The sequence below is a fragment of the Solenopsis invicta genome, chromosome 12 (genome assembly GCF_016802725.1).
Source record: "Solenopsis invicta isolate M01_SB chromosome 12, UNIL_Sinv_3.0, whole genome shotgun sequence".
Classification (NCBI taxonomy): Eukaryota; Metazoa; Arthropoda; class Insecta; order Hymenoptera; family Formicidae; genus Solenopsis; species Solenopsis invicta.
In genome coordinates this window covers 3,246,083-3,318,171 of record NC_052675.1, presented here as the reverse complement: position 1 = coordinate 3,318,171, position 72,089 = coordinate 3,246,083, and the positions used below count along the sequence as shown (strand labels likewise).

General features: G+C 37.1%; 3 protein-coding genes across 4 annotated transcripts; 1 reads left to right on the top strand and 2 right to left on the bottom strand.

Annotated features, from left to right (window-relative positions):
- Nucleotides 1–30,276: 30,276 nt before the first annotated feature.
- LOC113004498 lies at nt 30,277–40,997 on the bottom strand. Its single transcript, XM_039455362.1, has 6 exons — nt 40,895–40,997; nt 39,466–39,711; nt 38,742–38,980; nt 32,792–32,951; nt 30,408–30,532; nt 30,277–30,309 (listed from the first exon to the last, which is right to left on the bottom strand). The coding sequence occupies exons 1-6, from the start codon at nt 40,995–40,997 to the stop codon at nt 30,277–30,279; spliced, it is 906 nt and encodes a 301-aa protein (XP_039311296.1).
- LOC105206094 (protein ANTAGONIST OF LIKE HETEROCHROMATIN PROTEIN 1-like) lies at nt 40,981–44,206 on the top strand. 2 transcript variants are annotated; one of them, XM_039455507.1, is made up of 5 exons: nt 40,981–41,007; nt 41,107–41,233; nt 41,392–41,631; nt 41,778–42,502; nt 43,148–43,391. In XM_039455507.1, exons 1-4 carry the CDS (start codon nt 40,996–40,998, stop codon nt 41,861–41,863), a joined length of 465 nt encoding a protein of 154 aa, XP_039311441.1. In that variant the 5' UTR covers nt 40,981–40,995; the 3' UTR covers nt 41,864–42,502; nt 43,148–43,391. The 2 variants fall into 2 exon arrangements, with proteins under 2 accessions (XP_039311441.1, XP_039311440.1); XM_039455506.1 differs by lacking the exons at nt 40,981–41,007; nt 41,107–41,233; nt 41,392–41,631 and having other exon boundaries at nt 41,861–42,502; nt 43,148–44,206.
- LOC120359063 lies at nt 43,993–45,109 on the bottom strand. Its single transcript, XM_039455361.1, has 3 exons — nt 44,745–45,109; nt 44,347–44,586; nt 43,993–44,198 (listed from the first exon to the last, which is right to left on the bottom strand). Exons 1-3 carry the CDS (start codon nt 44,773–44,775, stop codon nt 43,993–43,995), a joined length of 477 nt encoding a protein of 158 aa, XP_039311295.1. The 5' UTR covers nt 44,776–45,109.
- Between the last annotated feature and the right edge of the window lie 26,980 nt (nt 45,110–72,089).

Genomic DNA, 72,089 nt, shown 5'->3' with positions numbered 1-72,089 from the left:
TGTTATAATTTGTTGACAATGAATGTCTCAGATATTCTGTTATAACTAGCCATCGTACCATCACTGTGGCATTTTATTATAACTACTAGCCTACAATATACGCTTTTAGCATTTACAAACTAAACAGATTCGTATACTCTTATTACTACGATTGAAAAAATTGTTCATTGTTAATTTTTAATCAATAAAAGAAGCAAAGGTCTGCAGATGTTATAATTCAATAACATATTTAAAAACATATGTAAAAAAATTTTTTTTTAGTATTTTGAAAAAACAAAAATTTTATTGTTTTATTAATATTTTTGCTAACATACTGATAATGAGTGAGGGATTTCCAAGATAAGGATATGAATTTTATACTCGCATTATTTTAAAAATTTTCTTCAAAATAATGTAAAGCAATTGTTTTGTATTTTTTAAACGTTTTTTTAAATATTTAATTTAGCGTTTAAAATGATATAAAAGTATACATTTCCAAATTTGTATCTAAAAAAATTATTGCTAATTTCTGCGTGAATACTCCCTTAAACTGGAATTCCCCATTGCAAACCAAATTTTAACTAGAAGAAAAAAGGATAACTAGATATCCATATAAAATACTTGTCATACGTTGATCGTTCTATAAGAGAAAAATTTTTAACATGGACCCTCTACCCATAGCAGCAAGCTCTAATATCATTTTTATTATTATATTTTTTTATTTTTCTACTTCACAAATAATTATGAGAAAACGATTAGTATTTGAAGCTACAAAAACATGCATGGATATTTCTTATACATATTTAAAATACAATTTTATTTAAACAAAAGAGTCAATTTTTACATGAAATTATCGAGTGACAAACTTTTTTTAGCAATATCTGTACTACATTATTTTAATTCTAATTTTATCATATGTATTTTTGGAAATAACTCAAAGTAAACATATTGAAAATATTGTAAAAATGAATACTTTAATTTTTTACGCTAAAGAATAACCTTTCTATTTAATTCACATACATTCTACTCTGTTTACATGCATTATAATATAAATAATTATAGAATAATGTAAATTTTGACGTACACAGCGTGTTTGCTAATTACTACTTATGCTCTCCTGAGTTGATAGAGCAGGTAAAAGTGAGAAAAAAAGTCCTTTACTGTTTATCATTATTCACAATAGTTTAACGAAATAAAAGTTAGTAAAGTTTGGTGAATGAGCGCGTACTTTCTCTGCTTATCGAACGCGGGGACCGCTCGTCGGTCACCAAGCTACAAAGAGTCGCAGCTGGCGACCAAGATCCGTGGATTGGCGTTGGAAGAGAAGGAAAGTCGTTGCATAGCCGCCATTTTCGAGACAGCGAGTCAGTGTTAGTGTACGTAGGTACTACAGCTATTAGTTGTGTGAGTGAACGAGTGTGCAGTAAAAGTATGTATGTGCCAGGTGTACAATGCCAGGTTGCTGTTCTATGGCCGCCGCCATTTTCGTTCCACATCGTTGAAGTGGATGCAACGACCTTCTTTCCCCTCCAACGCCAATCCACGGATCTTGCTGGCGACGACGCGCGATGTAAAAAGAGAGAAGCAACATTCGCTGGCGCTCTGCTACTACACACACACGCAAAGCCGCGCACGTACGTGTCTCGTGCCTGCGCTGCGGAGATCGGAGTGCGGGGAGAAAGTGGTCACGCATTCTTCTCGCTTGACACTCGGTCAAGAGAAAAAGCATGAAACGACGTGGTGTTATGGAGAAACTTGGTATCCTCTGCTATGGAGCCTATACGAGCGGTATACGGGATACCACGATTGGTCGCGCGCTATTTTTTCCATAAAGAAATTTACTCGGATACGAAGATTTGTTTGAAAAATAATGTAAATGTGTAACGCTGGTACTTTCTCGGTGAGGTTACGGGATTGGGTTCAGGATCGGTTGCTCGGATGTGCTCGCCGGATGTCCGGGTTCGTGTTAAATGATAACGCCGTGGTTTGGTGGTGAAAACAAAACAACTTAACTATATTTTGAAACGTGAGTTTCGTACAAAACAATAATGTCCCGATATCTTTATCGGATAAGATTGACATACACAAGTAGTGTTATGGCACCGGAGTGCGTGGATTACGCAATAATCGGTTTCGTGGACCAAATATACTTCGCGGAGTAACTTAATACAAAAGAAAAAGAACAGACAAAATCTAATTCGCGGCGTAACTTAATATAAAAAAAACGGACTAAATATAATTCGCGGCGTAACTTGATACAAAAGAACAGACTCGGATAATTAAAGAAACAGACGGACTGGCATTATGCGCTAGGCGCTCGGAGTTAATGATCAGAGTCTTCGTGAAGCGGCTAACTTAACGTGCGGTTAAACCGGCCGTGATTGGCCCGCGCGACGGATGGTCGCAATCGCGGAATCGGCGGCGCGCAGTGCAGTGGACGGTTCCGCGATACGCGAGAGTGGTCGACGTTAGAGACCTAAGTGGTCTCACCCCGCGGAGTGTTGTCACCCCGTGGGGAACAGGTTTGCGGATTGAGCCGGAGGACGGCGTCGAGTATTCCCGACGACGGTGTTGGTCTCGAGAATCCCCGAGAACGAAATTGCGGGACGGACGGTTCCTATTGGCCGAGAATACCGAGCCGCGGAAACGACGAGTATTCCCGTCGCGGACGGAGGATGGGATCGGCCGAGTATTCCCAGCCGTTAGGACCGACGAGTATGCCCGTCGCGAGGAAGTTAGAACGAGAATGCCCGTTCCCGACGAAGTGCTTGAGAATACCCAAGCTAAGAGGCGTCGAGGATACCTGGCGCAGGAGCGGAGTAGGTACGAGATCGGTGGCTCGGAGCGATCTGATTTCGGTTGCCCGCTGCCGGTTTATATAGCGGTCCGCGCGGTCGCACGTACCAATCGGCGCGCGCGGTTGGGCAAGCCGGAATAGGAGCGCTTGCCGAACGCGGCGCGCGGCACGCACGGCAGCGCGTAATCGCGGCGAGCTTAGCCGAGCGCGTACACGTGCTCGGTCTTACGCGTTGTGTTCGGCATTTGGACCGGAGTGGCAGTGCGGTGGAGGGACGTAACGTTACAAATGGAATTTTAATTCTCTGCAATATATTAAAATTATGTCATCACGACAATATAATATAGTTTCAATTCGTGAAACTATTACTTTATGTCAAGACATAATCAAGAGGCGCGGTCGCGTCTCGCGGTATTTTTTTCTTTATCAGCGAGAGAGACCAGCCTCTTTTACGCGAGTCAGCGAGTTCAACCTAATGAGATTATTCAGATCTCAGTAACGGCTGAACCGATCAAGTTCTGAGTAGTCTCAATCGATAGCTTGGGGAAAATTGCATAATAAAAGTGTTTTTATTTTTTCTCTCCGTGCCGTACGTGCGGATATATTGCGACGCAAAGTCCAAATCTTGACGTTTTAGATGTAAGAAACGTCGTCGTCGTCAACGACCATCAAATCTTGTCCAGTACATCTTTTCGACACGAGTACCGAGTGGCGCTCGTTATTAGCCGTTCTATCATCACGTGGGGCAACATGTGACCGTTCGCATGAGCATCATGGCCGTATACAATGTGTATACATGTAGTTGATAGCTTAAGGTGACAGGTTTCCTAACCTATCGCGTGGACAACCGTGCACGCTCGTGTCTCTCTCTCGTTTCGTTTCGCTACTTTCGCGAAAAGCGCGGTGCGTGAGCTACAGTCGTTAGTGCCGGTTGATGGCACGTCCTCGTGATCTCTCGACGAGGACAGCACACTTCGAGGACGCTTTCGAGAACAGTACGTGGTGTGTTAGTGGTGGATGGAAGTGGTGGTCGACGACGGCGATTCAAATGTTGACGACGAGGTGATACCCGAGATCTCGTGAAGGGGTCTTCGTCATTGTCCTGCGTCCTCGAAGAGGACGTTCATCAATATCGAAGATGAGTTACACATCAACAATTGATTATTATTAACATTGTTGCTTGCTTTAGTTCTCGTATATGTTGTAAAAAATTTTGTAAGAGAGAGAGAGAGAGAAAGAGAGTTTTATTATTTATTATTTTATTACCTCTCAAAGGATTACGCTAAAATTGCCTCGATTCATTAAACATTACATTTTATAAAGTTTGCAATCTGATATTTAAATATTATTATTTATTACACACTTCAATGCGCTTTGAACACTTATGACATGTAAGTAAAATCTTTAATTAAGAGATTTAGCAATAAAAGGAAGGTAGTCGACTCAGCATTTCATGATTAAAAACATAATAATCGACTACCTTCCTTTTATTGCTAATGCTGTTAATTGAAATTTTAACCTATATGTGCTAAAATTGAAATCACTGAGATGAGATTGAAAACTCAGTGAAATGTAATGTTTAATGAAAAATCATTGCTTCAACGATGAGTATCTGTTCTTTTCTGTTTTTGCAGTGATGTTGCGTTTTAATGTTTATATCTATTGCACCGCCATTCAGTCCCAACACCCCAGGAGTATTCTTCACGCAGAGTTTATTGATTATTGCTGAAAATCATTTTGGATTGATTTATGATGAGCATTCATTGAATATTACAACTCAACGGGCCAAAAGTGTGATTCACGATTTCAATATTAAGATTAGGAATTGCAACGACACTGGAACTTGAAGCCTACACTACCTTCTCATTCCCATGAGATATAGAGTATCTTTTCGTAATAACTAGCGAGCCAACAATTTACAGCTTTATTTAGAAAACTTTTATTTTGTGAGTATTTGTAAAGCTTTTGTAATCACTAAATCTAAAGAAATATAATATTAATTAAATTTATACGTGAATAAGAACTTTTAAAAAATAATACTACATTTAAATTAGTATTATAAACAACTTCTCAATTTTTTAAATTCAATATTTATCAATATTATAAAGATACTTTTATATAACAATTAATTTTTTATGGTAAATTTTTTCATTAATAAAAGAAATATATATAATATATAAAGTTATATACAGAGGTAAAGGAAAAAAGTTACATATTTATACTTTAAATAAAATTAAGCGACTTAGAGCTAATTGAACACTGTTCGTTCAAATTCTCGAAAAGTAAAAGTAAACCTAAAAACACAAGTGGTACTATTTCTGTATTTTAACAGAGAAATTTTTCTATGCTAACCCATGTGGTACTCTCTTTAATTCTATACAAAACCTAAGTGATTCTATTTCTGCATTTTCATTGAAAAATCTTCCTATTCCTAACTCAAGTAGTATTTACCCAAGTGGTACTATTTTTGTATTTTAACAGAAAAATTTTTCTATGCTAACCTATGTGGTAATTACGTTTAACTTTAAGTCTACAAAAGTATATTATTGCTTAACACTACAAAACGCGTGATATCAGTACAAAATTACCTTTTCAAAAAAAGGTAAAAAAAAGGCGGTATTTTTGTGTGTGCGCGCACCTTATCTCTAATTTTCCCTAAAAACACAAGTGGTACTATTTCTGTATTTTAACAGAGAAATTTTTATATGCTAACCCATGTGGTACTCTCTTTAATTACTATACAAAACCTAAGTGATTCTATTTCTGCATTTTCATTGAAAAATCTTCCTATTTCTAACCCAAGTAGTATTTACTTAAAAATAAATATTTTAAATTTAATCCAACCTAAATGTATTCTTCCCAAAAAATGTATGAAATCTTTAAATTGCGCTATTTATAAAGAGAATATGTTGCTCTTTGAAATAACTGCTGTATTTACTTAAAAATAAATATCTTACATTTAATCGAACCTAAATGTATTCTTTCCAAAAAATGTATGAAATCTTTAAATTGCGCCATTTATAAAGAGATTATGTTGCTCTTTGAAATAACTGCTGTATTTACTTAAAAATAAAAATCTTCAATTTAATCCAACCTAAATGTATTCTTTCCAAAAAATGTATGAAATCTTTAAATTGCGCCATTTATAAAGAGAATATGTTGCTCTTTGAAATAATTGCTGTACTACTTTTAACAAATAAAATGCAAGTGATAGTATCTTTATTTTTTAAATAAAATCCAAGTGGTATCTTTAATTCCTTTCTAAATAAAATTCAAGTGATACTATCTGTGTATTTCTATTAAAAAAATTTTCTGTTTTAACCTAAGTAGATGTACTTAATTTTAAAAAGTTTTAAAGAAATATATAACATTTAATCTTAAAGAATTAAGGAAAAAACAGAAATGAGAAAGTTTTATTAAAATATAAAATTTTTAAACTACAAAAAATTGCCGCTGCTAGATGTCTAAATATCTAAATAAAATGTTGTAAAATATTTATTAAAATAGTTACTTGATAACTTAGATAATTATAATGATTTACAATGTTACTTGTAAAAATTATAATGATTTACAATGTTACTTGTAAAAGAAACAAGTGTTAAAGAAATTTAATCTTTAACTTACTTCGCGTAATTACTTTATTTTGTAACGCATATCTTACAAGTGTTACATTTATCGCATTCTTTCTTATGTCAATTCTTTTTATTGCTTTTCTTATCTAGCAGCGGCAATTTTTTGTAGTTTAAAAATTTTATATTTTAATAAAACTTTCTCATTTCTGTTTTTTCCTTAATTCTTTAAGATTAAATGTTATATATTTCTTTAAAACTTTTTAAAATTAAGTACATCTACTTAGGTTAAAACAGAAAAATTTTTTAATAGAAATACACAGATAGTATCACTTGAATTTTATTTAGAAAGGAATTAAAGATACCACTTGGATTTTATTTAAAAAATAAAGATACTATCACTTGCATTTTATTTGTTAAAAGTAGTACAGCAATTATTTCAAAGAGCAACATATTCTCTTTATAAATGGCGCAATTTAAAGATTTCATACATTTTTTGGAAAAAATACATTTAGGTTGGATTAAATTGAAGATTTTTATTTTTAAGTAAATACAGCAGTTATTTCAAAGAGCAACATAATCTCTTTATAAATGGCGCAATTTAAAGATTTCATACATTTTTTGGAAAGAATACATTTAGGTTCGATTAAATGTAAGATATTTATTTTTAAGTAAATACAGCAGTTATTTCAAAGAGCAACATATTCTCTTTATAAATAGCGCAATTTAAAGATTTCATACATTTTTTGGGAAGAATACATTTAGGTTGGATTAAATTTAAAATATTTATTTTTAAGTAAATACTACTTGGGTTAGAAATAGGAAGATTTTTCAATGAAAATGCAGAAATAGAATCACTTAGGTTTTGTATAGTAATTAAAGAGAGTACCACATGGGTTAGCATATAAAAATTTCTCTGTTAAAATACAGAAATAGTACCACTTGTGTTTTTAGGGAAAATTAGAGATAAGGTGCGCGCACACACAAAAATACCGCCTTTTTTTTTTACCTTTTTTTGAAATTTTAATTACATAAGTAATGATACTCGTAAATCTCTTTAAACAATTACTTTTCAAAATAATCTGTATTAGAAAATAATTTTAATTCGATAAATTTATAGAAATGTACATAGAAATTAACATTATCTGGCAAGCCAGTTTACTTTGTAATTGGCGTAAAATAATACTCTGAGACTGAACTCCGATCCTTATAAAAAAGTATTAGTGCCAAAAAAATTACACATACAAAAATAACACAGAATCTGCTATTTTCTGTGATTTCTTTAGATTGGCAGTAATACGACAGTAATTGTTCACTCTCAAAGTATACTTTTACGCCAATTACAAAGCAAACTGGCTTGCCAGATAATGTTAACATTTCTGTAAATTTATCGATTTAAAATTATTTTCTAATACAGATTATTTTAAAAAGTTATTGTTTAAAGAGATTTATAAATTTCATTAATTAATTAAAAATTATATCTCGACATACAGTAATAGTCTCATGAATTGAAGCTATATTGTCGTAACATAATTGATAACATAATTTTAATACATCACTGAAAATCGTACTTCCATTCATTATTTTTTAAACGAATCTTCGAATCCGAGTAAATTTCTTTATAGAATTAAAAATTAAAACAGTGTGCGATCAAATGCCGTAGTATTCCGTATACCGCTTGCATAGCGCAGAGTAGAAGACACCGCATTTTTCTTTACTAATTTTTGTTTTGCTAACAATTACGAATAATGATAAATAGTACAGGACTTTCCTTCTCAGTTTTACCTGTTCTATCAACCTACGAGAGCATAAGTAATAATTATCAATCGCCCTATATAATAAAATAATATAAGTTTTGATTATTTTTGCTTTATTTTCTATTTACAATATTGAAAATTTATTAATATCTCAGTACTTGGGAATTGTGTTTTTATTGGACAATAGTAACAAAGATATTTAATGTATGTGGATTACATACAAATTTTATATTTTATATTTTTTTCTGTAAAAATGTCCTAATAATATTTACCTAAAATTTTTTTCAGATTTTTAAAAAATTGTAACGCTGGTGGTTTTCGTGCGGTTCTGGTAGGTGTCAGGATACGGTTGCGGATAAGCTCGCCGGATTGGTCGGATTCGGTATAATAATCGCACTCGGTATTTAGTTGACAAAAATACTAAATCTTTATTTGGATGTGATGTTTACAAGTAGCTTCATTAGCTGATTGTGTCTAACGCCTCGTGACAAGTGGACCCAGCCTTAGCGGGGACGCGATTGGCTCGCGGTGGTCGCGGCGACCAATTGCCGCTGAGCGGTCGGAATTGCGAGCGGCGGTAACGATAAGCGCGCGGTGACGCGTGGGCTAACGAGCACGCTAGGCGAGAGCCAAGACTGCTGTTTGAAACAAGAATTTTTAATAACCGCGAGAGTACGGATGAACCGGTAAAGTGACAAAAGATAATTCTAACTTAAACGGAGACATAATAAGAACTGAAGTACTAGAACTACGAAATCATAAGAATACAAATAACTCCAACTTAAATTAAATCGCGTGGTTGGTCGAGAATGCTCGGCCGGTGATGATGACGAGAATGCTCGTCGAGGGTATTTGGGACGATTGGTCGAGGATACTCGGCAGAGGATAGCGACGCACAATGGGTCGAAACATAGGAAAAAGCGGACATTGCACTCGTCGGGACAAAATACTACAACTAAAGCGAAATGATCATGCATTCATGATCAAAAATGTGTATCTTAGCAATTTAAATAAATTTTGTATGCAATATTGCAATAAACAATAATTTTTAACAATTTTTATAAACGAGCAGTTACCGCCGGCATTAGTGTTATCCAATATGCACCACGAGGAGGTTGCACGGTCGGTTTTTGCATATCGTGTTTGTGTGTGTGTGTGTGTGTTTGCATACCACAAGGATAAGGACCCCGTGGTTCGTCAACTCCACAGTATTTAAAGACTCCAAACCCTCCTTGTGGTGGTGTGTGTGTGTGTGTGTGCGCGTGTGTGCGTGCGTGTGTGTGTGTGTGTGTGTGTGTGTGTGTGTGTGCGCGCGCGCGCGTGCGTGCGTGCGTGTGTAATAGAGAAAGAGAAGATGAGCATGTATTTATAATAACATTTCTAGTGTCTCGGGAAACATATCTTGTTTTTTCTTTTCATTGTGTTTTGGTCTTAAATTGGAAATTACGGGATCAGATGAGATTAAAAGGTGATGTAAAATGTCTTCATTGGTTTTTATTCTATCCATTTTACGTGAATGTGTTCTTCTATATTCTCGAAATTCCTTGTTTCGCGCTTCACTTGCCTCTTCTGATAAATGCCCAATGGGGATCGAAAAATTGGAAATTATGGCCTCTCCATGAATTAAGAGTTTATGTACGGTGGCTGTCATGTAATACCACCCATAGGTTTCAACTAAATTTTCGCGGTTTCGAGAGTATATGAACCAAATTTCCTAGTATTTATTTTCTCTCCGCATGAGATTGCCTGTAGTATCACGGAAAATCTTTTTATTAAAGATTCGTCTAATCCTGTGATTTTAGCACTTGTGTGTATTTCAGAAAAGAATCGCCCAGCTGTATTCCCATCGTTAGTTGACCCTGATCCTTGTTTAACGATATCAATAAGCAATCCTAATTCTTTTCTAAATTCTTGCTGTATCCTTCTTTTATTCTCTTCTCGTTGCTTTTTTAAAACAGGATCACGTACACTCTATTTTTTAAATGGCAAATTGTACGAAATATGGAGTAAAAATTCCATGCAGCGAATTCTTGCGTGAAGACTTGATATCCCATAATTATACGCATCAATATCAACATTTTTATCCAGTATTTTATTGATGTTGTTCATCTCGGAAGGTTTTGCCCCACAGATGTAACATGAAGAGCAAGATAATGCTGATTTTGATAAAGCTGTACATACTTTACCTTCAATCATGGTGAACAACATTTCATAATTTATTGTAATATTTCCACACTTTGTAGGTAACAAATTCACAATTTCATTTTGCATTTTTTCATATTCTGTTTTCGTAATTTCCGCATTGTCATGAACGAATTCAAATTTTATTGGTCGGCAATAACGAGTTGAAGATGGATTTGGATTTGACCATATAATGTCACAGTCACTTATTAATTTAATGGGAACAAAACTAGTCATAACTATGGAGTTGTCTGATGCGTTTTTATTTTGAAATTTTTGCTTATAAGTACTTTGACTAGAAGCTCCATCAAAGCCCCACTTGCAAATTAATTTTAAATTTTGATCGTTGTCCAAATTTTGTTCGCAGACACTAAGTAATCTTGTACTCGTAAGATCTAAAATTGTTTGTACTTCAATTGAAGCAAGTGTATCAGTTATTGTTATTTTATTTTTTGGCGGATAACATTCCGACTTTGCTTGTTGTATATTATAATATGATACATATTGATTTGTACCACTTTCAACACAGGTTTCTCTTAAATGTATATATTGCAACTTAGACAGGTTTAAAGTAAGAAGTAAAGATAAACATTTCTCTTTCGAATATAAAGGGATTTCAATTTTATTTTCACAAAAATCTCTTACTCTCTTAGCCTCATTTGGATTTTTTATAAGATAATCCAATATCTTTGCCATGTCTGTTGACCCATTGCTTAATAATTTTTTTTGTGTGGCATAAAGGAGAACTTCCGTTGGATTGGACTCCCGCAGATTTTCAGTTCGTCTTCGTTTGTGTCTTTCAGTAATTTCAGAAAAAGATTTAGATGGTGCTACATTAGGGCATGCAGATTTATGGAAATTTCCAGAATTTATACTGTTTGGAATTTGAAATTCTTTATTGAGCCACATATTATTATATTTTGTAAAATGTTGTAACGTTCTACTTGATTTCTTCCATCGTGTAGAAACGTTAGCACAAAATGATCGTAAATATTTTTTTATTTTTTCGGAATTTCCAGATTCTAAAGAATTAATATTTAATCTTTCTACAACAAAATCAAACAATTGTTCTTTATAAGTTATAGTAGAATCTAAATTTTTTAAGAAAAAAAATAAATCTTTATTTGTTAATGTTGCCATATTAATCAGAGAAATCTAGCAGTTAATAAATCAAAGTTGCGAAAAAAATTTGCACCTAATATAATAAAATATCTGAAATACATATAAAAGAGTCACGCATTAGATCAGAAAAACGCTTTCAAGTTCTGATTTTAGTGCAGAATTTGGCAAGCGAGAGGTTCTATCTCGTGTTGTTTCTCTTGTCTTGTCGCACACGCGTTGCGTACCAGTTGCTCGAGCTCGTGGTGTAACACGCTCGAGCCTCAGAAGCAATGTTGTCAACTCTGGCAATTCCTCCCATCACAACATTCCCTCCATTAGTCAATAGTGGCTCTAGCTTGAAGATTGCTGTGGTGGGGATGGTTATTTTGACTTTGTTCACACACACAAGCACGGTCTTCATGTATCGTGCTACTGATGTTCCTTTGTTTGTATACATCTTGTATAAAAGGGCTTATAGAAGAAGAAACAACCGAAAGTTGGCAGCAGTCGGGAGTAAAAAGAAGACTTGTGATAGAGTTTCAACTCGAAAATCTTACAAGCAAAATGTTCAAAATAAAAACGTACAGAATGATTCTATTGTCAGGAGTAGTTTCATTCCCATCAAATTAGTGAATGATTTTGACGTACGGCAAATTTAAATGCTCGGTAAACTCGTTACTGTTGATCAATAAATTCAAATTTATACATGAAAATGTGGCAATTACGAGAAAAGAATACAAAAGAATGTAAAATAAAATTATGAATTTGTTACCCACAAAATGCAAAAATATAATAATAAATTATGAAATGTTATTTACTATGATTAATAGTAAAGTGTCAGTACTACGATGAAATAATTTATTTATTTATAATAATATCTCAAAATAATCTAATATTTTTAGTAACATATTAATATTTATAATTCAAAACGTATATATATATTAATAAACTTTTGACGCTCGTATTATAAACATATTAAGTGATTTAAAGCCGAAATATATGTATATGTTGAGATTTTTTCGGGACCCTTTTTACAAAAAAAGGATGTATCTCTCAAGATTGCAAATTATTGCAGCTGAACCATGTCGTTTCATGAAGTATAATGTCCCTTTAATAAAATAAAACAAGTTAGATTTCAAGATATTGTAAGATTTTTTTGTAAAAGTTAACTTATAATTTCATAATTTGAATTTTTTTAGACATTATAAAATTAATTGCCAAATTGTAAATTACGCTATTTCTTTAATCAGATATGAATTAATTTCAAGCCAAAGAATAGTACATTTACTGTAAAAAAGTTGATATGATTGTAACGAACCGCCTTTCCGCTCCCCCCTCGGACCGTCCATCGTTCCGGGCTGTCCGGCCGAACAACCGCCGGACAGCAGAAACCTGGCGCATAGCGCCGAAAATATACTCCGACACCGGCGTAGCGCGCGTTGACGCATCCGCACGTGTGGTCTGCGTGACAGATCTCCGCGCGCACGCGCTCGACCGGAGTGGCGACCGCCGGACCGATCTCGAGCAGCGGGGAGACCCCCACCGACTCCGTACCGTTCCGTACCCCCGCACCGTCCCTGCTCTCGAGATTCGGGTATATAAGCGCCGCCGCTCCGAGAGTCGAGCGGTCTTCTTCTCCGTCCACTCTCCGATCCGGAAGAAGCCCATCCTAGCGCTCACGTGGGAGTTAAGAGCCTTAGCTTCCGCCAAGCAGTCTTGGCAAGAGCCTTCCGCTAATCCCGATACCGCCGATAGAAACGGGCTCAAGTACATCTTGGGCTCCACCAGGAGATCCTGGTCGGCGATTCCCGATCCGCCGTCCTCACTACGGTATCGACTCACGACCTGGGGTGTGGAGTTCCGCGCCTCTACCAAGGGCTCTTGGCGTGAGTCGATCACCACCGCCGAACATCGCGGTATTAACCGCTCGCGACGGGAATCCCCGCTCCGCGTACACTCGCACCGAGCGCGCGTCACTTACGGCCGTGGCCACGGCCTTCAGCAAGGCCACGGTCTGCGCGCGTCAACACCGGCTTCGAGTTCTCGGAAAACTCGAGGCCGGAATTCCGCGAACTCAGCCGCGACAATAGCGCGATTCAGACACCGCGGAAAAACCGACCATTGTAAATACCGTTCGTTCCGTCCGCGCGTTCCGTTTTCTCGTCCGTCCGTCCGCGCGTAGCCTTTAAGTTTGTGTTGCGTCCGTCCGAGCGTCACCGCCATCCGTCCGTCCGCGCGTCGTGGCCAAGCCACTCCCTTTGTACAGAACCAACGCGAAATAAACGTACTTTTGTATTCAACACCTAAAGCAACTAAGTCTAGTTTCTCTTGGCGACCTCCCTCCGCGCCCTGGTCCGTCCGCAATCACGCACCGCCCCGTGCGCGGAAAAAGACGGGTCGTTACATGGCGCCCGAACAGGGACCGTTTACGCTTCCGACCGCGGAGAACTAGACCCGTACCGATCCGATGCCGCGGAGCTGGATATACCATATCGACCGCGCCGAACTGCTCCGACAATTGCATCACGCCGATCTCGCCACTGACGGAAACGTCAACGAGCTTCGCCGCCGACTCAGCGAGTTTCTAGTATTGCACCCCGAACACGCGCCGGCCGGAGTCATGGCCGATCCGCCCACGATCAACGTTACCGTACCGGAACCGACCGCCTCGACCGAAAAAGACTCCCCCGCGAAAGTGATGAACCAGATCCGTAAATGGGGATGTCACTTCGACGGGAAGGACCCGGTGTCCTTCTTGGAACGCGTCGACGAGCTACGAGCCGAATACGGCTACGACGACGCGTTGCTCCTCCGCGGACTGCCAGAGATGCTACGGGGAGACGCACTCCTCTGGTATCGCAACAACCGCACCGCGTGGGGGACATGGCAGGCGTTCCTCGGAGAATTCCGAGAGTACTACCTGCCGCGCCGTTACTTTGCTCAACTCCGGCGGGACATTCAAGCCCGAACGCAGGCTCCGGAGGAGCCCTACCGCAAATACGCAACCGACGTACTCACAATGATGCGTCGCGCCGGGGGTTTCGGAGAGGAGGATCAGCTCGACCTCCTCTACGACAATATGCACCCCCGGTATAAGCTATACGTCCGCCGCGACGACATTCACCGGGCCACCGAGTTGCTACGGCGAGCCGAAGAGTTCGAGCACATTAGCTCGCAATGCCGCGAACGGCAACCCGCGTCGAAGCCGCCCGCGAATTCGGCTGCCACCGCCTACGACAAGGACACGTGCTGCTGGCGGTGTAAGCAGCGCGGTCACACGCGGTTCGAATGCCGCCGCGCGGCCCGCAAGTTTTGTTCCCAGTGCGGGAAAGACGACGTCTATACCCGCGATTGTCATCCGCCGCCGGGAAACGCCGCCAGGGCCGGGGGCACCGAGATCGCTCCCCGGTCCTCCGAATAAGGTACAATCCGCGACCGCACGTCGACGTCCCCGTCGGGGACACCACGCTCACAGCCTTACTCGACTCGGGCTCCGAAGGCTCGTTTGTGAGCACCGACGCCGCCGAACGCCTCCACGGGAAGGGGTACACGACAATACCCGTCACCGGCCGGATCTACCTCGCGGACGGCTCCAGCACGCCGGTCGAGACTTGCCTCGTGCTGCCGGTTGTATTCCCGGCACGCTCGTTCCGCCACGAATTCCGCGTGCTACCCGGACTCGACGTCGACATGTTGATCGGCGTCGATGTCATGGCACGAGCCCGGATCACGATTCCTCCGCCGCCACTGCACCGGGAGGAAGACCGCCCGCCGCGAGACGCCGTCCGTCCGATAACCGTCGCCAGCACCGAACCCGCGGAAGACGCACGCTTGCAGGCTTTCCTCGCCGAGGAACTGCCAAAGTTCGACCGAGTACGTGGGCCGACCGACCGCGCGGAACACGTTATCCGCGTTAAAAACCATCCGCCGATCAAGCAGCGCTACCGCCCCCGAAATCCGGCAATGCAGGCGATCATCGACCACGAGGTCGACGAGATGATACGCGCCGGAGTTATAGAGCCGTCTCGCAGCGCATGGAGCTCGCCGATCGTCATCGTGCGCAAGAAAGACGGAAAACCGCGGTTCTGTATAGATTTCCGCCGCGTCAACGAGGTGACGGAACGCGACGCCTATCCGTTACCGCAGATACCCGCCACGCTCGACAAATTGAGAGGCGCGCGGTACCTCTCGACGATCGACTTAATGAGCGGCTATTGGCAGATACCCCTGGCCCCGGCAAGCCGACCCGTTACCGCTTTTACCGTGCCGGGTCGGGGGTTAATGCAATTTAAAGTGATGCCGTTTGGGCTTCACTCCGCGCCGGCTACCTTCCAGCGTCTGCTCGACGATGTCCTCGGGCCCGAACTAGAACCGCGGGTTTTCGTCTACTTGGACGATATCATTGTCGTCACCCGAACGTTCGACGAGCACCTCGCCACGCTGCGAGAGGTTTTCCGCCGGCTACGCGAAGCGCGACTCCGACCGAACACCGAGAAATGCCGTTTTTGCACGGAGCGGCTGAAGTATCTCGGCCACGTGGTCGACCGCGACGGAATCCGGACCGATCCGGAGAAGACGGAGGCTATCGCGAACTGGCCCGCGCCGCAGAGCGTGCGGCAGATACGGCAGTTCCTCGGCCTCGCGTCCTGGTACCGCCGTTTTATCCGAGACTTCGCAACCGTCGCCGCCCCGCTCACCGCGCTCACACGTAAAAATGCCCGCTGGTCATGGGGGGACCACGAGCAGGCGGCCTTCGAGGCCTTAAAAACGACCCTCACGTCCGCACCCGTGCTAGCCTGCCCGGATTTCGAGCGACAGTTCGTGCTGCAAACGGACGCGAGCACGACCGGACTGGGTGCCGTGCTCACCCAGTACTTCCCTGAGGGCGAGCGCGTCATCGCGTACGCGAGCCGAACGCTCAACAACGCAGAGCGCAACTATAGCGCGACCGAGCTCGAATGCCTCGCCGTGCTCTGGGGGATCCGCCGAATGCGAGACTACCTTGAGGGTTACCGCTTCAAAGTAGTCACCGACCATCAGTCACTCCGGTGGCTGCAAAAGCTAGACTCACCGACCGGACGTTTAGGCCGATGGGCCTTCGAACTGCGACAATTCGACTTCGAGGTGCAATACCGGAAGGGGTCGCTGAATAAGGTTGCGGACGCGCTCTCACGGCGAACGGCCGTCAACGCCGCCGTGAACACGGTTTGAGCATGGTACCGAAAGTGGTGGGACATCACCTCCACCACTCCCGACGCCGCCCCCGACTTCCGCATCGCGGACGGCCGCCTCTACCGACACGTGCTCCACACACTGGACTTCACGGACGCACCGAACGACGCGCAATGGAAGGAGTGCGTGCCGCGCGAAAACCGAACCGAACTCCTCCAGCGGTACCACGACGCACCGACCGCCGGACATCTCGGCACCGCGAAAACGATCGCTCGCATTGCCCGCCACTTCTACTGGCCGGGCATGTTCCGCGATATCTTGCGCTACGTACGGCAGTGCCGAACCTGCCTAGCGCATAAACCGGAGCAACGGCGACCGGCCGGATTGCTCCACCCGACCGACGTGTCACAGCCATGGCAACACGTGACGATCGACCTGGTAGGGCCGCTTCCGCGATCAAGCAAGGGGCATACATGGCTGTTGACAATGCAGGACCGGTTCACGAAGTGGCTGGAAATGCGAGCGCTTCGACGCGCTACCGCCGCGAACGTCGCTACCGCACTGACCGAAGCCGTCATCCTGCGGCACGGCTGCCCCGAGGAGATTTGGTCAGACAACGGGACCCAGCTCCGCTCCGCGACCCTGACCGACTTGCTGCGTGCGCTTCAAATCCGCCACCGTCTCGCGCCGGCGTACGCCCCGCACTGCAATCCGGTCGAGCGCACAAACCGAACCGTCAAAACAATGATCCGCCAGTACCTAAACCGCGACCACCGCAAGTGGGACGAACGCCTCGCCGAATTACAGTTCGCGTACAACACCGCGACTCACGACGCAACGGGGCATACGCCGGCGTTCCTGAACCATGGCCGCGAGTTACGACGACCGGAGGAACGCACACCAGCCGGCACTCCGCAACGACCGCACGCGTTGCAGCGCCGGCTACGCGAGACGTACGAGCTCGTCCGCATCAAGCTGGCCCGTGCGTTCCAACGGCAGCAACAGTATTATAATCTGCGTCGGCGGGAATGGCGACCGAAGCGGGGAGACTGGGTTTGGAAGCGAGACCACCCTCTCTCCCGTCGTGCGGATGCGTTCAACGCAAAACTCGCGCCGAAGTATATTGGGCCACTGGAGGTACGCCGCATCATCTCGCCGGTAATCTACGACCTCCGAAGCGCGGGGGGCAAGTGGTACCGGCACGTCCATGTCCAGGACCTCAAGCCGGCCCCCGCTCCGACCGAAGAAACCGAATCGGACACCAACGAGGACGACGACAACGCGGCATGCGGCGCGCTCGGGACTCGGCCGTCGAGCCGAACGACGCTCCGGCAGAAGCGACACGAGAGCACGGCCACGGCACGTGGGCAAATTCCAACGACAAGCGCGCGCACCGGTAGCAGGAATTCGAGCGCGGATACCAGGAACCGATCGGCTCATTCTCAGAAGAGATATGGAGCACGACGGTATCCTCGCCGAGATCGCCGAGCGGCTAGGCGAAGCTCCGGAGCCGTACGACCCGGCCCGGCCCGAAATAGAACGACCGACAAGACCGAGACCGCCACCGGACCGAGGCAATACCACTGTGGCCGCTACTCGTCCGAGCCAACCGACACCGCCGAGCAGTGCAGGCAGATCGGCCCCGATACCGTGGCTCAGAGGGCCTCCACCGCCGGTCCCCCAGGTCATCGTACCGCGGGGACACCGACCGCAACCGACGCTCAAACCCGACCGGGTCATGGGACCCGCGCCGCCGCCACCGATCACCGTGGAGGTCACTCCCGGCACCGTCGTGGACGTACCGTACTTTGCGGTCCATGTCAGCCGCGCCTATACCGCGCGGATAAGAGACCGCCGCTGGAGGTTGCGGTTCGACCGAGCAGGACGCCTCCGTTCCAGCAAGGAAATACGGCCGCCACCAAAGGACCGGAAGGAAAAATAGATGAATTAGGCCTCTGAATTCAGGCCTACTCGAAGGGGGGGGTGGTGTAACAAACCGCCTTTCCGCTCCCCCCTCGGACCGTCCATCGTTCCGGGCTGTCCGGCCGAACAACCGCCGGACAGCAGAAACCTGGCGCATAGCGCCGAAAATATACTCCGACACCGGCGTAGCGCGCGTTGACGCATCCGCACGTGAGGTCTGCGTGACAGATCTCCGCGCGCACGCGCTCGACCGGAGTGGCGACCGCCGGACCGATCTCGAGCAGCGGGGAGACCCCCACCGACTCCGTACCGTTCCGTACCCCCGCACCGTCCCTGCTCTCGAGATTCGGGTATATAAGCGCCGCCGCTCCGAGAGTCGAGCGGTCTTCTTCTCCGTCCACTCTCCGATCCGGAAGAAGCCCATCCTAGCGCTCACGTGGGAGTTAAGAGCCTTAGCTTCCGCCAAGCAGTCTTGGCAAGAGCCTTCCGCTAATCCCGATACCGCCGATAGAAACGGGCTCAAGTACATCTTGGGCTCCACCAGGAGATCCTGGTCGGCGATTCCCGATCCGCCGTCCTCACTACGGTATCGACTCACGACCTGATGTGTGGAGTTCCGCGCCTCTACCAAGGGCTCTTGGCGTGAGTCGATCACCACCGCCGAACATCGCGGTATTAACCGCTCGCGACGGGAATCCCCGCTCCGCGTACACTCGCACCGAGCGCGCGTCACTTACGGCCGTGGCCACGGCCTTCAGCAAGGCCACGGTCTGCGCGCGTCAACACCGGCTTCGAGTTCTCGGAAAACTCGAGGCCGGAATTCCGCGAACTCAGCCGCGACAATAGCGCGATTCAGACACCGCGGAAAAACCGACCATTGTAAATACCGTTCGTTCCGTCCGCGCGTTCCGTTTTCTCGTCCGTCCGTCCGCGCGTAGCCTTTAAGTTTGTGTTGCGTCCGTCCGAGCGTCACCGCCATCCGTCCGTCCGCGCGTCGTGGCCAAGCCACTCCCTTTGTACAGAACCAACGCGAAATAAACGTACTTTTGTATTCAACACCTAAAGCAACTAAGTCTAGTTTCTCTTGGCGACCTCCCTCCGCGCCCTGGTCCGTCCGCAATCACGCACCGCCCCGTGCGCGGAAAAAGACGGGTCGTTACATGATAATGTACGAAGGGAAAAGAAATATTCTACCTTGAAAATAGACAATTAAATTCATGGAAATCCAGAACTGTTTAATTCATAAGAGTTATGGTTATTTTAAGCTTAAATTATAACAATATTTTTGAAAATGAAGGTTGCATACTATTTCTATGACATTTCAAGTAACAAAATATGAAATTACAAACTTGATAAAATAAAAATTTTTTTTTAAGCTCATGTCCGCGTTTTCATACTGTTCGACCCACTGTGCGCCGGCGATTCTTGCAGTGTGATAAACGACACGGAATTTTCGAAATGCCGCGTAGACATTTATTGGCCGTAGAAGACATATGGTCATCTTTGTTTAAAAAGAAATTTTCTTTAGAGTAAGACGACTATATGTTTACATATAGTCATCTTTGCCACGTAGACATTTATCGGCCGTAGAAGTTGCACGCATAATATTGTCGCACTTTTGTAACAAAGTTTTCGTATGCGTTATGTTCTGCAAGGTATTAGTGCATCCGTGTTTGTAGTAAATAGAGCTTGGTCACAATATCAACACACGGAAAATTACACGAAACGTGAAGGTAGTGGTCGTTCTCGAATAACAACAAACAGACAAGATCGAGCCATTGTTCGTTATGCATTAGAAAGATAAATAATTACCGCAAGAAACACTCGCGCTGACATTAATTTGCGCCATATGTGCGAACAAATAATTCGCAACCGTTTGAGAGAAGCCGGTCTTCGTCTTGTGTTCGTGCGCAAGTACTAAGATTCACACTCGTACATCGCCAAGTACGTTATTAATTTGCGCGCGATCACATAAATTGGACTGCAAGGTATTGGAGAAATGTATATTTCTCCGACGAATCACGTTTTTGGCTTTATGGCAATGATGCTCGTGTACGTACTTGGCGTCGACAAAATGAACGCTATAATCAACGTTGCGTTATGCCAGTACGTTTTTACAACGGCAGTTCCGTGATAGTGTGGGGATGTATATCACTTACAAAACAAAGTGATTTAGTGATCCTGCCACAACCCTTGCCTCCGGCAACAACGGGTGTTTGTTATATTAACGATATTCTACGACCACACGTTTTGCCATTAAATCAAAACTGTCGGAACTTTATTTTTATGCACGACAACCTCATACTGGGAATATAACGCGACGTTTTTTTGAACGACACGCAATTAGACTGTTAACTCATCCCGCCAATAGCCCGGACTTAAATCCAATCGAGCACATTTGGGATGAAATGGAACGACGATTAAGGCGTCGCGAGAAACAGCCGCGAAATTTAGAAGAATTGGGAGAAATTTTAACGGAAATTTGGCACAACATTCCGGAAGATTGTATTGCAAGATGTATAAATATGCGAGAACGCTTGCAAGCAGTAATTGATCAGAGAAGAGGAAAAACACACTATTGAACACTCATGCGCGCGCGCGCATACATATACAGCAGAGAGGGTTTGGAGTCATTAAATACTGCAGAAGTGACGAACTACGGGGTCCTTATCTCTGCTGTGACACACACACACACGCACACGCACACGCACACGCACACGCACACGCACGCACACGCACGCATACACACACACACACACACACACACACACACACACACAATGTGCAAAAATCCGACCGGCAACGTCCACGTGGTGCACATTGGGTAATGCTAATGTTGGCGGTAAACGTCATTTTGCGGAAAAATGTACCGTAAAAAATGTGTTTCTTTGAAGTCTTGTAACTCAGTCAAAAAAAATCGTAGAAAAAATTAAAAACAAAAAGCATTTTGTAGAGAAAATGTCATACTTTACGGAACTTGCATTGGATTTGTCGAGAAAAAATTTTTTATTGAGCTACAGGCTGTTAAAAATACGTAATTTCAAGGAAAAAACAGTGTATTTTTTGGGGCATAGTACTAAGAAATTGAAAAAATTTTTGAAAATCATTAATAACATGTTAAACGTGAAACTTCGAGTTTTAACGTGGTTTTTTAATTTTTTGTCTACGATGATTTTTTACGGAGTACGGATATCATTTGTAAAAAACGCAGGTTTATCTTCAAAGTTGCGTAACTCGATCATAAAAAATCGCAGAAAAATTTTAAGAAAAGCATTTTGTAGGCAAAATGTTGTAGTTTATGAAGTTTTACTTGAATTATTCGAAAAAAATTTATTGGTCGAGTTACAAAGTGTCAAATATACGAAATTTCAAGGAACAAAACAAGGTGTGCTTTTTTACTGCATAAGACAAGGAAGTTAAAAGAATTTTGGAAATCTGCTGGTAGAGCGTTAAAGTTGGATCTTCAAGCTTCAAAATGTTTTTTTTTTTTTTTATCTACAATGATTTTTCACAGAGTTACAGTCATTTGAAAATAGCCTAATTTTTGGTGTCTGGAAAGTGTTCTCTATTTTTTGTTTTTTTTTTAGTTGTGTATTATTGTAACAAATTTCAAGATCTATTAAAGTTGTTTTGCTCGTTAATTCGGTCTATTATTCATTTTAATTCGTTATCATAAAAGAAGTCTATGAATCTATATTTTACCTAACTCCAATAATTTAGTCGTTATAACCAAAAAAGTATTTTAATATGAGTTTCTTTAATTGTCAACACTGTTTCCACGAAATACCAAATTTACTTTATAAATTCTGCTTTACAAACTTAAATTGCCTGATTTAAGAGCATGCTCCGTGGTAACATACACATACGAAAAGTGTGTGAATTGAAAGTACGCACGTACTGCATCATTTGTGATTTCAATGATGAATGAATACATTTATTAAATTGTCGCTTTGCGTGAAAAATAAATGGCTCTCCTGCACTCCTTTCCAGACAAATCTAACCCAACCCAACCCCAAATTTTGCTTTGTGACCATACGCATATGATCATAGAGCATGCAGATGTGATCATATGTGTGTAGTCACAGAACAAAATTTGGGGTTGAGTTCAATTAGGATTATAATTTGTGTTGCAGAAAAATTTTAATTTATTTAATAATAGAAGAATTTCTTTTACATTTCTTGATTTTTTTAAATAACATTTTATATTAAATAATTTATATTAAATAATATTAAATAAACTCGTTCTTTTGTAGCGGTACTACAAATGCTGGAAGTATTTAATCGTCATTTTCTCGAGAATGCCTAATTTTTGCAACGCTTTACAACAGCAAAGTGTGAGTAAATACTACACACCCATAAAATTTTATTAAAATCGGTGAGATAATTGTCGCGGACTCCCCATGTAAGCAAGAAAAAGACCTAAGCTAATAATTAGATAATAAATAGTGAAACAGGTAAACAATTGAAAGTTAAATATTGCATTAATTCTCTAAATTAACATAATTTAAAAGCTGTTTTTAAATTTATGAATTATGCTATTAATATTCTGATAAATAAGGATAATATATTATGGCATGTAATATTAAAATTATAAAACTTTTGCAATTGATATTAGCAAGTATAAAATACTCTAAAGTATTGTTTCGTCCAGAGTTGAAGTAGGATAGGTAAGACATGGAGGGAGAAAGGAGGGACGTAACAACTTGAGAATGTGCCCACGAGGCACAGGCAGGCCGCGTCGACAAGCCAGAATATATGGGTCAATGGGTCCACAGTGGGGGGCAAATGACAAACATTCAGGGTGTTCCGCGTCGCTCGGTCCTGTTTTGAGGCAGCAAATTTAATTGCTTTACCTCGGGATCGGACCTAGTGCTTGGCTTAATAGAGCGAGGGATGATGAGTCAGGTTGAGAAATCAATCAAGTTCCTTATAATCAATCATCGATTTATTAAAAGAAAATATGAAAGATAAATACATATAAGAAAAAAAATTAATTCTATGTAAAAGTAATTTATTACAAATTAGAGCTGTTAAGGAACACAATTTAGTAATAATAAAAAAAAACGAAAAATCCGCAGACTCGTGATACAAAGCTCGAGATTAACAATTACGATTATACACATATATATATATATATACATATATATATATATATATATATATATATATATATATATATATATTTACATTTATAATATTCTATATTAGTGTAACGAACAGGGTATTCGCACGTGTGTATGTGTGCCTATGTTGGAACTTCATTTAATACGGCGGTATTGGGGCGGAAGTGATTTAAAAATATTAATTTGGGAATTAAATAATATTTCGGATATATATGGGGGAGATACACGGGGACTGGTGCATCGGGGGGAGACCGAGAAAGGAAAACACGGACCGAGGTCAAATTCTTCGGGGCCGATAGAGAACGCGCCAGGAGGGAGTGGGGCAGAAGAGATCGGAAACATTGAGAAAATTAACTCTAGCGATTGAAGAGGAGCAGGGGCAAAATAACAACGTGGGGGAGGTGGAGGTAGTTCCTCTACGATCTCTATACTAAGCGCGGGGCTAGGAGAACGATCCACGTCCTCGAGATCGTGCGATCCGAGGATCGGAGGGGTGGAGCAAGGTTGCTCCTTCTCCTCGTGGGGCCCTACGTTTGGAAAATCCGCAGGAGGTTGGTCTTCCTCTAAATCGTGAATTTCAGGGATCGGAGATCCCTGAGAAGAGAGCGAAACGGGAGAGTCCGGGAAGATTCTATAAGTTATTTGAGAATCGGGGGAGTCGGCGTGAAGAAAATTATCTACGGGGGAGACGGCGCGAAGGAGATTTTCTACGGGGGAGTCGGGGCGAGGAGAATTATCTAAGGGGGAGTCGGCGCGATAAAAATTATCTACGGAGGAGTCGGCGCGAAGAAAATTATCTACGGGAGAATGGGGGAAAAATGCGAGCGGGGGAAGTCGCTCTTCTTCCGGTGCGACCGGAGAGTGCGAGACAGGGGGACAAAGTCGATTGACTTGGGCGGCGATCCGGTGTATTTCCTCCTCAATGTCTTCGAGGCGGTGGATTCGGCGATTGCGGCGATTTCGGCGGCGCTTCGCGGCTGCTCGTGACCGGTTTTTATGAACTTTGGGGGCTTTATTCACTAAAATAAAAAAAAGATACTCAGTTTCTCTCCGTTTGGCGAAAGGTTAAAATTTAGACTCTCTCGGGTTAACTCGAATAGGGTTCGAGTGATACCGAGGAAAAAGTTCGGAAGTTTAAAATAAAGGGTTCGACAGAATCTAAGAGGAGAAAAGGAAACGAGAATTCTTACGAGAAAATCCCAAGAAAGGAAGGGATTTAAAGATAAAGAAATTCTTTCGGATTAACTCTTACGAGTTGATCCCAAGAAAGAGAAGAATTAAAAATAACGAGATTCTTTCGGATTAACTCTTACGAGTTAATCCCAAGAAAGAGAAGAATTAAAAATAACGAGATTCTTTCGGATTAACCCTTACGAGTTAATCCCAAGAAAGAGAAAAATTAGAAATAAAGAGATTCTTTCGGATTAACTCTTACGAGTTAATCCCAAGAAAGAAAAGAATTTAAAGATAAAGAAATTCTTTCGGATTAACTCTTACGAGTTAATCCCAAGAAAGAGAAGAATTAAAAATAAAGAGATTCCTTCGGATTAACTCTTACGAATTAATCCCAAGAAAGAAAAGAATTTAAAGATGTTGGGATAGGCGCAGAAATCACAAGTAACAATGTGTATCAAGTATTTATTAGAACGTGTGGACTGGTACAGCGCTCGAGACGAACTGACTGCGCGTCGCCGGTTCTCAGGCTCAACGCTATTGAAAAGAAAAAAAGTGTTTATGGGCCAGAGCCACGGGTAGCAATACAAAAGAGAGTCTCCCAATATACATACATATATATGTGGAGTATATAACACGAGGAACAAAAAAAGGTTATCTCTAACACTCCCACTTTCCAAGTGTTATTACTTATTGTCTAATGGTCTTACAACGCCAATTTTTGACCTTAAAAATTCAAACTTTTCTTTTGCAATGGCTTTCGTACATATGTCCGCGAATTGATCCTGCGAAGATACATATACAATGTCTATTATTCGTTTATCGTATATTTCGCGTATGAAATGAAATTTTACATCAATGTGTTTCGTCCGGCTGTGATATTCCGGGTTCTTTATTAGCCTAATTGCACTCTGATTATCAACATGCAGGGTAATTGGTTTCGCATTACATCTGAATCCAATTTCAGAAAGAATCTTTCCTACCCAGATACATTCTTTTAGGGCGGTGCTCGCAGCTATGTATTCTGCCTCACAAGGAACGTTTGGCAACCCGAAAATTCAAAAAATTCTGAAATTTGGTGTACATATAGAGGAGTTCATCCGTAACACAAAAATATTTTTTGTTGGTGCCCAATTTCAGTTTAAGGGGGTGAAACATCCCTTTGAAAAAAATCGGATTTTTTCTTTCCAAGCAAATATCGTCGAAACTATAGAGAAGTAGAGAAAAATGTTCTGAATAAAAGTTGAATGGCTGCAAGAGTACTTTATAACAGTGATAAAGAAAATTTTTTTTTTTATTTTTTTTAATACTTTCCCCCACCACCTACCTATTTTTTTTCAAAATTTTTATTTTTTTTTATAAGAAAAATAAAGCTTATTTTATTACGAATTCAACGGTATATGACAAAGCTATGTTGCAACATTTCCATTTTTTTTAAATAATTAAAAACCACTCCATAATGCATGGTACGCGCACCCGTCCGTGCACTATGAAAGTGTTCCCCTTCGATTTTGACGAGTCTTTAATACGTTGTCGTACAGATCAAAATAAGGGACACGTATTTTTTTATACGTGCCCACTCTCACTTTTAGGGGTGAAACACCCCTTTGAAAAAATCGGTTTTGTTTTTTCGAAGCGTGTATCGTCGAAACTGTAAGAGATAGAGAAAAATGTTCTGAATAAAAGTTGAATGGTTCGAAGAGTACTTTACAACAATAATTTAAAATAATTTTTTTTTGTTTTTGTGAGATATTTAATTATTATTAACATACATTTCACATAGCTTTCAATTATTTGAGCACGACAATATTACATGTATACTCACGATGACATAAAAGATGAAACTAATTAAAAGAAATCATTGACGTATATGAAGAAATATGTATTATATTTTGTTTCGCTCGTATAAAATTTTAGCCGGGCCAAGAACGAATGATAATCAAGTTATTCTAAATTACATATATTTTTATTATGTACAAGTAGGAGCAAGCATTATACATTAGCGAGCAATGTACATTATTATAATAACGCGGAACCAATTTCTGCCTCACTAGGCCTTCATCAGCTGCTATCATAAATATCTTAATATTAACAAAATATTGTTAAACAACTAAACTTGAGTAAACGACTCTCGAGTAAAAAATAGTTACATATTCTAATTGTCGTGGGAAGTCAAAATTAAAAATTATACAAAATTATAAATTAACGATTTTCACGAGCCTCCCGCCTCTCCCGTAGTATTTGAATTATTGCTCCTCTTCCGCCACCGCGCCGCATGATTTCTTCAGCTGTAAAAGGAGGAGCTGTAGAAGAATTTGTTTCATCAATGAGTGGTCGTACTATATTCACCGGGACACTTGCTTTACAAGTGTCGCATTTTGAAGGCGGAAACTATAATAGATAACAAAATAAAAAGAATAATAATAGAAAGTACAAATAATTAATGTTATTCATGTAACTAATAAAAGAACTTACTGGAAGATTAGGTTGATAAGATTTGCCACAGCTTGAACAGGATTTCATTTTTCACAATAAAAAATGTTGCAAATATACTAAACTGACGCAAAGCGATAGCACTATATTACTGTTTCATTTATACTATTGTTTTACGTATTTACTCGTATACTACTGTTCTAATATAGGTATGCTTACATTATTTATTAACTTTACTTCGAACATTATACATTCAAATGTTACGTAAATATTTCTCTAGATGTGCGCGATTTTATAATTAATATTTACGCAGACTGTCCTCGAAATGTTTTCGTTATCTCCTATTAGAAAATAGAGTTCCAGGAAAAATCTTATTTATCGTGCATAATAATGTAATAAAATAGCATAATAGTGTAATAAAATAGCATTGAAGTAATGTAATACGTTGCTATTTTTCGAAGTAAAGTTTAATAACATAAAGTCACCTTGATGTCTAGACTAAAAAGAAACTCGGTCTTCGCTTCGCATGTCACTTGGCGCGAGACGCGACCGCGCCTCTTAATTTTGCATACCAGACGATAAATAAGATTAAATAAAAGATTTCTTGGAAATCAGTTTTCTAACGTTTAAGCTATTTGCGCAAAATCTATTCGCGCGGTAAATAAATTCATGTAATTGCGTCTTTTGAGTCATATAAATATATCCGAGGAAGTATTATTTCCAGTTTCATTTGCGACGTCAATCAGTTACCATTCTGTCGTTAGTAATCAGTGCTTGACAGAAATTTCTGTAAAATGACGCCGTTTAATGTAGCAAACGTAATAAACATGTTAGCTACTACGTTTCAAATTGCGAGTATAACACAGACACCTATAACACCAGTGGAAATTGAAGTACATAACGAAATTAAAAATATTTTACAAAAAGCTCAGGACACACGTTCAGTGATATTGATAGATCATGATTACGTGCTTGATTTTGAAGATCCGTCGGAGCCACATTCCACGCAAGTTGTAGAACATATTACGCCTGCAGAAAAAGAAGAAGATGAAGGCAGTTTCGAACCTGAAGAATGCGTTGTTGATGATGAAGGAGGCATAGTCGACTTCAGTTATAAGAGAAAAGCTGTGGAGTTTTGGAAAAGTGGAAAAAAGGCCTGTAGAACTTTAAGTGCAGTACAACACAAATTCCGCAAGGTTAAATCTTATCATCAACTATACAGGTGGGAGACAAGTTTAGAAAAAGGTGGAACAAATGCAGATAAATTTGCATTTATTGCGGAATATGTACTGCACAAGTTTCAAGAAGCTTGTGATAGAAAATCAATCATTCATGATATGAATTTAAGATTATGGGCTTTGGAGGCAAAGGATCAAGTGGATCTACCCGAATTCAGGGCAAGTAAATGGTGGATTTGGAAGTTTAAAAAAGTACACGGAATTGTTTCTCGAAAAATAACCGCATTCCGAACGCAATTTACATTTAAAGATCAAGAAAATATACAAAATGTCGCAAAAGAATTTGTTTCAAATGTAAAGTCCAAGATCCCAGCTATAGGACTAGAAGAAGTTTATAATGCAGACGAGAGTGGCTTCAACCTTGAAATACATTCTGGGCGAACATTAGCGAAATCAGGAGTGAAAATAATTGAGGCAGCAGTTCAAAGTATATCTTCAACAACACATAGTTATACTATAATGCCTCTTATTTCGGCAAGTGGAAATCTTCTTTCACCACTGTACATCGTTTTGAAGGAGTCTACAGGAACATTTGGACCGAGGGTGGAAGAAACTCTATTTCGTCCAGTTAACATATACATCCAGGCTTCAAAATCAGGAAAACTCACTGCAGAACATTTCAAAACTTGGTTCACCGAAGTATATCTACCGAATACTGGCAGTAAAAGTATGCTTCTACTTGACTCATGGACGGGACACTGCCCGAGCCAGCTAGAGCAACATGTACCACAAGGTAAAGAAGTTACATATTTAACCATTCCAAAGAAGACGACGGGTATCATTCAGCCTCTAGATGTCTTTGGATTCCGAATTTGGAAAAATTTTGTGCGAACATTTTCAGATAATGTCATTCTTCAAGAGGAAGATATTAATTTGCACTCCCGTAATGAAATAATTAAATTACAATCATTAACTCACAATCAACTATCTTCACCTAGATTTAAAAACCTTTTTAAATATTCGTGGTTTAAAAGCGGATATGTAGAAACGCGTCCCGACCACTTTCAAAACCCTGTAGAATATTGTTATTTTAAAACTGAAAAGCATGTGCCAAAATGTAGTATCTGTGGAAAGGCCGCATTTATGCGTTGTGCATGGTGTGGCGAATATTTTTGTTTCAAACATTTTTACGAAGACTATCATTACTGTAGCACATATAATCCGTAATTTTCATGTAAATATATGTAAATATATATAAAAACTATGTGATAGTTATATATAATAATTGCACACAACTTTCTGTAATCATTATATAATTGTTAAAAATGTAAAAGGTAAAATATTTATAAAGTGTGTAGAGATGTATATAGGTAGAGAATAGGAAGATGAAGAATAGGTAGCAAGCGCGTAGAATTGTGTGAATGGATGCATGAATTTTAGAGTAATATTGTAAACCAAGACTCCTTCTTGACAATCTTTTGTAAGCTAAAGAGAAATATTGTATATCTATCTATACATATATCACTGTAAACAATTATGTATGGTTATATAAAAATACGTAAAATTATATATATAAATCATGCCTAATTGTATGTAATTATTATAGTATATATATATATATAATATATATATATATATATATATATATATATATATATATATATAACAAGGAAACACATATATAAGCAGAAGCCTCAAATGCACAGTTATGCATGAACATGCAAATCTATTCGCAGAACCTAATCTTAATAACACCTTTGCCAAGAACCGTAAACTTTTATAATTTTATATAAACCAACATATAATAAAATAAGACAAATAAAAACAAATAAGACGAATAAGATGAATAAAAGATGTTTGATTATCTGTTAGCTAAGATATCAGATTGACTTAGTTAGTTTTTTCGATATTTGGTTGATTTTGCTGAAACAAAGCAGCACACAATCTTTTTAGTTTGAAGTTTAACACAGATTTTGTATGTTTATATTCTATGAGCAATTAAGATATATAAAAAGACTAACCTTTGCTAAATTAGTTTGTCGCAACTTTTCATTTTCAGCTCGGTGTTTTGCGTGTCTGAACCAATCTTTACATTTTATTTCGAACTCTTTCTTTGTTACATTAGGAAATGTCTTTCTGACAACATCTGCAATAGTTTTTTTAAATCAGGAATAAGTTAATATATTTTTTTAACTAAATTAAATTAAAGTTAAAATGGTTTATAAAATTAGTTTAATTAGTTATTTTCAAAGTTACATGAACAAAAGTTACAGTTTATTCTACATACATAGCTGTAACACAAAGACATAAGGCTCCTCAAAAGCTCATCATAGGCTGTATGATGCATAACAGTACTGCAGTAATGTATAATATAACATCGCGCTAGATTACTGAACTTGTAAAATAAAGTAACTATCTATTAGATTTCAATAAGATTCTCATTAGTCCAGCGATTTTATGCTATACTATACATTTCATGTGCGATGAGCTTGAAAACTAATTGGTAGAAATGGACGTAACCGAAACTTGCAACCTTACAATTTGCAATATTATTATAACTATTGTAGAATAGATTTTAACTCAGTTGTGTTAAAATTAACCCTTAAACACACCATCCTGTAAAATACGGAAACACATTTTTGGGTCAGGGAGACTTTTTCAATTTTGAGAAGCTATATCTTTGATTACAATCAATATTTTTCTACGATTTTTTTTTTAAACAAAAGTTCAAAATCTCAGGAGTGTGACTGCACAATCGGCATTACCGAAAAATAATTTATTGTGAAGTTATAAAAGAAAAACCATCAAGCAAAAATGAGAAATTGGTCAAAAATCCACTTTTCCTTCAAAAAATCATATTTTTGCAACAAAAACATTTAAAGACTTTCAAATATAGCGTTTTAAAGCTAAAGAGTCACACTTTCAAAATAAAATTTGGTAAAGTCATTCCTTTTAAAAAGTATAATTATGTAACATGGAGAATATGAAGTATTTTTGGGCATCTAAAAATCTACTTTTAAAAAAAAAATTATATTTTTGCAACAAAAAACTTTGAAGAACTTTACAATACGGCGTTTTCAAGCTAAAGATTCATATTTTCAAAAAGAAATTATATCATTGTCATTTCTTTTAAAAAATGTACTTATGTAACAAGGCAAATATGAGGTATTTTTGATTAAATCGTGTCTAAAATTGAAAATTGATGTGTTTCATGACATACTTCGGAAACTTTTTTTTCTACTTTTTTTTCTACAGCATTTTATAGTATTCCAACTTTAGACAAAGTACATGCGAGTAACATTCGCAAACCGACCTGTTCGAATGTATTTTGTCCAGCTTTTTTTATGTAAAATACTCACAAAAAAGATTTCACGTACACACTATATGGGTCGCATTGACCCTAACAAAACTTTGCTGCCGTGTCGTTCGAATTTTAGTTGACCAAAGAAGTTGATCAACCATATCAATCGAAAGAAGAGATTTCAAACTTTTTTTACGTCTTGGTCCGAACCTCCTATCTCATTCCGTCTTCACATAGCAAGCGTTCAAAACTTCATATGGGGTCTCTCAGACCCACTTACGTGTTTAAGAGTTAAGTTAAATTAAAAGTTAATTTTTAAAAGCGTTACTTAGAATGTCATAATTTTTTACAATTACTTTATTTTAAATAACAAAATAATTACAATATGCATCATTAAATAAATTATTTTATTTGTAAATGAAGTTTACATAAAATAACCAACAAATGCTTTCATGTGGGAACGTATTTTTTTTTCTATTATATAAATAAATTTTTAATTTGGATAAAGTTAATAAGTTACAATTTATATGTTTTAAAAATAACTAATTAAAGTTAAAGAATAATTTGAAGTTAACTATGTTAAGTTAAAAATTATTAATATTTTACACTTTCCCACCAAAAATTCCTAATAGATCCGTATAAAAACAAAAAATGTTTTTAGTAGACTGAATATATACTTTTGAAATCGTAATTCCTCATAAGTTCAGTGAACATTCAGACGTGCATTTGCGGACTTATGAGGAATTACGATTTTGTATCGACTTAGATCTGCGGTCGCAGAACAGCGATAAAAAATTGTTCTTGAACAAATGTAATTATCAAAATTGCCATTAATTAAATAATTAAATTACTAATGTAGAAATTTTCTCCATAGATATTTTAATACACACACGCACGCACACACGCACGCACACACGCACGCACACACGCACGCACACACGCACGCACACACGCACGCACACACGCACGCACACACGCACGCACACACGCACACACACACGCACGCACACACACGCACGCGCACACACACACACACACACACACACACACACACATATGTTATGTATAAATATTAAAACGGTATTATAAAATACTTTTACTTACTTAACATTATTTTCATTAATTCAAAGTGATGAAGTTTCCGTTTTCCTTTTTCTCCCACCCAATTGTATGCACTGGCTGCTTCATTTGTAAAAACATAAATAAACATTCTTTTCGACATTTCTTCATAGCTACTTCCACCAATAGCTGCCAACATGTTAAACTGAAATGTTTTTGTATTGTTTTAAAATCACATAAAAGAAATGTGTGTGCGTGTGTGTGCGTGTATGTGCGTGTTTGCGTGCGTGCGTGCGTGTGTGCGTGCGTGCGCGCGCGCGCGCGCGTGTGTGTGTGTGTATGTAAAGGAAACATTCCAGTGGCTGTCCGGACATGTATCTACATATATTCGGACATTTATACAAAAATTTATTATTTTAAATCTCAACTGCTTTTTATTATAATATGCAGGATGTAACTAAAAAAATATTACACAGTATACTTCGAGATAAAGAACAAGAATCAAAGTCGAAAAGTCCCGAATTATTTTTCTATCTAAGCATTTTACTCATAATTATACTTCGTGTCTCGCCCTTCGAGATTACGAAGGTAGTCTCGCTACTTCATGCCTAACCAGCCACGACTTAAGAGCTAGATTTTTTAAACTTTCCGCCATTTATGTCCCGTGGCGGCCCCAGCTATTCTTCTTCTTCATTCGTTTTCTTTGTGCCGAGCAAGCTGCACGTGTTAAGAGCCGCTGAATCCTAGATTTGGTTGAAAATGGGAAAGCATAGGAAAAGATCACATAGCAGAGAAGAGGAAAACGATCAATTATGGAAAAAAATTAAAAGCCTCGAAAAACTAATCGAGTCACGGCTGCCGCAAAGCCCTAGAGATGTCGACGACAACGACAGCATTGACTTCGGTAAGATTCATAAAATCTCAACGAAACTAAACCCGGACGAGAGCCGGGACATAGTCTGTCATACGCGGAAGGTTGAGCTCGGACGAGAGCCGAGACATAACCTATCCTATCCTATCGCACGCTACAAGGTTGAGCTCGGACGAGAGCCGAGACATAACCTAAATTTCACCGGACGATCTTATACGAGATAAGACGTGTTCCGAGTGCTTTTTTACGTGCGCTGGTAAACTTGCACATTGGGCAAGACCAGAAGAGATCGAGTGTTACTATCCGGATCGCAGCACGAGCGCCGGTAATGACACTGAAAGGAGCGATTATCGCTCGCTCACTCGCTCGTTTGCTCACTCGCTCTCTCGCTCATGCTCACAATGCTCTCACACTTCGTGTGCCTGCAGCATAACTTCATTATATTAACAGTATTTCATTAATTACAGGTTATTTAGACAATGACACTCAACCGAGCACTTATAAAGATCCTGCTTCGTCGATGGTTCAGGTTGAAAATCCGCCAACTGAACAAAATCAAAACATCAATCAAGATAAGAGTAAAGAGGACGAAGCCTTTGATTTAGATGACGAGACTTTACAAATCATTGGCGAAGAGCCTCCAACAAAGAAAAAAGAGCTTGAAATTCATGTTAGCTTGGCCAATCGTTGGAACCCGTGGTTGCAAGAAGGTTTAAAGAAAGAAGTAAAAGAAGAATTACTTGCAAAATACCCAAGAAGCGGTAACTGTTCTTTAGAGGCACCGATACTTAATCAAGAACTTACCACATTAAATGCTACAGTGGCAAAGAAGGATAGATACTTCACATTTACGCAAAATTTAGCAGGTTCAGCATTGTCAGCTCTTGCACCGTTTATAACGGAACTAGTAAATGTTAAAACAAAAGAATCTAAGAAAATGCTTGGAAACCTATGGGACGCAGCAAAATTAATGGCAGAGATTTATCACTCTCAGACAATAGCACGAAGGGCTTGCATTTTACCATGTGTTTCAAAGCATATGTCGGAGCACTTATCTAAAAAGAAAACAGATAAATATCTCTTTGGTGAAAACTTGGGAGATAAAATCAAAGAAATTAAGATGATTAATAAATTGGGGCAGGATATCAAACCTCCAACTCAAAAATTACCATCCATTTCATCCAATTCGGTAAACTGGAAGGGCCCGTCTGCATTACAGAAGCCGGCAACGCAGACGGGCCACAAACAACGTTCTCAGCAGTCCAAAAAGTCAACGTCAACGGAGTCATCGAGGAAATCGTATTATCCGAGGTCGAGTCATTACCGGACTCACTCTCACAGACGCAGACACTACTAAAGCTCGGGGATGATCAGGTTTTTATCATAGCTGGCAGATTGTCAAAATTCAAAGAAACCTGGAAACTTATCACGTTGGACAAGTTCATATTAGAGACAATTGAGGGTTATAAAATACCTTTTGAATTTTTACCATTTCAAGATCAATTGCCTTTGGTAAGACAATGGTCATTGTCAGAGAATCTTGAAATACAGAAAGAGATCAATCGTCTCTTGGCAATTGGAGCAATTGTTCCTTGTGAGACAACAAAGGATCAATTTATTTCAGATTTCTTTTTAGTACCAAAACCAGATGGCAATTTTCGATTTGTTCTGAATCTTAAAAAATTAAATAGTTTTGTTGCAACAGAACATTTTAAAATGGAAGATTTAAGAGCTGCTTGTAATTTATTAGAACCGGAAATGTGGATGGCTACAGTTGATTTAAAAGAGGCTTACTTTCTTATTTCCGTTTATCAAAAATTTAGAAAATTTCTTCGTTTTTCCTTTGATAACCAACTGTATGAATTTACTTGTCTTCCATTTGGTCTTAGTTCAAGTCCTATGGTTTTTACAAAAATAATGAAACCAATAATGAATTACTTACGGTCTCAAGGTTTTATATCAGTTATCTACCTAGATGATATTTTATGCTTAGGTGAAACGAGACAAATTTGCCAAACAAACGTACAGATCACTTGTGAACTTCTACAAGCGTTGGGTTTTAAAATTAATAAAGAAAAGTCAAGCCTAATTCCAAAAAAAGAATGCAAATATTTAGGATTTATACTAAACTCAAGGAATATGTCAGTAGAATTACCAAGAGAGAAGAAAATCAAATTATTTGATCAAATTTTAAATTTCAAAAATAAGAAAGTAAGCTCTATCCGTGATTTCGCACGTTTTATTGGCTCGTTAATTGCAAGTTGCCCAGGAATTGAATATGGTATGGTTCACTCAAAAACTAGAAAAAGCTAAATTGGAAGCATTAATAAAAAATGATATGGATTTTGATAAAAAAGCTAAGATTCCGAATTATATAAAAGAAGATCTAAATTGGTGGAAGGAAAACATAATGCATTCTATAAAGAGAATAAAGACTTACAATTTTAAATTAGAAATCTTTTCAGATGCTAGCAAAACAGGTTGGGGAGCTTTCTGTAACGATAAAAGAGCCCACGGTTTATGGAGTTTCAAAGAATCAAAGTTACACATTAATCAGTTAGAATTGAAAGCTGCTCTTTTAGCAGTTAAATGTTTTACTAAGAATTTATCACATTGTGAAATTCTTCTCAGAATAGACAATACTACGGCCATGGCCTATATAAATAAAATGGGCGGTGCAAGAATTGATCACTTACACACGGAAGCCAAACGATTCTGGAATTGGTGCGAAAAAAGAAATCTTTGGGTACTTGCTGAATATATTTCTTCCAAAGAAAATGTAGACGCAGATGCTTTATCAAGAATATCTAATAATGACATCGAATGGGAATTAGCAGGCGATGCTTTTAGAAGAATCATAAGAGTCTTTGGAAAACCTGATATAGACTTATTTGCTTCAAGAATCAACAAAAAATGCGAAAAATACTGTTCATGGGAAAGAGATCCAGATGCAATGGCTATTAATGCCTTTACTATTAATTGGTCACATAAAAATTTTTATGCATTTCCACCTTTTAGTGTAATTGCCAAGGTTCTCCGAAAAATAAAAATAGATAAAGCTGCGGGTATAGTAGTCGTATCTCTTTGGACTAGTCAGACGTGGTTTCCGGTTTTTCAAAGCTTGTGTAGAGAGTCATATTTAGAATTCAAACCAGATATCAATCTATTGATCTCTCCTTGTAGAACCCAACATCATCCCCTGGCTTCAAAACTTACCCTGGTTGCCGCCAAATTATCAGCGAAACGTTCAGACGAAAAGGTGCATCGGAAAAGACAGTGGATGTGATATTGAGAGCGTGGGAGGAGTCGACAATCAAACAATATAACAGCGCACTAAAACTGTGGTGGAAATTTAATATTTTCGAGGAGAGTGATCCTTTTGATGTGACAATCCCCAAAGTACTCAATTTTTTAACTGAAAGATATCAAAATGGAGCTAATTATGGAACCTTGAATTCAACAAGATCTGCATTGGCGATGATAGCTAATACGGACATCGCAAACAACGAATTAATCAAAAAATTTATTAAGGGAAGTGGAAAAACAAGGCCAAGTAAACCTAGATATGATTCAACTTGGGACGTCGACCTAGTCTTAAAGAAATTAGAAGAATGGTTCCCATTGGAATCGCTTAATTTGAAACAACTGTCACAAAAATTAGTTCTACTACTAGCTCTTGGTACAGCACACAGACTCCAAACATTAGCCTCAATAAAAATTTCGAACATCAGCAAATACAACCAAGGATTGGAAATAAATATTTCAAACAGAATCAAAACAACAAAAATAGGCAACAAACAACCAGTTCTAAAACTACCTTTCTTCAGTAATAAACCTACTTTGTGCATCGCAGGAACATTATTACATTATTTGAAGGTCACAAAAAGCGTGAGAAATGGAGAGGATAAACTTTTTATTTCCTTTCACAAACCACATAAAGTTGTAAAAGAAGATACCCTAGGCCGTTGGATAAGATCGAGTCTCATTTCTCTAGGAATAGACAGAAGATTCACAGCACACAGCACTAGACATGCGTCAACATCAAAAGCTTATCAGAAAGGAGTAAGCATTGAAGAAATTAAGAGAGTAGCTGGATGGTCTTTGAATTCAAAAGTGTTTGCGGATTTCTACAATAGACCGATAAACATCCAACAGAACACCTTCGACCAAAAGGTGTTATTACCTTCATCGCCAAAATAAAAAAGGTCTTTTATATTATAATCCTGTATTTCTATTGTTGGTTTTAATATATATATTTAGTTCTGTATTGAATTATTGAATAGATATAAAATGCAACTGAATTTCTCTATATTGTTCAAAAAACTTAAGCTCTAAAGATCTACCTTCGTAATCTCGAAGGGCGAGACACGAAGTATAATTGGGTGATCAACCGAACCGCCAGGGGCGGGTGAGAGTTGATCTGAATTATACGAGTGTCTCGCCCGAGAGATTCCCACACCTTATTCATTTGACCCCCCCCCCAAAAAAAAAAAAAAATTTTTTTATTACTCTGACTGGTTTTTTGAACAATAAACTCTAAACGGAATGAAGAAGAAGAATAGCTGGGGCCGCCACGGGACATAAATGGCGGAAAGTTTAAAAAATCTAGCTCTTAAGTCGTGGCTGGTTAGGCATGAAGTAGCGAGACTACCTTCGTAATCTCTCGGGCGAGACACTCGTATAATTCAGATCAACTCTCACCCGCCCCTGGCGGTTCGGTTGATCACCCAAGTATATGGTATTAAAATTTATGAATCAGCGTCCGTCTATAGACGAAAAGCAGGAGCAAATAAAGTACGCGCTATTCTCTCATCCCTGCTTTCCGTTTATAAACGGGAGCTGATGCGCAAACTTTAATACCGTATATGTACAAACAGAAAACTCAGATAAAAAATCTCGGGACTTTTTGACTTCAATTCTTGTCTTATATCTTATGGTATACTCCATATGTTTCTTTAGTTATACCTTGTATTCAAATTTTATTGTAATCATTAAATATTTAAAATTATATGAATCATTTATGTAATAAAAAAGTATTTGCGATTAAAGTTTTGTCTAGGTATATGTACATATTTGGTCAGTGGGACGTTTATCTCCAGTTACGATATTTAACATCAAACTCACCATACTCTCTTTTATTCCTTCTTCGTTTGATGTAAGAATAAATTGTAACAACTCGATTTCTTCAACAGTTTTTAGAGGAAAGGACATTTTACTCAATGTGTTATTTGGCATAGGGCAACGTTCTCGTGAATGATTAACATTTGAGTTTAAGTTATTTCTTGTAATTTCAAATTGCTCAGTTAGATGATGAAGGTTAAATTTTATGTCTGCCAATGATCTTTCAACACGTTGAAGTGAATCTAACAACACAAATGTATACAAATATAAAAATATATAACACAAATACAATATAATATAATATAAACTACAAATATATATAATATTAACCCTATCTTCAATAAAACATAATTGTTGGAGAAGTATCATTTTTAATTAATCAATAAAAAATTTGTTTTATTTGTATTAGTTTTATAAAATATAAAATTAATACAAATTTTTATAAATATTAGTACTGCTAAAAGAAAAAAAATTTTAAGATGACTTTGTGCTAAATATACTCTCGCTGTTCAAAAAATCGTTTTTGGTAAATTTTATATAGAAGATAAACATAAATATATGAAGTTTGGGTTCTTATTCCTTTAATAATATAAGTATTCTACATTATGTTTTTATTAATATTAATACAGTGCAATGCTGTTTCTGAGAAATAAAGGGCTATTGCTTTTGGAGGGTTATACTAGTATTGGCGACTTTCCTCTATTATATTGAATTGTGTTTTACTTACATTTTATTGCGTTATATTCATCTTTTGGCTCCGTACCTCTGCCTATACTATTTAAAGAACTTTTTGCAGAAACAGAACACTTCTTCGAAGTATTATCTGTCACTTCTTGATCAGATAAATCGACATCATGGCATCTTCTTTGTTCAATAGAAGAATATACTAATTTATGAGAAGATGAAGCTTTTGAGGATTGGTTATTTATGTCTTGATTATTTGAGACCTTTTCTTTCTGTACATTTTTTTCATCTGAAAGATGATATAAAATTATATCATTATTTATGTTTACGTATATAAAATTATATTTGAGATTTTATAATAGATTTGAAAGGTTATTTAAACATAAATATTAATATTGTAATATATTATTTACAATTATTTAGATTAAAAAATATTTTTAAAGTTGCACTGTTCAACTATAAAACTAGTTCAAAATGTTATTTTCAAATTTTTTTAATAATTGAAAATAATTTATTAATATTAAATTATTTGAAGCATACATACATTCATGAACATTGATTTGTCCTTCTTAGTATCTAGCGAAGAAAGTCCTAAAGTCTATTTTTCATATACAAAAATTATTTTTGTAACTTACACCCACGGTAATTGCGATTATTTCCCTCTCTGGGGAAATTTTACAACTGGAGAAGTCACTATTTTTCTACATACTTACAGTTCATGATTAACGTAACGACCAATAAGCTCTAGTCGTTACGTACATATGTACACCCAAGGACTTTGATTCTGTCCATAGGGAAATTTTCCAAACTGAGAAGTCACCACTTTCTACATACTCGCAGTTCATGATTAATGAAACGACTAGAGCTTATTGGTCGTTACGTTAATCATGAAGTGTAAGTATGTAGAAAGATAACGACTTTTCAGTTTGAAAAATTTCCCCATGGACAGAATCAAAGTCCTTGGGTGTACGAGGTGTGATCAAAAAGTAAGGTGACTTTTTGAATTTCGCGCGCTCTGTACACTCAAATTTCAAAAAAAAATTTTTGTTGTACACTCACGATCATATGTTCACAGTTTTGACTATATAGCATGTGTTGTTTTTATGTGAGAGGCATAAAGGTTAGACTCGTGTTTTGCGTGCTCTGCGATTTTTTGCTGTTGAAAATAATGGAGCAGAGAGTTTGTATTAATTTTTGTGTAAAAAATGGTATTAAGTGTTCAAAAACTCTTGAAATGTTGACAGTGGCGTACGGTGAGTCAACTATGAGAAAAAAAAAGTTTATAAATGGTATAAGGGTGCATCCCGACGGAGGAAGAAATAGCGGAACGGAACAGTTACGGAAAGGAGATATGATGGGAGGTCAGCCAATCAGAGCAATTCCGTTTCAGTTCCGTTCCGATTTTTGACGACTGGGTTCCCCACGTATGAATGTTTGACGTAACGGAATTAAAACGGAAAAATTAACCTCACTTTCGTGAAATGTTTTCGTAGACAACACGTGTCCCAAGTGAGAAACAAATTTAAAAAAAAGTTTTCTGTCGATTGTGTCAGTATTTTTATGTTCAAGGATCATGTCGTCATTGGTAAGTAATAATATATAAATACATAACGTGTGTTAAAAACGCTGTCTCACATGTGTACGTTTTCACGTAAATTCAATAAAATTATATTTTATTAACTAGGACAGATTTAAATGTGGTTACTGTGGCTGGGCTGTTTGGCGCTATAAAAATGAAAGAATTTCTCACAGTTGCCTTGCAAACTGTGATCACTTATTCATGGATAACAATAGAAACCTCTTTATAGATGGTATGTATGCTTGTGTGTGTATATATACATTTGATTCAATTGATGCTTAGACAATATTCTATGAATCTTTTCCAAATTGCGCATCAAATGTATGTCAATAGAGCATAATTTGTCCTCGTTGTTCATCAAACTTAATCTGAATTATTTTAATTCTTTAGAGACACATTTGCATAAGACAGATAGCAACACTGCCATTGAAATAGATACTGCTGATAAAGAAAATATTGCTGAGAATTTTGAAAGCACTGCCTACGATAATTTAATAGAAAACATAGACGAAGATTTAATAGCTACAGTAAAAGAGAGACCAGCCCTGTATGACTATCGAATACCCGTAAAGGAACGAGGAAGGAAACAGAAAGATCATTTGTGGCAGGAAGTCAGCAACTATTTAAAAGGTACCATTTATATATATTTAATTATGTTTCTTTATTTACGAATACTTTATCTCTATGTGCACGAACGCACGCGCGTACACACACACACACACACACACACACACACACACACGAATGATTGATTTTTGCACTTGTTTGTTTTGCAGAGAAAAAAAAGGTTAATGCAGAAGACTACGAAGAAGCTTATGAAGCGTATGACAATGTATCAGAGTTGTCTGAAAATGTTCAATGAGTAGAAAACGAATATTTCGAGAAAAGAGTAAAGTGCATAAGAAAAGTATAATTAATTAATAAAGTAAATGATTGGAAAAGATCACAATTAAGTTGGCACAAAGAAATACAAAGACGACAATTAGTAAAAAGTCTCCTACTACATCTTTTTTTGAAAAGAAAAGAAAAGAAAAAACACCAATTTTGGGTTCGACCAATCTTTATTGAAGAAAGGAGATTTTATCAAGGAGATAGTGACAATTTAATTATAGAGATGGAAAATGATCCTGAAAAATATTTTGAATATTTGAGAATGACTAAAGAATCTTTTAACAAATTATTGGAGTTGCTTGAATCAAAGTTAACCAAACAACATTTTCTAAGAACTCCAATATCGGCCTGTACACGGTTACAAATCTGTTTATGTTATTTAGCGTCAGGTGATACAATGCATTCGATTTCTTTCGCTTTTCGAGTTGGATTAAATACAGTCTCCAAAATTGTAGCGGAAACTTGCGTAGCTATTTGGGATGTTTTAAAAGAAAAAGTTTTTCCTGATATAACAGAGGATTTGTGGATCCAAAAAGCAGAAGAATTTGAAGTTTTGTGGGATTTTCCAAACTGTATTGGAGCAATTGATGGAAAACATATTCAAATTCAGGTATGTATCACACACACACACGCACACACAATCACACACACACACACACACACACACACACGCACGCACGCACGCACGCACGCACGCACGCACGCACGCACGCACGCACGCACGCACGCACGCACGCACGCACGCACGCACGCACGCACGCACGCACGCACGCACGCACGCACGCACGCACGCACGCACGCACGCACGCACGCACGCACGCACGCACGCACGCACGCACGCACGCACGCACGCACGCACGCACGCACGCACGCACGCACGCACGCACGCACGCACGCACGCACGCACGCACGCACGCACGCACGCACGCACGCACGCACGCACGCACGCACGCACGCACGCACGCACGCACGCACGCACGCACGCACGCACGCACGCACGCACGCACGCACGCACGCACGCACGCACGCACGCACGCACGCACGCACGCACGCACGCACGCACGCACGCACGCACGCACGCACGCACGCACGCACGCACACGCACGCACGCACGCACGCACGCACGCACGCACGCACGCACGCACGCACGCACGCACGCACGCACGCACGCACGCACGCACGCACGCACACACATATATAGTACGTTACATTAGAAGTTCTTAGTTTTTTTAATTTATTTTTAATTATATTTCAGGCTCCACCTAAAAGTGGTTCAACATTTTATAATTATAAACGTAATCACAGTATTGTACTTATGGCACTTGCGGATGCCAATTGTTATTTTATAGTTGTTGATATTGGAGCCGAAGGAAGACGAAGTGATGGAGGTATATTCCAAAGTAGTGAACTTAAACGTCAATTAGAAGAGAAACGTTTAAATATACCGAAAGCAAGGTTACTTTCAGATAAAGGTCCTAATGTACCATATATTATAATAGGTGATGAAGCTTTTGCATTATCTAGTTACTTGTTACATGCGTATCCACGAAAAACTAATTTAACTTTAGATAAAAAAGTATTTAACTATCGATTAAGTCGTGCTCGAAGAACAGTAGAATGCACTTTTGGTCTTTTAAGTTCGAGATGGAGAATTTTTCGAAGACCTATAGCAACATCCGTTGATAATGCAATTTCCATTATTAAAGCCACAGTTTGTTTACATAATTTTTTAATGACAACTGATTTTGCACTTCCTATACAAAATAGAACTTATTCTGTTAATATTCGTCCAAGAAATATAAATAAAGTTTTACAAAACTCACGAACTTTTTGATTGAAAATGATATACGTGGAAGTACTGTTCGAAATAGATTTAAGGAATATTTCAGTACTATTGGAGCGATTGAACAACAATGGGAAAAAGCACAAAAAAATAATTTTTAAAAATTAGGAAACTTGATATTCAACTATTGATTTTTTCAAGGATGTAACGGTTCTAAAATAAACGATAGGAAGTTACTATGATATAATACAATTAGTAATAATACTATTTGTTGAAATATTAATAATTAGTTGGTTGGATTATCATTTTTCTTCAACTTACTGTCGATATTCCAATGTATCATTTAAAAAAGTCATGGCGTTGTAATGACGACAAGACGGTTTAATTTCATAAGTTTTAGGTAAACCAGCTGTCCCACTTTTTTGTACAAAACTCTCTTTCTTTTTTATTGTATTTCTGGCTTTTCTGTAGCAGTCTTTTAGATAGAGCCATTTTTTTTCTGCTTCTGCAGCAGAATAGAAACCTACAAATGTAAATAAGAAAAAGTTAGATAATTGACATTCGTGTGTGTGTGTGTGTGTGTGTGTGTGTGTGTACGCGCGTGCGTTCGTGCACATAGAGATAAAGTATTCGTAAATAAAGAAACATAATTAAATATATATAAATGATACCTTTTAAACAGTTGCTGACTTCCTGCCACAAATGATCTTTCTGTTTCCTTCTTCGTTCCTTTACGGATATTCGATAGTCATACAGGGCTGGTCTCTCTTTTACTGTAGCTATTAAATCTTCGTCTACGTTTTCTATTAAATTATCGTGGGCAGTGCTTTCAAAATTCTCAGCAATATTTTCTTTATCAGCAGTATCTATTTCAATGGCAGTGTTGCTATCTGTCTTATGCAAATGTGTCTCTAAAGAATTAAAATAATTCAGATTAAGTTTGATGAACAACGAGGACAAATTATGCTCTATTGACATACATTTGATGCGCAATTTGGAAAAGATTCATAGAATATTGTCTAAGCATCAATTGAATCAAATGTATATATACACACACAAGCATACATACCATCTATAAAGAGGTTTCTATTGTTATCCATGAATAAGTGATCACAGTTTGCAAGGCAACTGTGAGAAATTCTTTCATTTTTGTAGCGCCAAACAGCTCAGCCACAGTAACCACATTTAAATCTGTCCTAGTTAATAAAATATAATTTTATTGAATTTACGTGAAAACGTACACATGTGAGACAGCGTTTTTAACACACGTTATGTATTTATATATTATTACTTATCAATGACGACATGCTCCTTGAACATAAAAATACTGATACAATCGACAGAAAACTTTTTTTTAAATTTGTTTCTCACTTGGGACACGTGTTGTCTACGAAAACATTTTACGAAAGTGAGTTAATTTTTCCGTTTTAATTCCGTTACGTCAAACATTTATACGTGGGGAGCCCAGTCGTCAAAAATCGGAACGGAACTGAAACGGAATTGCTCTGATTGGCTGACCTCCCACCATATCTCCTTTCCGTAACTGTTCCGTTCCGCTATTTCTTCCTCCGTCGGGATGCACCCTAAGTTATTCCAAGAGGGCCGAGAAAATGTTAACGATGAACCTCGCTCTGGATGCCCCAGCACGTCAAAAACCGACGAAAATGTTCAGGAAGTGAAAGAAATTGTGTTGAAAAATCGTCGAATCACGATTACAGAAATAGCTGATGATCTTAACATATCGTTTGACTCATGCCAATCAATTTTAACGGTATGACACGTGTGTCAGCGAAATTCGTTCCAAAACTGCTTAATTTTGATCAGAAGCAGCGTCGCAGGAACATCGCCCAAAACATGTTGAACGACGTCAATGATGATCCTGATCTGCTCAAAAGGGTTATAACTGTTGACGAAACATGAGTATATGGTTATGACGTCGAAACCAAAGCCCAATCATCCCAGTGGAAGAGCTCAGGAGAGCTAAGACCGAAAAAGGCACGCCAAGTTCGTTCGAATGTGAAGGTTTTGCTCACAGTTTTCTTTGATTACCATGGCGTTGTGCATCAAGAATTCCTACCACAAGGTCGTACGGTAAACAAGGAGTATTACCTTGAGGTTATGCGGCGTTTGCGTGAATCAATAAGAAAAAAACGTCCGGAAGTGTGGAAAGAAAATTTATGGATTCTGCACCATGATAATGCACCTGCGCACACGTCGTTACTAGTGAGTACTTTTTTGGCCAAAAACAATACTATCATCATGCCTCAGCCACCGTGTTCACCAGACTTGGCTCCCTGCGACTTTTTCCTCTTCCCAAAATTGAAAAGGCCTATGAAAGGACGAAGATTTGCGACGATTGAGGAGATTAAGGCTGCATCGCTGGAGGAGCTCAAGGCAATACCCAAAAGTGCATTTCAGAAATGTTTTGACGACTGGAAAAAGCGCTGGCACAAATGTATTGTATCAGAGGGGGATTATTTTGAAGTGGATAACATAATTTTGGATGAATAAATGAATATTTTTTTATAAAAATGAAAAGTCACCTTACTTTTTGATCACACCTCGTATAATTCTTATAGATGAACAAAGTGATTCAGAATGGGACGGATTAATATCCACGGATGTATCTTAAAATACACAAAAACGGTTTTAACATTACTTGTATTTATAGGTGGTTTTAGATATGGTGGTAAGCATGTTTCATAATCACTATCATCGCCACCTCTTTCATTATCATCATCGTTATTAATTGTTCTTTTAGCTTTGATTTTTCTTTGTGTTTTTTCGTTAGTATCTGTATTAATATCAAAAATTATTTCAGCTTTTTTAAGTTTACTCCGTGCTTCACTGTAGGACTCTAAAAAATACAAGAAGTCTAATAATATCTATAAACGAAAACCTTGCAGTAGTTCGCAAATTATCTTTTATAGATAAATTAAAATTTCTTGTAATATATTCACATACCATATACACCAAAAACTCGTTTAATTGGACATGATAACTAATCATCTTGATATGTTTGTCGCTTTTTAATTGCTTTATTTATTTCCTTGTCTGTTTTATAATTTAGATACCAACATTCATTTTTATCATTTTGTATCCAATTATACGGTACGATTTGTAACCCATCAAGAAATTCTACCAGATGGAATGTATGTGTATTAAGAGCCATTTCTAATCCTGAAATCTAAAAAAATACAAATGCCAAACGTACATAATAACAAGAGAAATAGATATACTATACGTACATTCTGTATGCAACAATGGTACAAGTATGAATACATCATTGCATTTAAATTTTACATATTTTGTTTTAACAAACGTTAGAGGCCAGATAAATATCCACATTCTTTCGACTTATATATTCCCAACAAGAATGAATTACACGGTTCAGTATACAAGTTACTCAAACCAATGAATTTTCGACCAATAATATAAAGTTCATTGGCAGTCGTGGTACCAATGTTCTCTATGACGATAATCAAACTATCATTTAAACTACAACAATTATTTGGATTTTGAATAGATAAAATGAAATCTGCTGTTATAAATTTTGAATACTGAGGACTATATATTCCAGGCAAGATTAGGCCTGCATTGTGTTCTCCATATACACCTCTTTTTTTCAGCTCTTTTTCAAACGATAAGCAATGTTTTAATTCAGTTAAACGGTTGTGGATTTGTTGCAATGGACGTTCAGCTTTCCTAAGAAATTCTTTTATTTGTTTTAAATAATTTTCATATCGAAAAGCGCTGAACGTATCTAATGTGCCAAATTTTTTAACATCATCTGTTAGATGAGTTAGTGCATGTATATTATGAGAAATGTGCTGTGGTCCATATAAGATTTTAAATGATTAAACAAAGTGTTGTAGTAAAGATTCGGCGTAAGTAACATACGAAAGATCTGAAGAACACAATAGCCGAATAGCCGAATAGCATTTTTAACATGCAACGTTAAAAAATTTTTGTAAATATCTTTAGTTATGTAATTCTTAAAAATAATTGGGCCAGTATATAACAGAAATTGCCTCAATTCTGTAACTTTCCATAAGCTTAAGTAATGCAATTCTCTTGGTTTACGAACAAATTCTGCGGGTATTGATGTCCGCATTTTAGTCAATAATTCTGAAATGCTGTTTACTATTTGTGTTGGCAATCGTACATTTAATGGCCCGGATAACCAAAAATTCAACATTTTTTTTACAACACCAATGCAAACCAAATGCATATAATCCAGTCGAATATGACTTATGAGTCCAAAATTTGATATATCTAATAATATACTCCTCCCAGTGTGATGCTCTGTTTGAACTAGTTCAAGAAAGCTTTTATTTGTCCGTTTAGAAAAATTTATCAGGGAAACATTAGATCAGGGAAACATATTCTTCGATCTATATAATCGCCTTCAGTTGTACATTTAAAACAACTAAAATAACCAGTATGCCCTTTTGTAACGGTAACAAACAATTTTGCCGGTGCATCAGCAATTAACGAACGTATTGATATAGATATATGTTTCTCTTTATATTGAAGTCCATCAACAACAAGAATTTTTGCTTCATCCACAAAATCATGTGAAAATTCGTTACAATCATATGGTTTCTTGAAGCCAAAATAACAATCAATAATAATTGTATGAAAGTTGGGTGCCACCGAGCCTAAAATAGGTCACAATTGATTAGAAGAGGATTTTGAAATTGGTAGTCCGTCTACACTGATTTGCGCTTGAACTGAATCAATATCATCTCGATCAACATCATTTTTTTGTAAAAATTCCATTATTCCAGATTTTAAGCCTTTATGAAAATAATGTCCTGGTGCAACACTCCATATCTTTGTAGATCTTGGTGTTTTCAATAATGTTTTACAGTTTTTTGGCAAATTGCTGGCAAAATCATATTTTCTCAAAATCTACAATAATGCAGTAGTTGCTGCATGTGTTATTTGAAATTGTACTGCCCAATTTGATAAAACAACAGATAAATTTGTATTAGAACTTTCCTTGTTATTAAAAGTGGGTTTAATAGTGCCAAAGAATTCTTCAAAAATATTGTTGCTCTCGTAATTTAAATTATATGCAGCATTTTCATTGTGGATGTCACAAATATTATATCGGTGTAATGATTTATTTCTGGATGCAACATTTATCTGATCAAAATCGTTATTGATATTAGTATTCGTATTCTCAATGTTACAACTAAAATCTGATGACGTACTATCTAACTCGGATGACTGTTTATCTTTGCTTATAGTTGCTGCAGTTGCAATATTACGCACATTGCATTTCAATCGTCGGTAATGTCTTTTTGACATCTGTGAAAGCAATTTTCGTTTTGGCATGACTAATACAACCTACAAGACATAACATATTTTTATTCCATACGAATTTAATTGCTAAACTTCTACTATCTTTAATTAAAATATATTTCTTTCATAATAACCCAGATAGCCAAATGATTGCAAATTGTCGGCAACTTGCCACAAATATCGCTCGTAAGTTGTCAGCAAAGCAACAGAAGGGAGTATCCTCTTTTCAGTATGTTTTTGTCAGTAACAATTTTCAAAATATAATAATGCCAAGTTTCCAACAATCTATTGCCAATAGACTTTAAGCTCAGTTTTCAGCAACTTGCTGGCAACTGGCGCGCAACACGTCAGGAATCCTTAATATCTAAACAATGGGTAGGAAACAAGTGTTGCTGTTAGGTTGCCCTCAAATTGCAGACAATGCAAGAAACTTGTAGAAAATCCGTCGGCAATCTAATGACAACGATTTTCAGCAATTTGTGAACAACTGACGTGCAACATATTGTGTTTTTAAATTGCCATAAACAACAGGTAAAAAAATTTTTAATCCTTTTCATATCCCTTCTATAAATACCATATAGATCTTGTTACAAAATCTGTGTCATATTAAGACTTATGTTCAACAGATAGAGCAGATCGGTGAGCGCTTAGTGAGTTAAGAGCAAAACTCATCAAAGAATATGTTCCAAAACTCATCAAAAAAAAGTGTTGCAACCCTTTAGCTCATGACTGTATATACGCACATCGACGGAATCGGTATCCCTCCGCGCGCGACATGCGGCTTCTACACATATACGCGAAGCGCCCACATACATACGTACAGTGCGTTGCATTGATACCTGGGGTACCGATTTTAGAGACCACGTTTCTTTCTTGGTTATTTTTACGTTCATGAATGAATGCTGCGGTAATCGTTGACGCAGCATTCGATCATGAACATAAAAATAACAAAGAAAGAAACGTGGTCCCTAAAATCGGTACCCCAGGCATTAAATCAACGCACTGTACTAGTCTTCCCCTTCCATGCTATTAGTGTGGCTGCTAAAAGTCGAAAATGCATTGCTGACACTGGGCCATTTTGAATTTTCACTAGTTTTATGAAACACACAACGACAAATGATGTACATTCATAATAAGAGTAAAAAAGTAGGTTAGGCGATGCATGCGCAAGTATGCTTCGCTTCAGTTGGTCGCTTAGGTACTGGCGTTTACGTGCACTTCTCTCACTCAATAATAATGCACATCATTGTCAACTAAATGCTGAAAACTTTTCAGCAATTATTATTATAGTAGAGTTGCTATTCGGTTGCCGACATGTTGCTTACAACTTATGAATAAAAGTAATACTCGCATGTTTTTGTTACCTTTATATTACCATTCGGTTGCCGACACGTTGCTCACAACTCATGAATGATAATCGTTGTTCACATATTGCTATCAGATTGCTATAAACATTGGTTGCAACAATTGTTCTACCGTTGTTTGACAATAAAACTCAGCATATTAATACTGAATTAACAAAAACATTTTTGTTTCATTAAATTATAAGCAACATAATAGCAATTGACGAGCAACTTAATTTCTGCAATTATTTGATTTAGATTGAGTATTCACGTTTGGGTAAATAATGAAGCAAAACAAACGTGAAAAATTTTAATGTATTCTTATATCTTTGACTACGTTTACGTGGTCTGATTTACGCCGGAGATAACGCTATTAATATTAAACGCTATTGTATTTACAACAAAGTTATTACATTGATGCAATAACTCGGTACTTAACATTAATAATTATTAACACCGATGTTATAACTTTGACGTAAATTGGAGCGTGTATACGTTAATGTAAAATAAAAAATAATAAATGTAAGATAAATCCTAACTCGCAAAATCATTAAAAATATTTAAGATGTTTAATCGCAAATAACAAAAATTGAAAAACTAAGGAAAATAGATATATCAGAAACATAAAATAATAATTTTGAAAATATGAGCATTATAACTGAAAAAATAAATAGTAATAAAAAAAACTATATATTTTTAAAGGAATTCAAGTACGTATGTTACATGTATGTTTTAGTGCGAAATTACTAAAAAATGTAAATTTAATTTAACATTCTGTATAAAAAAGTTGCATTAATAGATAAAAGTACATTAAAATTTAAAATAATAAAAGAAATAAAAAGGAAACAAATTGCAGGAGACTAATTTGCAAAAAAAAACCAATTAAAACAAATAATCGTTCAAAATTGAGAAAACTGGAAAACTGCGAATAAATTTTAGTATTAGATCAAAATCTCAAGTTTTAATAAAAGAGATGATAAAATAAATTATGTTATTAAGTACTGCATTTACAAAAAAAAGAATTAAATGATAAAATATAAAAAAACATGCAGATAAAATGGGAATAAATGATCTCGAAAAGTTGACTAAAATAAAAAGAAAAATAATTATCGTGCACATTAAAGTCCAATCAGGCTGGAACAAAAAAGCTTTGACAACAGATGAGCCATAGGCTCGAACAGAGATTTGGGCTACGTTTCGTTTCACGCATAATATACATAGCATATCATTTTATCCTTGTTCAAACAAGGACAAAATGATACATTATGCGTATGATGCGTGAAACGGAACGTAGTCTTGCTCGATTTCTTGTAAATAAGCCTTACTAGGGCGAGAAAGAGAGAGAAAGAAACTTATTGCGTAGTTAGACCTTTCCTGCAAGAAGGTCGGTGTCTGTAAGGTCCGTAAGACCTTCAGACAAACGCTATATACCTGATCGAGATCGAGATCCAATGATCGTTGTCGAGGGGTGAACGCTCAATTCTGCCGCAAGGTCTGTTTGAAATACTAGAGACGATGGACGATCCGCAAGAAAAGAGCAAGCTGCCGTGTTGCTGCCCGTGAACACTCCGCGACAGATGAAAATTGCGCCGGTCACGTCACCTTGCTTGCTACAGCACGGCAGCGCCGTGCTTGTCGACGTTAAGGCCTGTTCTACAATACGTTGCATATCGGTCTGCGCCGTAAGAATTGACCAATCACAGTCAGATGTATGGAGAGTATTTAATTGTGATTGGTCAATTTCCACGGCGCACGGCCTACGACATTGACATACGACGCATTGTAGAACAGGCCTTACCCAAACTCATATGGCGCCAAAGTGTGAATATTTCAACAAAATATATATAATACAGTAGCGGCGGAAAGTATTTTGACAACGTATTTTTTGCAGATAAAGCGCACGCCGGGCGCGCTGTTGATTAGAAGTTGTTGTTAGTGAACACTTATCTGCAGTCTGCAGCGGTGACATTAGTCTTGATTGAGTGGATGTTTCGTTTCGGAAGTGCTGCTGTTATTTTTAATCTGTAAGTCGAAAAGTATTTTAACACAGAAGGTTTTGTCTAAAAGAGACACGCAGGGGTTCACGTAAGTTACTTTATTTACGGTTTTTGTTTACTTTATGTTTTGTTTATGTTCAAGAGCTATGCCAAAACAAAAGGAATACTCCGACGACATAAAGTCGGCTGTTATTGCAGCATTGAAAAATGGAAAATCTCAAGCTCAAGTAGCGAGGAATTTTAATCTGAGCAGACAAATAATCTCGGTTTGGAACCGTAAAGAACAGTCCACAGACTCAGTTAGCAACAAACAAAGGTCGGGCCAAAACTCACTGACCACGTATCTAGGATTATCCGCCGCATGAGTGTCGCTAATCCACGTCTGACAGCAGCTGACATTAAGAGAGATCTAAATGAGAATCACAGTCTTGACATTAGTTTAACCACTGTAAAACAATGCCTCCGCAACGCGAATTTGTTTGGCAGACGTTCTTCCAAAAAGCCATTCATATCCGCGAGGAACAGAAAGACGCGTCTCGAATTTGCTCAAAAGTACAAAAACTAGACTAGTCAGGAGTGGTGCTGTGGAGCGACGAAAGCAAGTTTAATATGTTCTCATCTGATGGAATAACGTATTAGATGACCTCCGAACAAAAGAGATGACCCCAAGTATTAGGTACCGACCGTTAAGCACGGTTGTGGCCATGTCATGGTTTGGGGCTGCTTCTTTCGTTCAGGAGTCGGTCCGTTAGTCGAAGTGAAGGACATCATGGACCGATTTTGTTATTGCGAAATACTGCAGAATCACATGCTCCCTTATGCTAAGCGCAACCTTGCCAGAAACTGGATTTTCTAACAGGATAACGATCCAAAACACACCTCTGCACATGTAAAAGAGTTCTTTACGTCTAAGAAGATTAAAGTTCTAGAGTGGTCAAGTCAGAGTCCCGACCTAAACTCGATAGAACATCTATGGGAAGATAGACGGATTAGAAAAAGAAAATTCTTCAGAAAACAAGATCTGATGGCCTGTCTTGCAGAAGAATGAAAGGAAATACCATTAACTGTGATCACCAAACTTATTGACTCTATGCCGGCAAAATGTGCAGCTGTGATCAAATAAGGGCTTTGCCACTAAATATTAAAACTTTTGATGTAATCAAATTAATTTTTGGTGGTTAATTAGAGATTTTGTTTGGAAGTTGCAACAGATAATGGTTTTGTCAAAATACTTTCTTTCTACATTTGTTTAAAAAATGTAAAAAATAACGCAGTTTTCGTTTTTAAATGTGATATTTGTTTTTTCTTTCTTTTCTACTGAGCAGCATTGTTGCTTTTGGACAAATATTATAACTTTGTTATAACTTTTTTTCAGAAATAAATATTTATTTTCTATAAATTGTGCTTGTCAAAATACTTTCCGTCGCTATTGTACATATTAACATAGAATAATTAAAAAGTAGTTATAATATCAATACTTACGTACGAAGAAAACGGCTCGTGAAAGGCAGAAAGAATTAAGTTGTCCAATATGGTGCACACAGATCAACCCTCACACACGAAAATGTGAAGCGGCAGCTGCTATAAGTATATTCTGCCCAGTAGCGGGATTCTGTAACTCCTTAGCGACAATTCGAAATCGTTACAGCGTCGTTGCGTAGATATTATACATGGTAGAAAAGCTGCAAAACGACACGTAACGATATCTCTAGCTGTCGTTAAGGCCGGTATTCATAGTTGATTCTTATTTCAAGATCGTCTTAAGTAACGTCTTAAGATGCTAATACGGCTCTCTGATTGGTTGATAGCATCTTAAGATGATACTTAAGATGATCTTAAATATAAGAATCGACTATGAATACCGGCTTAAGAGTTACAGAATAGCGCCACAGGAACAAATCACGATCTATGCATCGGACGGCGTAATAAAAGAAAGAGGAGAATGCGTTACTGCACTGAACACACACATCAACTAAAATGATGCTTCGTCGCGTGGCACGCGACAGATACACATACACACAAAACGCGCACTGTCACTTCCTGCTTCCCGCCAAAGTTCCTAACGTAATTTTTGTAGGAAAATAACATAAAAATTTTATTTTGTAGGAAAATAACATAAAAATTTTACAACAATAATTATATTTTATATCTTTAAATTATTGGAGGACTTTAACAGGATTTTTAAATAGGGTAAAGATTTTTAACAAAAAGTAAAAATGAAACATCTCTGTAAAAATTTTTCAAATTTTGAAGCAAAATTTAACACAAATACGTACGTTGATTTTTTTTAAGAGCAGTGTGTTCGTGTTAAATTTTGCTTCAAACTCGGTAAAACTTTAAAGAGATTTTTTTCTCATTTTTGTTAAAAATCTGATGACGTACGTTAATACACGTATTTACCCTAACTGTTTTAGCTCGAATATTAACGTACTAAACAGCGTTGTGCTTGTGAAAGTTGCCGCTAACCAATTAGCGTGAACACTTTCATTAGCCTTTCATTATTTTGCTTTAGATACTTTTAATATTTAAACTATACACAATTAAAACCTGTTCTTGCCCATGGCCAAACCAGTACAGATAGTCAAACATAACAATTGAAAAAATTACGGGAGAATGAAAAAACATCCACCGTAGTTATTCGATGGACGTGGATATGTGGACAACACGTGCATGTCCAATGAATATCCACCGTAGTTATTGGACATGGATATGTGGACAGCACAGGGATAACCACTGAATATCCTTCATAGTTATTCAGTGGATATGGATATGTGGATAACACGTAGATATCCAGTGGACATCTTCAGTAGATATTCGGTGGATATGGATATGTGGACAGCACAAGGATAACCATTGAATATCCTTCGTAGTTATTCGGTAGATATAAATATGTGGATAACACGCAGATATCCAATGGACATCTTTAGTAGATATTCGATGGATATGGTTATGTGGGCAATTTAATACATATCTAATGGATATCCGTAATAGATATGGGTATTTCATAGATATGTAGATGTCCATTAAATATCTATTGCATATTTTGTTCTGTGTGGGCTAATTCTACCGACGCTGTCATGGGGGCATCATAAAATACGATTGTAATACATGTATTTCATAAATAAACAACACATTTTTGTATTTTTTTATACTTTTATATTTCAAAATGTCAATACAAAATATGTTTCTTATATTGTAATAAACATGAGTATAATAACAAGGTGTCGTATAATTTATTTTACAACACACTATTGTTATGTATCTATGAATTGTGTGAATTGTCAAATCCAAGCCATTTCACATAAACTTCATCCCCCCTTTTGCGTAACATTTTTTAATGAGGTACACGTCAGGATGAGTGACATGATGCAACTCGTATTCGTAGAATCCCCCAGCGACAGGTTTTCCCTTCTAATCTTGGAGTAGATATGTCACAGAATTAGTTATTTGTACTTTAGAAATTTTAAACACTTTGGTTGTCCAATTGAACGTGTATTCTTTCTTAAAAAACGTACTTGCTAATGCGTACCGAATCGCCTACTTTGAATTTTGCAGGACCCGCGATCTTAACGTGGTTATACACCGTGTCCAACAGCTTTTTTGCATTTGCGCGGGTAACATCGATAGGCCGATTGTTCGATACTTTTGAGCGTTATAATTTGACACAAGACGTGCTAACAAGTTGATCCATTTATAATTTCCATTGAGCGTAAATTGTTTTCACATGTCGTTCTTCAAAGTCTGGTTGAACCGTCATGATAGATGCTTTCAACACTGAATACGTGGAATAATGATTGATGTCATGTTTCTTCAAGAGTTTCTGCACATCGGCGTTGTGAACTCCTTGCCCATATCCGTTTGTAACTTTTTCATCTACCACTCTCTCGAATTATCCCAGCAATAGCATCAGCAGTCTCTTTTCTACCTTTAGCTTTGAGCGTTATAGCAAACTTGCTCAACGCATCGATGACGGTGAGTATGTAGTGATAGCCTCTGTTGGAGCTCGAGTACGGATGTATCTCGACCACATCAACTTGCTACAGATCATCATATCCCCGAATTATAACGCGTCTTGGTGGAAAATTTCTTCTTGCAGAAGCATACAGTTCCTCCACCAGTCGTTGCCTGTCGGAGCTAACATTTTGTTTTTCTTTACGCTTATCTGATAACATAATGTTTCACACACAACTGTCGTTCTTTGATGTTTAGTTTACCTTATATTTAACGTTTTGTTACGTTTTTTTATCGTTATTTGTCAAACGTTATCGTTCATATTGTCGTTCTTTGTAGTTTTGTTAATGTTCATTACTTTTTTCTGTAGTAGGATGGTAAGGCGGATTTGAACTCAGAGGTCTGAGCGGGGTGCGGAGCAGGGGGAATTTTACAGCGCGCGTCTTTGTCGTACTGACCGAGATGATGTCACGCGGGGAGCGGTAAAAACATTTCACGGCGTGTATTTTTGCCGTGCTGACCACGTTTTAGAGGGGGACAATGCCACCTCGCGGCGCTAATCATAGCATAAGTGACATCACTTGAGGAAGCCCACGTGTGTTTGCTCTCTTGCTTCAGGCGCGCGTCTTTGCCGTACTGACCGAGACGATGCTTTCTCGCTCCCTCCCATACGTGCGCTCTCCCTCCCTCCTCATACGCTTGCCCTTTTGCTCGCACGCCAATGTTCTCTTTGTCGTGCTGATTGCATCTTGGAGGGGGTAATGCTACCTCGCGGTGTTAGCATAGATGACGGAAGCGAACGTGCGTTTGTTTTCTCGCTCCCTCCCGTATTGCGCTCTCACTCCGTCTCCGTACGCTTGTCCTCTCGTTTGTACGCGTCTTATTATAATCTCGTACGCTTGCCCTCTCGTTCGTACACGTCTCAAGCTGCTCGTTCGCACACGAACGCTTTATATCTTTGATGCAACGGACGCTGCGATGTGGTGTGGCGACGCATCATCCGCCTTATCCTTCTTACCCATATGCGCGGTCTATTCTCGCTCGCTTGCTTGTGCTCTCCCGCGGCTTATCTTAAATCTTGCTCGCATTCTTATTTCTCAGGTATTCTCAGGAGTGGACAAGAATAGGGAATATAATAATAATATGCTTAAATGTAATATTTCTTTTTCATTTTATTTATTTTAAAAAGAATACATAAAAATAGTTTTAATAAAAAATAGTTTTTATAAAAATTATTTATTTATTTTTAACATACACAAATAATTTTATTTGTCTTTATTGGATAAATTTTGCTTCTTATTTATTTTTAATAAGTATATACAAATAATTTTAATTAATTTCATTAAATAAATTATTTAAACAAAAAATATCCGGTTCGCTATAATAGTAGTAAAACCACCATCCATGTAACGTTGATGATTTGCAGCATAAGAAGTCCAGTTCACCTCTTAGTTTTTTTCGTTTTTTTTTTATTTCATTTTTTTTTTGTATATTTATGAAACTTACTACCTCGAAATCTTCGATTTATAGTTTTTGTGGATCTAAAATATATAAAATAATTAACAATTTAAATACTAAAAAACAATACATACACTCACACGCACGCACGCACACACGCACGCACGCACGCGCACACACACACACACACACACGCGCGCGCGCGCGCACATATACATATATATATATATATATATATATATATATATATCCTATGATCAGAAAGTACCGGGAATTTTTTATTTAAAAGTACCGCGCATGCGGGAACCGGTTTATTTTTTTTTCTTATGTTGGTACGACCTTAAGACGCACATCTGTCAGGTTTTAGTGTCATCCGATCATTAGTGTCTGCCTGGCGTTTGTTTACATCAGTCAACTTTTTTCATTTTGCCGCATTTTACCATGAATAATTTTGTTGAACAAAGAGTTTGTTTGAAATTTTGTGTTGCGAACGAAATTTCGTGTGCCCATGCACTGAAAATGTTGCAAAAAGCATTTTGCGAATCTGCTCTATCAAAAACAAGAGCATACGAGTGGCAAAAGACTTTAAAAGTGGTCGTACAGTGGTGGAAGATTTCCCTCGTTCCGGACGTCCATCGACGTCGAACACCGATGAAAACGTGAAGAAAGTGAAAGAAATGGTGCTTGAAAATCGTCATACCAGCTTAAGAGAGATGTCTAGTGAACTTGGCATTGCATATGGAACGGCACAGCATATTGTGGTTGATGTTTTGGGTATGAGACGCGTGGCAGCCAGGCTCGTTCCGAAGGATCTGAATTTCTTGCAAAAACACCACCGAAAGACAGTTGCTGAAGAGATGATTTCTGAAGCCCAAAGTGATCCAACCTTCATGAAACGGATAATTACGGGCGACGAGACATGGGTCTATGAATTTGACATGGAAACAAAGCAACAATCGTCCGAGTGGCGCTTCGAAGACGAGCCGAAACCGAAAAAACCGCGTCAAAGCCGCTCAAAAGTGAAGGTGATGTTGACTGTTTACTTCGATTGCCAAGGCGTTGTGCACTATGAGTACCTTCCACCGGGCCAGACAGTCAACAAAGAATATTATTTATCCGTTTTGAAGCGTTTGAGAGAGGCTGTACGTCGCAAACGGCCGGAAATGTGGGCCGACAATTCTTGGATTTTGCATGATGATAACGCACCATCGCACCGAGCCCGAATTGTACTGAATTATTTGACCAAACATCAAGTAAATACCATCAAGCAAGCACCGTATTCACCTGATATGGCCCCGTGCGACTTTTTTTTGTTCCCCAAGTTGAAGTTGCCACTTCGTGGAAAGAGATTTCAGTCGATCGAGGAGATCAAAGAGAATGCGACGAGGGAACTAAAGGCCATTCCTTCGTCGGCCTACCAGGGATGCATGGAGGACTTGGTCAAGCGTTGGCACATGTGTGTTGCTTCAGATGGATCATATTTTGAAGGAGATAAAATAAATTTGCCTGAAATTTAACTCTATTTTGTTTTATTTAAAAATTCCCGGTACTTTCTGATCATAGGGTATATATATATTGTTATGCTCGACGAGACGAGCACGCAAAAACATTCATACGAACACACAGCACGAATAATTGAACACTCTCTTTTATAAAAGAACACTGACTTTAATTAATTAGCTATATACAATTAATTGATAGCGGAATTATTTTAAATGTCGCTTGACAGCTCCGCGTCCCGAAAAACCACAGAACAAAAGCCGGCCGCGCTTCTTTTTTCCGATCGATAGATCTTCCTTCGGCCAGCTTCTCAAACTCGGCCGAACGGGCACAACATAATATATATATATATATATATATATATATATATATATATAGGTGTGATCAAAAAGTAAAGTGACTTTTTGAATTTTGCGCGCTCTCTACACTCTAATTTCAAAATTTTTTTTTTTTGTGTTGGTACACTCGTCACGATCATATGTTCACAGTTTTGACTACATAGCATGTGTTGTTTTTATGTGAGAGGCATAAAGGTTAGACTCGTGTTTGCGTGCTCGGCGTTTGCGTGAATCAATAAGAAAAAAACGTCCGGAAGTGTTGAAAGAAAATTCATGGATTCTGCACCATGATAATGCACCTGCGCACACGTCGTTACTAGTGAGTACTTTTTTGACCAAAAACAATACTATCATCATGCCTCAGCCACCGTGTTCACCAGACTTGGCTCCCTGCGACTTTTTCCTCTTCCCAAAATTGAAAAGGCCTATGAAAGGACGAAGATTTGCGACGATTGAGGAGATTAAGGCTGCATCGCTGGAGGAGCTCAAGCAATACCCAAAAGTGCATTTCAGAAATATTTTGACGACTGGAAAAAGCGCTGGCACAAATGCATTGTATCAGAGGGGGATTATTTTGAAGAGGATAACATAATTTTGGATGAATAAATGAATATTTTTTTATAAAAATGAAAAGTCACCTTACTTTTTGATCACACCTCGTATATATATATATATATATATATATATATATATATATATATATATATATATATATATATATATACCTGCGATTCATCAATGATCACGTCTCTCAACGAACCTGAAGTTCTCGTGGTTCGATAGATAACGCTTTACTATTTTGTGCCTCCATCAGCGACCATTTAGGAGGGATGCATCTCACAATGCGTAATCCTAATGATGATGATGATGTTGCTATTTCATCTCCATTCTGTAAAAAATAAGAAAATATATTATTAATCAAAATTACACATGTGTACTTACATGCACATAGTTATACACGAACATACCATTTGTTAGGTCCCATCTATCATTCTTATTTTAATGTTTTTCTCTATATCATTTACTTTTATTGTAAAATTCTGGAAAAATAAAAGAAGCATTTTAAAGTGTAATATAGACACAATATATAAATATCATAAGACAATACCTGTGCTGATGTATATGTTAGTAATATCTCTCTCTGAAGAGACACCTGGTTTATAATTTTTTTGGTTCCAACTCTAATGTGCTGTAAGGTATAAAATTTTATTTAATAAAATATTAAAAATACATATATTCTAGTGGTACAAAATATACTTACACCATTACCAGAGATGTTCAAAATAGGTGTCTAAACCTATTTGAAATAGAAAATATAAAATAGTTCGAACATTCCTATTTGAAAATATAAAATAGTTTTAGACACCTATTTAAAATAGGAAATGGAAAATAAATATTTTGAAAATGCTTTTTTAAAATAAAAATAGGTTTCACCCTCTTTATATATTTAACTGATCAATGGACTAAATAAAGTTTTATTTTGCATAATAATATGATATTTATAATATATATATTTTTATATACATTTTTAATTTATACTTAAAATAACATTTTTCTTAAAATTGGAATGTGCTTTCAAAAGCGCAAGTTTTTCAAATAGGGAATCTCCCATTTTTCTTCTTTGGAGTCTCATAATTAATCCGCCGTATGAGAAAAGGCATTCTACCGGCGCTGAACTCGGAAGACATGTATTATATTTCACAAATATACTTTTGACTGTTGGATATGATTGTAACATTGAAAGTGATGTGTCTGTATCTTGTAAACATTGAAGAGCCTCTAAATCTCCTGTTGTCTCGCCTGTGAATGAATCTGATGAATCATCTTTGTTCGCGATCAAACCAACGTTAACAATCTTGTATATTTTTATTGCGTCCTGTAGATTTAAGTTTCAAAATTCAAGCTGTTACTTTCATTATTTCTTGTGTGTACAATCGATTATCTCGACCAGCTTCGGTGCTATTATTTGCTTGTGTATACGGAGTCGAGTGTTCGGTCGCTCCGTTCTCTATCACGCGCTAACAGCGAGGACAACTCGGCGGGAAGATCGTGACAAAATATTGATATTCTTCTCCTAAGACGCTGGCCACGGTCATCTTGTTAGACCAGTCAGCCAATTAGACGATTTCCCGCGGAAAGATCTTTCCCCCGAATTGTTCCCGTCGATCGGTCGCTCTGCCGAAGATCTCGCCGCTCAACCAGACTCTCAGAGTGATTCGACCGAGAACGAGCGCAGTTAAAATCGCGCCGCAACGATCCGTGAGATTGAAAATTGATAGACTACTGACCGACGCTGGTCGGAACTTGTGTGTGAAAGCCAAAGACAAATTTGTTAACGCCAGTGGTGGCTTGCATAGTGAGACAATTTGACAAATAAAGGTCTTTCGTGAATTTTGGGCAGCGGACCTATTGAGTCTTTCTTTCAATCTCAATCCTCGCGCCTTTAAATTTCGCACGCTCGCGGAGCAGCTGATCGCGGTCGATCCTCGTCGCGCCTCTCGGCTCACTCGAACGCTGTCGCGCTCAGCGGCAGGACAACGGCAAGCTGCGCATTACTTAAATTACGCGTCTCACTCGCGCTCACTCGAGCTCGCCCGGCAAACTCAAGTTCGCGCACGTTCTCTCTCGGCAACGTGCAGTCGCGAACAATCTTGAAACATGAAATATTCGTCTTTTTTCTTTTCTTCTGTATTATTATTTTCCTTATTACCAATTTGATGTAATTTTTGTATTTCCATTATAAATAATGTTTTGACATTATTTTCTTTTGGAACCTATTTCATTTTAAAGAAAGGATGAGCTACTGATGCCAAGATAGCATGGTTTGCCGTTGTTTTAAATAGTAAAAATTTTTCGAACTGCCGTTTTAAATTTTTATTGATGATTTCAACTAAATGTCCGCAATATTTAAGATTTTCCATTTTTAGATGTGAAAGAATTTTGATAATCCTCATCAATTCAGGCAACAACATACCATAATATGTATCTTTTTCTCCTTGTAAACTTTGTATGGCTTCGGCTATTGGCTAAACACTTGATATATTCGTTTAAAAATTGTAGATCTGTTTTCTTAAACAGCGTAAGTTTCAAATTTTTTAATGCTTTGTTCAAATGTTCCTTTACAATTAAAAGATCGTTCACGCAGTTAAAATAAGAATTCCATCGTGTCGGGCATGGAGAAGTAGAAGCCTTTCCTGTTGTATCCAAATAAGTTTCACAAGCTTTTGGTGATTTTGCGCATAATAGTGCTTGACATTACCCAAAAGCCGAATTGTGAGCTTTCTTATAAGTATTGTTTTCTGCCATTGCTTGTTTAGTATCTATCGCTGTAATTAAATGTAACGTATGTGTAACACATTTTTCGTGATTAGGCAGTTCAAAATCATTTGTGCAGTCTTCGATCGATTCTGGAAAAACTTGTGGAAGTAAATCATTGTCTCCATCAATTTCACCTTCGCTATCTTCATCATCGTTGGTTACATTATAATAATTGGTTTGTTGACAATCTAATGTGACAATAGGCTCGAATCTTTCAAATACTTTAAACGCTTTTACCATGTTTGAACCATTGTCGGTGATTGTTTTCGTATTGTTGCATAATGTTAAATCAAATTCAGAATGCACCTCACTTATTATTTCGGCTACTTTATCAAAAGTATATGCTCCTTTGAATCTTCTACAGGCAATGGCAGCGCCGTTCTTTTTCAATGTATTATTATCGATCCAATGAACTGTCATGCCTAAATAGCTACGTTTTGATGAAGACCAAACGTCCACCGTGGTGCACACCAAATTTGCAGCTTGTAAAGATTGTTTTATCTCAATCACGGCTTGATGATATTCCTCTTCAATTCTACGTATAAGTGAATGCCTACCCAAAATTTTGGGTGTTTTTAAAAGTTGACTTGCGCCTTTTATTAATTTTGCAAAAGCTATAGATTCTACAATAGACAAAGGTGACATAGTTTCTATTACAAAATCCACAATTAAGTTGTCCAAATTTACTGCTTTAAAACTAGCTTCCTTTAAAGTTGTCTGCTTTATTTTTTTATGAACAGTGCTTCTTTTTTCAGATTTTCTTTTTATTATATTAGAAGCTTTTAATTTTTCGTAATCTTTCAAAACATCTGCATGCACTTTTGTCTAAAAGTAGAAAAAAATTAAGATTAGAAAAGTTTTCTAAATTTTCAGAAAGAGTCTAGACTCTTTTTTACTATGTGCATATCATTCTGCACAGCTTTAAATGCACCCAATGCTACAACTGAGCACTTAGTGAGTGAATAGATATAGGACAGATTCTTATTGTTAGAGTTTAAACAAAAAAACCAATCATATTCATTTAATAACGCTCAGTTGTAGAATTGGATGTATTTATTATATGTATATCCGCCAGTGCAGTGTCGTAATGTACGTGAAAAATATTGTAGCAGAAATTTAAGAGTAATACATAGAAAAACTGCGAAAGACGATTTAAATTCTGGAAAGACTATACACACAAATGTTATATATATATATATATATATGTATGTATATAATATAATAATATTATTATATTATCAGTTTATAATAAATAAATATGCAAACTAATTTGATAATTTATAAGCAATAGAGAACTTATTCTGAATCCTTTTCTTAAAAACATAGATAAAATGTTTCCTTACTTTTAAATGACTTAAAAAGTTTGTGGTGACAACAAGACTTCCTTTTAATGTTTTTGCACATGTTATACACACGGCAGACATTTTCATGATCATCATGCTTTTAAAGAAATGCTTTAAAATTAATGGCAAATTTTCATCCCTAAAAAAGTATATTAATAATTAAATTTACATAAAAACAAAGTAAAGGTAAATATTTTATGATTCAACAAACAATTCACATCATGTTTCTTTAATCTAAAAAAAATAATTGAAAAACAATTTCGCTTGTATACGCAAATAAATATTATATAGACAAATTAATAGAGTTTTATCTATAAATAACACCTATACCCCTAACTACCGTATTTATCTGTGGCACTATGAACTTATAGAATAATGTAATGACAATGAGGAACTTTGATAAAATGAAGACTTCTGTATACATCCAAATTATTATTCAATTTGTAAGATTAGAAAAAGTAAAAGTGTACAAGCTATTTGATGAAGAAAAAATCATGAACAGTTAACACAGATAGACAGATACTAGGTAAAAATACTAAAAGTACATTTATTGTCTATGACATAATTTTCATCTTAAAACAATGACTTAAAACAAATTATTTTATTGGAATATCAATAAGAATAATACTTACATTTTTTTCAACATTTATTTTCAGCAAACAAACAAAAAGCTCTTCACAAAAACGCCAAATTATATAATAACAAGAATATAAAATATAAGCCTGTGTAATTGCGTATTTCCGTTAATCACAAAACGCGCCGGTATATTTACCACTAACCTAACCTTACACAATCAAAAGGCGCGTTCGGACATCATATCCAAACTAAAGTCCTATACAGCAGAGACCCGAAATTGATGTCCAAATTCTTGATTGGTTAAATGTATCGACGCCATGTTGAGCCCGTAAGTTAGTGGTGTTTTAAAAATTAAGAAGCTATTAAATTATTTATTATTTTTCGGCTTAAATTGCAGATTTTAATAAATGTCACTTCACATAAAATAAGGCTTTTATTTCTTAAAAAAAAAGAGATATCTCCTGTGTCAAATATTTCAAAACAACTTAAAGTAACTCTTACTTATGCAGGTTATGTAGGATGACAACGTTATTGTGCTGCTTCTATGAAGAAAAGAGCTGCACCATAGACATATGTGCTACACCTTGATGTTGTCAAATCTTACAATGAGCTCAAGATGGCTGCCGATTTCGGATCTCTGATATATAGGACTCTAATCCAAACGCGCCCAAGGTTATGTTCAGAAATTTATTGTATGTACTACTAGTAGTGGCTGCGTCTCGGAATTCACTAGCAGTACTATCAGCTATCGTTATCTTTGTTGCTCACTGAATGTTAGACAAGGATGACGACATGCTAACAGTGTTGCCAGTAAATTTTGGAACGCACACTAGTGTATATCGGAACGCACCATGTACATATGTTACATACATCACATAATATCAATATCTCGATTAATATGTACTTTATGAGAAAAATGTATTTTGAATGTATTTTGAAAATAGAAAATAGGAAATAAAATCTATTTAAATAGAAATATAAAATAAGATTTGAAAAATGCATTTTAAATGCAAAATGCAAAATAGGTATTTTGCATTTTGTATTTCTATTTTAAATACATCTATTTCAAATAATGCACATCTCTGACCATTACATGGGTATTTTATTCGTAAGTATTCCATTTTTGTTCGTGAGACAATTTTTTAAACTATTCACACGAGAGGCAAACGACGACGACAGTCCAACACTTATGACTGACGCCAAGGAGTGCAGCCCATTATTTTAGAGTACAAAATGTACGTGATTTATCTACGAGATGTTAAATTCCACAGTCAAAAACCTCTGACAGTAGTAATTTAATACTTACTAACATCTTACAATTGAGTTCATGGTAATAAAAGAAACTCAAGTCATTATCAAAGCTGTGACAACCACGTTATACCACACTGAATAGCTATCAGCCTGCAATCGTTCGCTAAGGATAAGGAAAATAACCAGTAGTTCAATTTCAATTTCAATTTCAATTTATACATTTTTATTATTATTTCAAATTTGCGCATAACATGATTATAACATTTTATTTGCTATTTAACACATCGTATGCAATATTTACATTTGTGCATATTATAACATTTTATTTGTCATTTAGCGAATCGTATGCAATATGAAGCATAAGCTATTAATTCACATTCAATATGTGAACCTTCATCATAAATTTTGCGCAAAATATTTACTGCATCGTTTTTATTAGTGATACAATTCTGACCCAAGTAAGTTACCAAATGTTTATATTTTTTAGTAACATTATTTATATTCTGACACAGTGCGAAATATACATGTTCGATACAATGCTCAAGTTCAAACATGAATGATACAGTTGCCGGCTTCATGCAAATATAAGTATTATGTACCCAGCAAACACAGAAAATAATAGTTATATAACTTGCGTGTGTCACGTTATATAACGAATTTTTACATTCTAGCAATATTGTAGTTACGTAAAATTGAATTGTTGACATTACAACACAATAACTTATAACAGTCATATAACTGCCGTTTATCAGGTTTATGTAAAAAACATTTTATTTTAATAATATAACTGTTATAAAACTGAATTATTAATACGACTCCTCCCTGCCGAAAATGTGCGATTAAAACCGATTAAAACGGAATCCTTTTTAATTGATTTTAATCTGTTTTAATCGATTCAATCCACGAGCGGATTAAAAAGTAATCGGTTTTAATTATATACGAATCGTAATTGATTTTAATATCGTTTTCGTGAATTATTTAAGTGTAATGCATAATATAAAAATTTTTAAAAATTTTAATTCATTTGCATTAAGACTCCTAAATACTCTCAGCGACTACGTTTCAAAATCCTGACATTAGTAGCGAGAAATGATATGCTGAAACGCTGAAAATTCTTGCGTGCTATTTTTTAAATAAAAAGTTATTTTGATAAAATAACATTGTACATCATTTTTACTAATTTGTAAAATTGTTCGGAAACTATTTTTTTCTTGACGGTTGTCAAGAATTATTAATTGCCATAAAAGACATAGCTTTCGGACAATTTTACAAATTTTTTAGTGTGATTTATAGTGTTGTCATCAAAATATCTATTTAAAAATGGTATATAAGAATTGTTAGCGTCTCAACGTGTCACATCGCATTAAAATTTGATTTAATTATAATTTATGAAATTCTGTAATTTTGAATTGAAATGGATTTAACAAGTAAGTTCTGGCGCCACCACTAGGTGGCCACGCCGTAGGAGATTTTCTCGTGAGTCGCGGCCACAAGCGTTATATTTAGGCGCCACGGCGACTGACTCCCCTGCTCATACTTCAGTGAGACTTTTAGAAGCTGCTTATTGTAACCTCGAGACAAATACTCGCTCTCACTTTTTTCAAACATGATGTGTATGTGTGAAACGCTGTTCCACATAAAATTTTATATTTTTATGTGTAAATAACAATTTGTATTGTTATTTAATTTTGTACATAAATGAAATGTTTAATTCAAATTTAATCTTTTTTAATCCTTTTTAACGAAAAGGATACAAGAAATATTTTTTGTAAATTAAACATTTATTACATTTACATTAATGTATTGTGTTTTAATAAATCTATCTGGGTTTCGATTGGGTTTTTATTTTCAATCGGTTTTAATACTATATTTTCGGTGCAGAAATCCTGATCGATTCGGATTACTTTTTTTTTTATCGATTTTAATCGTACATTTTCGGCAGGGATGTATAACAAATATGATACAACTGTTACGTAACTGTTATTTTGTTATGAGTAGGGAAATTACAACTTAACATGGACATTACATGTAACGCGCATGTTATATTGCGTGTTACTTTCGATTTTATTTTATTAACATTGCCGTTATGTAACTATGTTTGCTGGGTAATGTTAATTTTATAATACGTTCTTCACGCAGTTTAATCTGTTGCACAATTAGTTCGTGAATCAATAATAATGGTGCCGTTTTTGACTGCATAAGTCCCTCGATGTCCATGCGTTTCTTAACCATCTCCACGTATTCTAAGGTAGAGTCATTTGATATCCGCGATTGTCACCCAGCACTAATTCCACGTAGGATATAGATCCTGCGTTGATTCCGATATCCAGCCGTTTATAAGATGTAGGAGTTAGTTCAAACCTTCTCCTCAGAATGTGCTATGTGTATCGTGATGGCGTTCTATAAGTAATAAAACAGGGATTTTATAAGAAACAAAATATGAAAAAATGTGTATAAAATAATTATAGATACTTACGATTTCTCAAATGCTTTGGTTTGGATTGGAACATAGTAGTTCGTTATTTTTCTCGTATTTTTTATGGGTTGTCCGCTAATAATGAGCAACTGATGAGAATAACGTTTTCAAAGTTCTTTTTATTTTACAATCCTCACCACCATATTGACATCAAATGAGGAAATTACATGTATTATGATGAGATCATACACATATTCAAACGTAAATCTTGCAAGTGCTGACAGATGTGATGAGATCACAGGATAATAAAACTCAGTTTAGATACGAATAGATTTGAATGTAATTTAATATTACAATAAAATCATGTAGTACTGCAGATTTGCATTTTCAGCGTAAAAGCAAGCACCGGTGTACAGCAGCTGCGATGATATCACAGACTCTGATACCACAGATCTATAAAATTAATTTAGACATGTTTGAATATAATTTGATATTACGATGAAATTATGGAGCAAATATGATAGTTTTGTATTTTTAACGAGCGCCTGCTGTGACACGTTTGAAAGTAATTTGATATCACGATGAGATCATTTAATAATCTTACAAAGTCAGTTATATCAAATATAGATGTGAATCTTGCAAGCGCCGATTTGTGACAGCTACGAAGACTTTAGACATGTATCAAATGATACACTGTGAATAACATTTAAAGTGATGGTGACATTATAAAATGACAAGATCGCGATGCATCCCATCAGTCTATGCAGTCAAGCACATTGTAAAAATGGAACAAACGGAGCATGACGGAACAATCTATTCGATTGAATACGCATGAAGAGTATATGGCGTGGGAGCAGCGTTGTATCGAGTTCATCGAATCGCTGGATGAACGCAGCCGCAGTAAATATCCGCGATTGTCAATCGGCGGAAGACAATCTGTGATCGCTTGTATCACGCGATAAATTGAATTATATATTGAAGGGAGCATTGTATATTCAATAATGAATTTTTAATTCATAATTTAAAAGTATGTATTTTTATTCAATAAGAAGAACTAATGTAATTGTTTATATCCATTGTTTTATTATTGGTAAATATTCATATAAAATAAATGTTTCTTTCTTTTATAAAATATAAATATATATATATATATATATTTATTTTATGTTCAGTAGTATTAGAACATTTCATCGTATTAATCTCAATTATTTTATCACTTAATCAGTCGTAATTTTTTATGATTACTAATGTGTAACTTAATATTGATATAATATCACATTAATACTATTATTATAATTATCATAATAATATTGAACCATCACATTTCGCTTTACAGATTTAATGCTATATCACATCAATACTTAAATAAAATTGCACATTAATACTGAAATGTTGTAATTGCACTCGTCAACTTCCATGAACGTAAGAACGGAATAAGAATGTAATCAACGTGAACAATATTAAAACATGTAAACTTGAAAACTGATGCTACTAGCATAACAAATTGAATTTGCATTATAAAACTAATTGTAAGCTTTCCTTAATTATTCAATTAAGAAGAGTTTACTCAATAATTATTGCAAACTTCGGAAGTTCGACTATATTGCATACGAGATATTATCTTTTAAATTATAGTTTCAAAAATTACGAAATGATTATGTGAGAGAAGTACTTGATGTACTTTCATTGAGCGAAGTATTTGTCTTATATATATCCGATGACAATGTATCGACCATGTCATCCACAATTTCAAAATCAAAACAAGAGGAAGTTCGGAAATATCGAGATGCATGAGTAATTCCAATTAATGATTCAGTTGATAAACGATTTCGTTTGCTTGTTTTATTTAAATTTACAAAAGAAAACAACCTTTCTACTGCGGCACTGCTATGAGATAGTACGTTAATAAAATGTAATGTAGTTTCATTAATAATGGAAAAAGCGGTGTAACATCATCTGCTGTCTTAAAAGTCCACATTATTTTCCAGAAATTTTCATAATCTGTTATTTTTTCATAACTCTGCATATTATTAGCAATTTCAGCTTGAAGTATACGCCATTCTTTTTGTAAATCAGATAGTTGCGTATTACTAATAACATGACTAAATTGTTTGGCCAATGGAATGATTGAATTTGAAGAATAAATAATATTCTTTGGAATTAAAGTACGCATTTCCTGTAAATTAACTCTGTCAAACGAAAATCTTAGGAAAACTTGATCTAGAATTCTATTAAAAAATCCACACAATTTAAATTTTTCAATTTCAGCGAGTGGTATATCTGAATGTTTTTTAATATAATTTTTAATGTCTATACCCAAATCTAAATTTTGTAAGGGAACAAAATTGTGTGGATTTTTATACTGAATAGTTTGGAGCGAATTACATTGCTTAATATAATTTTTATCAATAAATATTTCCATGATACACCTACACAGATTTGCAATCTTCCCATACAGCTCATGAATTTTTGTCCTTTCAGATTGCATTTTTTGTTTAAATCAGTAAAATAAGGTAAGATCATTTTCAAAAATAATAAGAACAAATAATTAAAAACATTATTCATTTGTTTGTAAATTAGTTGAGCTTGATCATTTTTTGAGGAATTAATTTCGTTTATGAAAAATAGTTTTAATGCTGGCCACTGTTCCACTCGATTTACTACCGAAATTAACGATAACCACCGCGTTTGACATGGATACAATAATTTGTGTGGCTTTAAATTACAAAATTCCTGAAACTCTTTATATTCCGAAATTTTCTTACTACTGAATTTAAAATAATTATGTAACTGACGTACAAGTAATTCTACTTCTTCAGGAATTTTCTTACATGCGTAAGAAACACAAGTAGTATATGGTTAGCCATGGGGCGTCAAAACAAATGACGTCACTGGCGCCAGTCTTATCAGTGAAGTGGTGGGGGTGACGCGCTAGCAGTAAAAGGGCCAAGTGGAGGGGAGGGTCTGACGAAATTTGGAGCGGGGCGTGGAGGACCTGACGATATCAGGACCGGGGGGAGGGGCGGGGAAGACTTGACGATATCAGGAGCGTTTTTATTGGGAAGTAAAGGGGATGGCTCCGGGAGGAATTAGAGTGTGCTTATTGGTTTCCCCCACGGCTGCCCCAGGAGCGGATTGGTTGAAAAACAGGTATTTTGGGAAAAATTTAGCAGCAAATTGGGGAACGGGTAAAAGAGGCCTGAGAAGTCGAAAGGTCTTATCTGGAAATTACGATAGAAAGGACGGAAGCGCCTTTTACGATATACATATGCTTTCAAAGCTATGGTACGTTTAGAGAAAGATAATTATCAAAAGGAAGCACTTTACGATTTTAGCGTTACTACGTGCAGGAGATAGAGTCTTGGCGTTAGGTAGGTCGAGTGAAAAAATAATTCGGTTTTAAAAGTTACAAAAGAGTATTTATTGAAACATTCAACTTTTTTTCATACATCTACGAGTATATTCTTACATTTTTAAGTTACATGATTGAATGGGGTAGCATACAGATGATTTCATCACGCATTTTCTTTTATTATAAAGAAAAAATTTGCGAAATAATTCTGCGATTAGTCAATCGTTGTATGTGTGTTCGACAGAAAATAAATTGAGAAAT

Coding starts and splice junctions, on each gene's coding strand:
- LOC105206094 (XM_039455506.1), top strand. CDS start 42,116: ATGGAAAATGATCCTGAAAAATATTTTGAATATTTGAGAATGACTAAA. Junction 42,503..43,147: donor GAAAACATATTCAAATTCAG/GTATGTATCACA, acceptor ATTATATTTCAG/GCTCCACCTAAAAGTGGTTC.
- LOC113004498 (XM_039455362.1), bottom strand. CDS start 40,997: ATGATCCTTGAACATAAAAATACTGACACAATCGACAGAAAACTTTTT. Junction 39,712..40,894: donor TACGAAAACATTTCACGAAA/GTGAGGTTAATT, acceptor ATCATCTTTCAG/ATGAAAAAAATGTACAGAAA. Junction 30,533..32,791: donor ATTAATGAAAATAATGTTAA/GTAAGTAAAAGT, acceptor AAACTATTGCAG/ATGTTGTCAGAAAGACATTT.
- LOC120359063 (XM_039455361.1), bottom strand. CDS start 44,775: ATGGATAACAATAGAAACCTCTTTATAGATG. Junction 44,587..44,744: donor TAGAAACCTCTTTATAGATG/GTATGTATGCTT, acceptor TTAATTCTTTAG/AGACACATTTGCATAAGACA. Junction 44,199..44,346: donor AGTCAGCAACTGTTTAAAAG/GTATCATTTATA, acceptor TTACATTTGTAG/GTTTCTATTCTGCTGCAGAA.